A 72089-nucleotide genomic window follows, 5' to 3' on the forward strand; every position below is an offset into this window, starting at 1 on the left:
GGTGAACAGCTTCAGATTCTTTTCCATTATAGGTTATTACAAGATATCCAATTTAGTTCTCTGTGCTCTACAGTGAATCCTTGTTGTTTGCCTATTTTATATATAGTAGTTTGTACCTGTTAATCCCATGCTCCTACTTTATCCCTCCCCTGTGCCCCCGTTTCCCCTCTGGTAACCGTAAGTTTGTTTTCTATGTCTGTGATTCTGTTTCTGTTTAGCACGTTTTTAAGGTGCATGCACGTTGTAGCCTGTTTCAGAATTTTATTCTTTTTCTAAGGTTGATTAGTATTCAGTTGTGTGTGTGTGTGTGTGTGTGTGTGTATACCCACCACATTTTGTTTATCCATTCATTTGTTGATGGACATTTGCCTTATTTCCACCTGCTAGGAACATTGACTACCAGTGTCTTTGTGTCCCAGCTTTTGATTCTTTTGTGTATATACCTAGAAGTGAAATTGCTGGATCATACGATAATGCTATCTTAACTTTGTGAGGAATTGCCAGACTGTTTTCCACTACTGCACCATTTTACATTCCCAACAGCAATATACAGGGGTTTCCCATTTTTTTGGTAATAGCCATCCTAATGGGCACGGAGTGGTATTTCATTGTGGTTTTAATTGTCATTTCCCTAAGATGAGTGATTTTGAGCATCTTTTCATGTGTTTGGCCATTTCATGTCTTCTTTGAAGGAATGTCCACTCTAATCCTTTGCCCGTTGTTTTGGATCAGGTTACTTATATTGTTGTTGTTGAGTTATGGGAGTTTTTTAGGCATTTTTTTTTTTTTTTTTTTTTTTGCGGTATGCAGGCCTCTCACCGTTGTGGCCTCTCCCGTTGCGGAGCACAGGCTCCGGACACGCAGGTTCAGCGGCCATGGCTCACGGACCCAGCCGCTCCGTGGCATGTGGGTTCTTCCCGGACCTGGGAACTAATCCGTGTCCCCTGCATTGGCAGGCGGACTCTCAACCACTGCGCCACCAGGGAAGCCCATAGGCATTCTTGATAGTAATACCTTATCAGATGTAACTGTTTGCAAATATTTTCTCTCATTCTGTGGGTTGTTTTTTTCCCTCTTCATAGTGTCTTTTGATGTGCAAGAGTTTCTAATTTTGACGAATTCCAGTTTATTTTTTCGTTTGTTGTCTATGTGAGGCTTACTGTGTTTGAGCGTCAGGTAGGCTGGTGACTGTGTTGTAACTGTGAGGTCAGATGTGCAAGGATAGTGGTGACTCTGTCTCCACAGCTGCAATTGTCAGCCATGGATACTCTGGGCTCTGCCTCACCCTGGGAGCACCTCTTACGTGCCCCTGTAGAAGGCTGCTTAAAACCTGGCAGAGGACAAACAGGCCCTTCTCAGTTCAATAACCCAGTGGCACCACTCTGCAGACCAGGGGTCACATACCATAAAACTGACAAGTAGGAAATATGACGATGGATTTGGCTGAGTGTAAGCCTGGGCTGGAGAGGCAACTGCAGCATTGTGGCTAGCACCTGCGTCTAAATCCTGGCTCGGCTATTTACTAGCTGAGTGAGGTCAGGCAAATTACTCAATTCTCTGTGCCTCCTTTTCTTTTTTTATAAAGTTATAGCCAATTATGTCTGTTTTCTTTAAAATTAATTAATTTATTTATTCTTGGCTGGTTGGGTCTTCGTTTCTGTGCGAGGGCTTTCTCTAGTTGCGGTGAGCGGGGACCACTCTTCATCGCGGTGCACGGGCCTCTCACGATCGCAGCCTCTCGTTGAGGAGCACAAGCTCCAGACGCGCCGGCTCAGTAGTTGTGGCTCACGGGCCCAGTTGCTCCGCGGCATGTGGGATCTTCCCAGACCAGGGCTCGAACCCGTGTCCCCTGCATTGGCAGGCAGATTATCAACCACTGCGCCACAAGGGAAGCCCTCTGTGCCTCCTTTTTCATAGGTAATATGGGGATAGGATTGTTAAAATTGTTCATGAGTTAATGCACATAAAGTGATTGGAATAGTGCTTGGCATGTCGTAAGAACTCCTCAGCATTGTCTCTCTGTGTTTCTAGACTGCTTGCTTTCCCTTGGATTCATTCTTAGGTACATCTCCAAGTGGTGGTAAGATGAGCCCCACTGGCTGCCGGCTTACATGGTCCTTAAAGCCTGTGATCCCAGAGTCTCCCAGTCTCTGGTTTAATGCTGGGATACTGACTGGTCCTGTTGGTTATGTGCCCATCTCTTGGACCAATCCCTGTACTGGGTGAGATAACTTGCCAGGTCTGGGTCGCATGCCCATCCCTGTGACCCCACATAAAGAAGGGGTTTATGCCTACAAACGTATAGATGTCGCCCTCATGCACTTTCCATTAATGACTAGAAAGAGGCCTTTAAAAATTTGAGAGGGAGTGTTTTTCCCAAGTCTGCTTATTAATTTAAGGGTAGTTTAGACTAACTTAACTTCATCCACTAGTCTTCAGTTCTATTGGACTTGTTTATACAAAATTAACTGTGGTCATTTGGTCTTGTTTTAGGTGCTAGCACAGTGACATTCAGGTGAAGCTCCCTGTGAGCTCTATCAGCCCCGTCTCTGAGGTGAGGTCAGCCTGTGGTTGGCTTTCTCAGGCCACTGGGCTCACTCACTCATCGGGATCCCACTGCCCTCCACGTGTTGGGGAGTAATCTGACAGGAGAGTAGTAGGTCATTTCATGAGATCTCTCTTTTTATTCTTCATTGTGATACAAAATGTGTGATTCTTTGTCACAAAGCAAATACGACTATGATTGGTTTTGCATTTGATGTAGTTTTTTGTGTGTATTTTGTTTCACACTGAATCATGTTTGGGACACTTAGAAAAATGAACATGGCTTTAGAAGTTTTATTCTGACTATAAAAATGATAAATGCTCATTGTAAACAATTCAAGAAGCATGGAGAAGTGTAAAGAAGACAGAAAAATGGCCCCAAATTCTGTCACCCAGAGATAAATGCTGTTAACATTTTGATGAATATCTCTCTGTATACCCTTCTGGGTATTTCGCTATGCATATATATTATTACCTGTCTAAAAAAATTCAAGAATGAATGTTGCATTTCCTCAAGTGCCTTTTGGAGCCCTTTGAAATGGTCATACAGCCTATTGAGCATTTTCTATATTGACCTATTGAAACAATGAAAAACAGTACTTGTCTACATATTTATTGATCTGTATATGTTTTCCTATAGAAGCTGATGGACTTCTTACAGAAAGACTTACTTAGTCTGGTTTTCGAATTCCTTAATTTCTGCTTTTTTCCTATTGTAAGTATTTCTTGTTTTCCTTAGGCTTTTGCTGTCCTTTTTCTGACTTCATAGTCATATATTATGGCAACCTAAGTTGAGTCCTGTTTTCTGACCCTCCTTTTACCACCAGAAGAAACTCAAGAGTTCATACTAAATAAACGTCTCTCTGTTTTGATAACACTTAACTTGGAGTAAAGAGACAATGGGAGAGGCTGGTGACCTTTTCATATAGCTGGCTGTTAACAGATGGTATTGCCATTTACTTGTGTTTTGGAAGCTAGAGGCAAATAACCATAGCATCTGGGATGAGATCAGTTAAATTTAAGAATAGAAGAAAAGAATTTGGGCTTTTCTGCAAGATGAAGATGAAACAGTCCGCTCTAAATGTCACCACCGAAGGCAATGTTACCCTCTGCATAAACTTAGCAGTGCGGGCTCACCCAGCAGGCTTAACAATATTTAGTATGGATTGTGGGCTAAGGAGCCTGATGTTCTTAAGAGAATTTGGGGATTTCTATGACCTGTTAGAACAGGATGTTTCTGGAAATCATGTTTCCTCTGTTGTTGTAGTTAGTGTGGCCGGTCTTTTCAGCCTGAGGTCTTACAACCTCCAGCATAAAACCTGCCCTACGAGGGGGACCAAGAGTGCAAACTGGGGTCAGATAGAATCTGTGCTCAGTCCCTAATGAGCTATGACCTTTCGAGTCTCCGACCTATTTGAGCTTTAGTCTGCTCTTGCAGAATACAAGACTAGTGTAAGAATAAAGTTGGCTAATGAGTGGAATACAGCACTGATTTTCAAAATATTCAATGGGGGCATTGACCAATCAGAAGAGGCACAGGTCACAAGGCTGAAGAGGGGTCCTAGCAGACTCCTTTTATGTTTTTACTTCCTGGAGGGAGGGGACACAGGAGGTTCTAGTAGTGGGGAGAGCTCAGATGATCAGGGCAATGGGGGCTCCCTAAGGATGCTCAGCGTAATAGCTGCTTGGTAATGCACGTGACAACATTTCAGTATCGTAATAGCTGGCATTTCAGCCTGGAGAAAAGCACTTAGCACAGTGTCTGGCATACAGGAAGCATTCAGTACATGTAAGTTATGGTTCCTGTTGTTATTTTAAAATGATGAACGTGATGATGATAACTATGCTTATTCCTGCCCACAAGCTTGTGCTCTCATTGTTACCCTGCTTGAAAAATGGTGCTTAGTATAAATAAGCAGTGTGGTCCGACACAGCTCTTTTTTTTATTTTGCCAGTGGCATTTCCTATTTAGTCTTCTATTTCTATCATGACCCTCCTTACCCCCAAGTTAGCTCTCCCCCTACCCCTAAGGATCACATTTCTCGTTGACAGGCACCACTGAATATTAAGTACCTCTGACGTGCTCAGCACTATGTTAGCAGGCTGGATCTGGTCCTTGTCCTCGGGGCCCTGAAACACCTCTTTGATGGCCTTCTTCGGTTGTCTTAAAGGCTTCAGTGGCTCCCAGTGAACTCTGGATTCTCCATCAAAATTTCCAATGCTGTCTTCTGGCACTCTTCACACTACAGAACGTCTTCGCACTAGACAAAATGTCTTAGTCCCACGTTCTTGACTAATGGGGCTATTGGTCACTCTTCTCCAACCAATTAGGTAACTTCCTGCCTCGTTGACTATTCTAATTTTTCTACATGGCATATCCTCCCCTCTATCTTCACCAGCCTGGCTTCCTCTTCCTGTTTGCTGAAAATGCACTGAGAGTTTCTGATCTTTGCTGATGCTAGTTTCTCTATAGAATGTTTTTCTTACTGCCTCTCTGTCATGTCTCCCGTTCTTCTAACTTCCCCAACCTTGTAATTACATCCTCCATAGAATGGAGGTTATTTGGCACTGTTATTTGCACGATTAATTTGATACATTATATTACCGTGGTTTTACATCTTTTAAAACTTATGTCCTCTGTAATTTCCATAATTGTATCATAGGCTCCTAGAAGATGTTTTGCATCTGTACACGCAAGCATCCATAGTAAGAATTCAGTAAATATTTGTGGATACTAGTGATGGGGAATCCACTGTTGGTTCTGAATAGGGGAATCACATGCCCAGTGCAAGGGAGGTGGGAGAGATTTTGCAGTGATGTACAGAATGGACATGATTAAGAGACTGTGGAAAACAAGAGACCAGTTAAGAATCTGTTGAAGTTATATGTGCTAGGGCAAAGGTAATGGCATTGGGGACGGGGAGGATAGCACAAATCTGAGAGCTATCTGGAAGAGAAAACCTGCAAGGTTATAGTACAGATTCCACTTAAGGGATAGAGTAGAGTCAGAAATAAGTTCTGAGGTCTCTTGTATATAGAAAATTGAAAAAAAATGGGCAGGTAACTGAGGAAAATTTGGATGCAGAGATAGTTTTGCTTTGTACGTATTGAATTTGAGCGGGCTCATGGACAAGTAAGAGCTAAACAATACAGTTAGAAACCATAGGCCTGGTATTGGGTAAGGCCACTAAGAGAAAGAATTACTAGAAAGACTATATACAAAGAAGAGTAGAAGCCCATGGACTGAGCCAAAGATCAATCAAGGACTGGACACCAAGGAGAGAGAAGGGGCTGGGAGAAGACGTGGGAAGAGGCTGAAATTAGGAAGCACAATGTCATGGAAACCAACAGAGGACAGAGTGTGAAGAAGAGTTGGCGGTCAGATTCTATTCGTACTTGTGGAGCATGAAGAATAGCAGACCGAGAAAACAGCCAGGGCCTCGGGTGGGATAGGGATACATCTACTGGGGGGCTGGTGAGGGTGTTTTAGTAGGGCGGAAGCCAGCCTGTGAGAAAGGGGTGGGTAGGAAACCAATTTAAACCACAGTCTTAATAGCTATTGCTGATGAAAAGGAAATGTATCGAGAGCGTGGAGGGATATTGCATGGAACCTGGGGTTAGGTTGTACAGCCAGGCTCTATGAGATTCTGGGGCAGGAAAGGGACAGCCCGTGGTCGGCTTCATTCTTCGTTCTCCACAGAATTTCTTTTCTTTTTTTTTTTTTTACATCTTTATTAGAGTATAATTGCTTTACAATGCTGTGTTAGTTTCTGCTTTATAACAAAGTGAATCAGTTATACATATACATATGTTCCCATATCTCTTCCCTCTTGCGTCTCCCTCTCTACCACCCTCCCTATCCCACCCCTCCAGGCGGTAACAAAGCACCTAGCTGATCTCCCTGTGCTACGCGGCTGCTTGCCACTAGCTATCTACTTTACATTTGGTAGTGTATATATGTCCATGCCTCTCTCTCGCTTTGTCGCAGCTTACCCTTCCTGATCCCCATATCCTCAAGTCCATTCTCTAGTAGGTCTGTGTCTTTATTCCTGTCTTACCCCTAGGCTCTTCATGACATTTTTTCCCCTTAATTTCCATATATGTGTGTGTGTGTGTGTGTGTGTGTGTGTTAGCATACGGTATTTGTCTTTCTCTTTCTGACTTACACTCTGTATGACAGAATCTAGGTCTATCCACCTCATTACAAATAGCTCAATTTCGTTTCTTTTTATGGCTGAGTAACATTCCATTGTATATATGTGCCACGTCTTCTTTATCCATTCATCCAATGATAGACACGTAGGTTGTTTCCATCTCCAGGCTATTGTATATAGAGCTGCAAGGAACATTTTGGTCCATGACTCTTTTTGAATTATGGTGTTCTCAGGGTATATGCCCAGTAGTGGGATTGCTGGGTCATATGGTAGTTCTATTTGTAGTTTTTAAAGGAACCTCCATACTGTTCTCCATTAGTGGCTGTACCAATTCACATTCCCACCAGCAGTGCAAGAGTGTTCCCTTTTCTTCACACCCTCTCCAGCATTTATTTTTTCTAGAATTTTTGATGATGGCCATTCTGACTGGTGTGAGATAATATCTCATTGTGGTTTTGATCTGGATTTCTCTAATGATTATTGATGTTGAGTATTCTTTCATGTGTTTGTTGGCAGTCTGTATATCTGCTTTGGAGAAATGTCTATTTAGGTCTTCTGCCCATTTTTGGATTGGGTTGTTTGTTTTTTTTGTTATTGAGCTGCATGAGCTGCTTGTAAATTTTGGAGATTAATCCTTTGTCAGTTGCTTCATTTGCAAATATTTTCTCCCATTCTGAGGGTTGTCTTTTGGTCTTGTTTATGGTTTTCTTTGCTGTGCCAAAGCTTTGAAGTTTCATTAGGTCCCATTTGTTTATTTTTGTTTTTATTTCCATTTCTCTAGGAGGTGGGTCAGAAAGGATCTTGCTGTGATTTATGTCATAGAGTGTTCTGCTTATGTTTTCCTCTAAGAGTTTGATAGTTTCTGGCCTTAGGTTTACGACTTTAATCCATTTTGAGCTTATTTTTGTGTATGCTGTTAGGGAGTGATCTAGTCTCATACTTTGACATGTACCTGTCCAGTTTTCCCAGCACCACTTATTGAAGAGGCTGTCCTTTCTCCACTGTACATTCCTGCATCCTTTATGAAAGATAAGGTGACCATATGTGCGTGGGGTTATCTCTGGGCTTTCTATCTTGTTCCATTGATCTATCTTTCTGTTTTTGTGCCAGTACCATACTGTCTTGATTACTGTAGCTTTGTAGTATAGTCTGAAGTCAGGGAGCCTGATTCCTCCAGCTTCGTTTTTCATTCTCAAGATTGCTTCGGCTCTTCAGCATCTTTTGTGTTTCCATACAAATTGTGAAAATTTTTGTACTAGTTCTGTGAAAAATGCCAGTGGTAGTTTGATAGGGACTGCATTGAATCCGTAGATTGCTTTGGGTAGTAGAGTCATTTTCACAATGTTGATTCTTCCAATCCAAGAACATGGTATATCTCTCCATCTATTTGTTATCATCTTTAATTTCTTTCATCAGTGTCTTATTATTTTCTGCATACAGGTCTTTTGGCTCCTTAGGTAGGTTTATTCCTAGATATTTTATCCTTTTTGTTGCAATGGTAAGTGGGAGTGTTTTCTTGATTTCACTTTCAGATTATTCATCTTTAGTGTATAGGAATGCCAGAGATTTCTGTGCATTAATTTTGTATACTGCTACTTTACCAAATTCATTGATTAGCTGTCCTCTCACTGTTGTGGCCTCTCCTGTTGCAGAGCACAGGCTCCGGACGCGCAGGCTCAGCGGCCACGGCTCATGGGCCCAGCCGCTCCACGGCATGTGGGATCTTCCCAGACCGAGGCACGAACCCGTGTCCCCTGCATCGGCAGGCGGACTCTTAACCACTGCGCCATCAGGGAAGCCCTGTTTGTAGATTTTTTGATGATGACCAGTATGAGGTAATACCTCATTGTAGTTTTGATTTGATTTCTAATGATTACTGATGTTGAGCATATTTTCATGTGTTTGTTGACAATCTGTATATCTTCTTTGGAGAAATATCCGTTTAGGTCTTCTGCCCATTTTGGGAGTGGTTGGTTGTTTTTTTTTTGATATTCAGCTGCATGAGATACTTGTATGTTTTGGATATTAACACTTTGTCAGTTGCTTCGTTTGCAAATATTTTCTCCCATTCTGTGGGTTGTCTTGTCATCTTGTTTAGGGTTTCATTTGCTGTGGAAAAGCTTTTTAGTTTCATTACGTGCTATTTGTTTATTTTTGTTTTTATTTCCATTTCTCTAGGAGGTGGGTCAAAAAGGATTTTGCTGTGATTTATGTCATAGAATGTTCTGCCTTTGTTTTCCTCTAAGAGTTTTATAGTGTCTGGCCTTACATTTAGGTCTTTAATCCATTTTGAGTTTCTCTTTGTCTATGCTGTTAGGGAGATTTCTAATTTCATTCTTTTACACGTAGCTGTCCAGTTTTCCCAGCACCACTTATTGAAGAGACTGTTTTTCCTCCATTGTTTATTCTTGCCTCCTTTATCAAAAATAAGGTGACCATATGCGCATGGGTTTATTTTTGGGCTTTCTATCCTGTTCCATTGATTTATATGTCTGTTTTTGTGACAGTACCATACTCTCTTGATTACTGTAGCTTTGTAGTACAGTCTAGTGTCTGTGAGCCTGATTCGTCCTGCTCTGTTTTGTTTTCCTCAAGATTGTTTTGGCTATTTGGGGTCTTTTGTGTTTCCATACAAATTTTGCAATTATTTGTTCTAGTTCTGTGAAAAATGCCATTGGTAGTGTGATAGGGATTGCACTGAAGCTGTAGATTAATTTGGGTAGTAAACTACTACCCACAGTGTTGATTTTCACAATGTTGATTCTTCCAATCCAAGAACATGGTATATCTCGCCATCTGTTTGTATCGCCTGTGATTTCTTTCATCATTGTCTTATAGTTTTCTGCATACAGGTCTTTTGTCTCCTTATGTAAGTTTATTCCTAGGTACTTTATTCTTTTTGTTGCAATGGTAATTGGGAGTGTTTCCTTAATTTCTCTTTCAGATTTGTCATCATTACTTGATAGAAATGGAAGAGCTTTCTGGGCATTAATTTTGTATTTTGCTATGTTACCAAATACAATGATTAGCTCTACTAGTTTTCTGGTAGCATCTTTAGGATTCTTTATGTATAGTATCATGTCATCTACAAACACTGACAGTTTTACTTGTTCTTTTCCAATTTGGATTCCTTTTATTTCTTTTTCTTCTCTGATGGCTGTGGCCTTTCAAATTGTTCTGAAAAAAAGAGGATACTAGTTCCAGTGAAAGGTACACAGGTTTTCATTGTACATTTCTTTCAATTTTCTATTTGAATTTGTTTTATTATAGAATGTTGGACGAAATGAAAAGTAAGAAATGTCTAAATGTAACTTTCTTGATTTGGACATATTTTAACCAGGCCACAGAATGGCATAAACCTGGTGTCTTAAGTAAATTAGTTTTTTAAATGAAATATTTTGCAAGTATTATTTGTGTTTTGTGGAAGGAAGATGGTAGATATATGTTTTAAGAACTTATCACAGAAAGGTGCTCAGAAATTGTATGTAATCATACCAAGATAGAATGGTAAAATAAGCCAAGCATTTCTAGATATATCCAGGTAAATCCATATAATTTGAATAGTATATTTTCCCTTGCTCCTTCAAATGATTTGGGAAGTATAAATTTTCCTATATATCAGTGCCATATTTTATTTGATAGCTTATTTTTAATTTGCAGGAATCATGCATCTCGTGCTAAGCCATATTTGCATAGATATCAGTTGAAAATAATTTTCTGAATTATTTTTATAAATTGACTTTTATTGAATTCTCTTATATTAAATATAGTAACTAAATAAAACTTTTGGGGCAATATGATCTAAATAAATAATGTCCGCTAGAGATCACCAACTTAGAATACTGTTTTGTTATTCACAATATTGATCCGAATCAAACTGTCATCACTAGGTGATTGCTATCATCACTGGGGATTTAATGTTACATGACTAGAACAACACTTGTGAAATTGGCAGTGTGATACTGTGCTGTTTTAAAATTGAAGTATAGTTGATTTACAATGTTGTGTTACAGGTGTACAGCAAAGTGATATATTGTGTGTGTATATATATATATATATGTATGTATGTATGTATATGTATATATATTCTTTTTCAGATTCTTTTGCATTATAGGATATTCTGATATATAGTTCCTAGAGATTATCATACTAAGTGAAGTAAGCCAGATGTAGAAAGACAAATATCATATATCATTTATATATGTGGAATCTAAAAAAATGATACAAACTAAAGTATTTACAAAACAGAAATAGACTCACAGACATAGAAGACAAACTTATGGTTACCAACTGTGATATTGTGCTTTTGCTTTACACTGTCTGTTGGAGACAGCTCTCCATGGGTGGCTCACATTTCTGCATGTTTTGCAAACAAATACTGTCAACCCTTGAATAACACAAGGGTTGGGGCCCTAACCCCCTAGCAGTTGAAAATCTGCATATAAGTTATAGCCAGCCAACTTACAGTCTGCCCTCTGTATCTGTAATTCTACAACTGTGGATTCTCCCAAGTGTGGATCATGTAGTATTATGTTATTTATTATTGAAAAAACTCAGTGTATAAGTGGACCCTAGCAGTCCAAACGTGTGTTGTAATTAACTGTCCTTTGTTAACAAACTGTATTTTCAAGGATTTTGGTATACCTTGACAGAGAGAAATAGTGTCTCCTGCTGGAGCAAAACCAGGCATGCTTAGGTTATTCTGCAATAGGTTAAAGAGAACGTCTTCCTCCAGAACAAAGGGCAGCATTCTTTCTGCCCATTCAAATATAGTCAGGTTCGGTCAGCTCAGAGTTCCTCTCCTGCACTAAAGCTACTGCATGGGCAGGCATTCATCTGACCTCATTCACACCACCCCTGTGGAACTTGGGGGCAAGGGGAAATTACACAAACATGCCATAAAATTAGAAATGCTTAACTTACTTTTAACATTACATAAAAGAAATTTAATAGTGTTTCATCTGGGCTGATATAAATGTGCTAGCAATATAGATCCATCTTAATATTGAAATAGATATACATTATGTATTATTTTTTTAAAGATTAGGCTAGAAAACTTATTCTAAAATGATTCCAGACTAGATAATGAAGATCAACCTGCATTTTGTTATCCATATACTTATCGTGCACAGTCAAAGTTGTATTATAAGTAGATGGAACCATGATTGACAGGTGTTTTCACAGGTATCTAATACAAATTAAATAAATTCCTTTCTTTACATTTATAGTAAAACTCTCCACATTCATATATATCTATAACCACACCTCATCTCATTTATATAGCCTCTTATTCACATCAGATGAGTTTCTGAAATCCAGCTCCATTCCTTGTCACTGCTTTGATTTAGGCCTTCCTCTTCCTTTGGCTGGCTTTCCACCATCAACCTCTGCAATTTGAACAATCTTCTATACCATTTTCATAATTATCATCTAAAAATTGTAGTATTAATAGCACTTTTCTTTTTTACATATGAGTCGTTTCTAATATTTAAGTTTGACTGAGGTCCAGTCTTTCTTTCCAGTTTCTCTATGACTACCAGACACTTTCTTAATATCTTATCTTACATGAGATACATTCTGTGAAAAATTTCCCACTCCTGTGCACAGAAGCAGTTGCCCCATCAGCAATGTTCCCCTTGTACTTTAGTCTTAGTCCATTCCATCCTTAATGCTGTAAAATTCCATGGGCATTTCCGAGTTGGTCTCCAGACTAAGGGTGGTGCCTGGATACCAGCATTTTGGTAATGGTGGTTTCATCTGGAAATGGAATGAGGTCATCTGTGGGTCAAAGGACACTCTGTTTCTTTTTTTAAAAAGTGAATGTAGTAGCATATTTTGCCAGTACCAGTGAAAATAATAATTTTTAATATCCAAAGCATCTCATGTAAATCTTCTAAAGTAGGGGGTTTAACTCAATCCACAGGTTTCCTGGTAACCAAGAAGGAGAAAAACATTGAACCCAGAGGACACCAATAAGAGATGTACCAAGAGCAGACCTGATGAGACTATCTTAAGACCACATCCTTGAATGTGCCTGCTGCTCATCTATCCCCTAAAACATTCTGAAATTATTTTTTAGGAAATATCTAACCTAGACAAAACTACAACTTAGAAAAGAATCAACACTTATGCAGTTTGTACTATGTTCCAAATACTATTGTAAGTCTTGTCTTATATTGACTCATTTAATTTTCACAATATACCTATGAAACAGTTACTACTAACAGATGAAGAAGTCACAGAGTAACCTGTCCAAGGTCACAAAAGAAGGGGCAGAGAAGAGATTTGAACTCAGATAATCTGGTTCCAAAGTAAACAACTTAGTCTCGAAACTAACCTGTTACAAGTTAGAATAAACATTGCTGAAAACAATGTTAGGGTAAGGGGGAAGAATCTTTAGAAAATGGAGCAAAATGAAATAGAAGATAAAGCAAAGGTAACAGCATCATTTCCTTGGCAAATTTAGACATTAGCATTTAGATGTATCTTATTCTTCACAAAATATTCCATCGCATGTGTGACTCATGACTAATATAATCAGTCATCTATTGATGGACACATAGTTTGGGTACTTTCATACATACTCTTTCAACTAAATTGCTGGGTGAATGGGTATAAACATTTAAAACCATAGACACATTAAAAATCTTACCTTTAAAAATGACAGAATTTATACATTATAAACAGTAAGCAAAGTCTCTTTTCCCACACTTTATCAAGAATGGGCATCATTGACCTTCATTCTTTGTCAACAGGATGTGTGAATAATTATTTCTAATGTCTTATATTTTAAGAATTAAATCGATGCAGAGAAAGCTTTCGACAAAATTCAACACCCATTTATGACAAAAGCCCTGCAGGAAGTAGGCATAGAGGGAACATTCCTCAACATAATGAAGGCCATTTATGACAAACCCACAGCCAACAGTGTGCTCAATGGTGAAAAACTGAAACCATTTCCACTAAGATCAGGAACAAGACAAAGGTGCCCACTTTCACCACTCTTATTCAACATAGTTTTGGAAGTTTTAGCCACAGCAATCAGAGAAGAAAAAGAAATAAAAGGAATCCAAATCGGAAAAGAAGAAGTAAAGCTGTCACTGTTTGCAGATGACTATACATAGAGAATGCTAAGGATGCTACCAGAAAACTACTAGAGCTATGGTACAGTAGCAGTATACAAAATTAATGCACAGAAATCTCTGGCATTCCTATACACTAATGATGAAAAATCTGAAAGTGAAATCAAGAAAACACTCCCATTTACCATTGCAACAAAAAGAATAAAATATCTAGGTATAAACCTACCTAAGGAGACAAAAGACCTGTATGCAGAAAATTATAAGACACTGATGAAAGAAATTAAAGATGATACAAAGAGGTCTCCATCTGATATACCATGTTCTTGGATTGGAAGAATCAACATTGTGAAAATGACTCTACTACCCAAAGCAATCTACAGATTCAATGCAAACCCTATCAAACTACCACTGGCATTTTTCACAGAACTAGAACGAAACATTTCACAATTTGTATGGAAACACAAAAGACCCCGAATAGCCAAAGCAATCTTGAGAATGAAAAACGAAGCTGGAGGAATCAGGCTACCTGACTTCAGACTATACTACAAAGCTACAGTAATCAAGACAGTATGGTACTGGCACAAAAACAGAAAGATAGATCAATGGAACATGATAGAAAGCCCAGAGATAAACCCACACACACATGGTCACCTTATCTTTGATAAAGGAGGCAGGAATGTAAAGTGGGGAAAGGACAGCCCTTCAATAAATTGTGCTGGGAAAACTGGACAGGTACATGTCAAAGTATGAGATTAAATCACTCCCTAACACCATACACAGAAATCAGCTCAAAATAGATTAAAGACCTAAATGTAAGGCCAGACACTATCAAACTCTTAGAGGAAAACATAAGCACAACACTCTATGACATAAATCACAGCAAGATCCCTTTTGAGCCACCTCCTAGAGAAATGGAAATAAAAACAAAAATAAACAAATGGGACCTAATGAAACTTCAAAGCTTTTGCACAGCAAAGGAAACCATAAACAAGACCAAAAGACAACCCTCAGAATGGGAGAAAATATTTGCAAATGAAGCAACTGACAAAGGATTAATTTCCAAAATTTACAAGCAGCTCATGCAGCTCAATAACAAAAAAACAAACAACCCAATCCAAAAATGGGCAGAAAACCTAAATAGACATTTCTTCAAAGAAGATATACAGACCGCCAACAAACACATGAAAGAATGCTCAACATCATTAATCATTAGAGAAATGCAAGTCAAAACTACAATGAGATATCATCTCACACTGGTCAGAATCTACAAACAATGCTGGAGTCGGTGTGGAGAAAAGGGAACCCACTTGCACTGTTGGTGGAATGTAAATTGATACAGCCACTATGGAGAACAGTATGGAGGTTCCTTAAAAAACTACAAATAGAACTACCATATGACACAGCAATCCCACTACTGGGCCTATACCTTGAGAAAACCATAATTCAAAGAGTCATGTACCAAAATGTTCATTGCAGCTCTATTTACAATAGCCAGGACATGGAAGCAACCTAAGTGTCCATCAACAGATGAATGCATAAAGAAGATGTGGCACATATATACAATGGAATATTACTCAGCCATAAAAAGAAACGAAACTGAGTTATTTGTAGTGAGATGGATGGACCTAGAGTCTGTCATACAGAGTGAAGTAAGTCAGAAAGAGAAAAACAAATACCATACGCTAGCACATATATATGGAGTCTAAGAAAAAAAATAAAAGGTCATGAAGAACCTAGGGGCCAGACGGGAATAAAGACACAGACCTACTAGAGAATGGACTTGAGGATATGGGGAGGGGAAGGGTAAGCTGTGACAAAGTGAGAGAGTGGCATGGACATATATACACTACCAAACGTAAAATAGATAGCTAGTGGGAAGCAGCCGCATAGCACAGGGAGATCAGCTCGGTGCTCTGTGACCACCTAGAGGCGGGGTATAGGGAGGGTGGGAGGGAGGGCGATGCCAGAAGGAAGAGATATGGGAACATATGTATGTGTATAACTGATTCACTTTGTTAAAAAACAGAAACTAACACACCATTGTAAAGCAATTATACTCCAATAAAGACGTTAAAAAAAAAGAATTAAGAGGTTTATTAATTATGTATTCCTGTGTAACAAATAGTCCAAAAACTTTAGCAGCTTAGAACAACAGACATTTATTATCTCACAGTTTCTATGGAAACAGATATAGGAAAACAGGTGCAAGTTAGCTGGGAGTGTCAAAGCCTCCGGCTCCGGCTCTCAGGCAGGGTGCCATCAAAATATTGGCAGGGCCTACAGTCATCTCAAAGCTCAACTGGGGGAGAGTCCCCTTCCAAGATTGCTCATGTTGTTGCTGTCAGGTCTTGTTTCTTTGTCACATAGGGCTCTCCACTGGCTCCCTGAATGTCCTCATGACATGGCAGCAGTCTAAGGTGTTGAAGCCAGAGAAAGGAAGATACAGTCCTTTATTATTTAATCATGAACGTAACATCCATCATTTTTGCTTTTTCTATTTGTTGGAAACTGTCACCAGATCCAGACCACATTTAAGAGAAGGATAATACACGAGGATAAGGATCATTAGGAGCCACCTCAGGAACTGTGTATCTATGAGGGATATAGAACAACTTTTTCTATGTATTTGACTTGGAGTGTGTGTCCCCTAAAAACTCTTGAAAATGTTTATATTTTCAAATTTATCTTTTATGTTGTCTGAAGTTATTACTGTACTCAGGTCTTCCCCATTCTTAGAGTACTTTCAAAAAATTAAACCCTAGGAAGATTTCTTATGCTATTTTTATGGATTAGTTTTGTATTTAAGTATTTTAGCCATTTGAGCAATTTGGAAGTTACAAAGAATGAGGTATGGATTTTACTTTATTTTATCCAAATAGTGAGCTATTTGTCTCAAAAATATGTATTTTTACATATAATAATTCAGCTTCCCTTTCCTGGATTTGAAATGCACAATGGCAGAATTTTACCCCATTCTACTCAAAATAAATAGATTGCTCCTCAAATCCTTGTGATTTCTTATAAAATTTTCTTTTATAATCTTGTGATTATAAAATAGGTATAGCCTGTGAGAACAAAGCTTGTTCTGAAAAAAATCATCTAACTCTTCATATCACAGAATCACTGTTCTAAATCTTAATATATATATGTGTGTGTGTGTGTGTGTGTGTATATATAGTTTATGCCATCATGTATCATATGACTTAAACTCTTAAGGACTTAGTTGTATTATCCATGTAGGTGTAAACTTTGTATCTACTAAATGAAGCAGTATTTTGAAACCATCAGCAATCACTTGATTTTGGGACTGTGAGTATATACTCCATAGTCAATATTAGAAATTAATATTTTCTTATGACAATTAAAATTACGTGTGTAGATTCTTACTGCTACTCACTCAAGACCTAGGACTGCGGAGGAGCTGATCTATCAGGTTTTCTTGCTAGCTATCTGTTGCCAGTTACATACTTAATAATTGAGAACATAATTCACTTCTTTCAGTTTCTCAAAATCCTCCTCTATACAACCTCTCTTTGAGCTGAAAACTTTCCATTCAGTAAAGTGGGTTACTTTTGTCTATAGGAACATGGTGGGTTAATGATGACATAACAGCTCTCATAGTTTCTTGGAAAGTCTTGCATCTACTGCCACCCTCTGAAGTGGCAGGGTACGCAATACCTATTGTATTGTTCTCAGCTTCTTATGAAAATCTAAAACTTAAAGAGTTCTGTTTCTTATTCAGTTAAACTAGTTGTCTGTATGATTCTTATTGTTGTTATACTTACCTTGTTATATTTACCTTGCTTTCTGGCTATCAATACTTACGTCATTTCATCTGACTATTACCTCCTTGAGATCATACTATATTTCATAAGTTTTGTATGCTCTGCAGGGCTTAGCACAGTGCCTTGCACAAGATAGATAATGAAAATATGTTTTGAATGAAGTAAATCATAATGCACTGGTTGGTGTATTTTGTCTGTGACTGAAAAAAAATTGTTTTATAGTAAGCATACATGATGTTTGGCTGATGCCATACATTTTCACTTAATTCATTGTCTATTTTAACTGAAAATATTTTGTTAGAATATAAGGGAGTTTAAACTTTTATTTGGAAAGAGACATAATTTCTTTGTAGCTGAAAACTTCAAAGGTTTGCTAGTGGTAGATTATCCTTGCCCGATATAATTATCCTATGTAGTTAGAGACTATACTATAAGACATTACCATACAAAAGTTCCTTGACTGTAAGGCTGTTTTCTTTCTTCACACATTTTCTCTCCCATGAAGTAAGGTTGTGATACACATAAAGTTAATATTTGAGAAATGACTACATTGTAGAGCTTCATTGGTGGTGACATTGGTCAATCACATAAAATTTAGATGAACTCAATGTCATCAAATTCCAGTTCAATCTAACACTGACTTCCAAAACTGTGCCCTTCTCTCAAATTTCATGACCACATCCATAGTGCTGCATTATAATATTTCAGCATGTGGACAAGTGCAGAAATCATGCATACAGTGCTCACTTGTTATAAAAATTGAGAAAATAAATCTAAATACCAATAAAAGGAGAAAATAAAATCAACTATAACTTGATCATTTAGAGATAACATTTTAGTGTTTCCATCTAGATGTGTTTATTTGCATATAATATGAACCTGTCATATAGATATTCAATTTTTCACTTAATGTGTCATGAACATTATTTTATGTCAACCATGTACCGTGAACATTGTGTACTAAATATGCTTTTTAGAAATCAAATTCAGTGGCTTCATTAGAGTGGAGAGTAGCATATTTATTTTACCAATCCCTGATTTTTGACAATTTAAGCTCTTTCCAAATATTTATTATTATAAAAATTCTCACAATAAAAATTCATGAGCCTAGGTACTTACACACATACACTATTATGATATTCCTGATGTACAATATTGCTGTATTTCTTTCAATTACTATATTTGTTTATATTAAACCCCACTTTTCCTGACTCTACCATTTCAGTCTCCACATATCATCAGAGTAATCATTTCACAGTGACATTTATACGCCAGGCCTCAGTTTAATCATTTTCAGTGGGTCCCCATTGCCAGCCTGCATATCTAAAAGGTCAAAGCATCCTCCTAGCCTTTGAATTCTGCCTCTTCCCAATTAGGATCTCTTGATTTTTACCTGTAGGCTTAGTTCTTCTCCAAATTCCCGGAGCAAATCCTGGTGATTTTATACTTAAAGGCATACAGTCCTCAAAAAATTCTATTAAAATTCAGAACCTTCTCCCAATGACAAAACAAAAAATGTAGATAACTCCACGATGAAGCAGAATTTGGGTCTCACTTAGTCATAAATTCAAACTGTCATTTCAAATAGACACGATTTGGCTGATGTGAGCATTTCACAAAATAAGTGGTAAGAAACAGTTTTGTAAGACAGTAGTACACAGAGGAAGCGTTTAATGTTATCTTTTAGATGTGAAAGCAGAAACTAAGGTTCAGAAGAATAAACTTACTTTTCATCCTGCTTAGCTACGCAGTCTCTTTCTATGGAAAGCAGTAAATATTTATTATAGGTTAAAGGCAATGAAAATAATGGACCTGTAGCTGGCAGCCATGCCAGGTAGTTCTTGGCACTGACAACATTTACCATATAAGCAATGACTGTCAAATTTAAAGAGCAAACACATTTTCCAGGAAAAATCATTTAATATTCATTTGCCAAGCACAGGGTATATTCAATTTGAGGGTTAACACTTAAAAAATACAGACACGAGGCAGAAAATATTGATTTTAAAAGAAGAAAAGGGGGAGGACATTTAAAAATCCATTTAAAATTAAAACTTTTCACAGAATCTCTAAAGTGGATCTAATAAATCCTGTGTCTCATATAAGAAACAGGCTTATTTCTGCTGTCTCAGATCATTTTGCAGACCCTTCGTTTAAGTCATGGCAGCTTAGCCAGTCTGGCAAAGACTGAAGGAGAAAGAAAACGTTATTTATAGGCTTCTTATAGGATATGAATTGCTCTTATTTCTTCATAAAAATTCTATTTAAAAAAATTTTTATTACTGTATTTATGTAGCCCACCATACAAGGGGCTCAAAAATACCACCACTCCACACACACATACACACCCACCAAAGTGAATTGGTATGAAACGGGGCCCATAATTTGTGAAAGAAAGGATCTGGCCTCAGCTTGGATCCAATTAGGATTAAATCCCACTCACTACCACCTGGAAATAAGAAAGCAATGAGAGGAGATGAAATGAAAGTAATGAAAGTAATTAGAGAGAGACAGAGACAGAGAGAGAGGGACAGAGAGAGAGAGGGAAAGAAGAAGGTGAGGGGAGAAAGAGAGAGAGAGAGACTCTCAAGCTACAAAAATAGAAGCCATTGCCAGTCTAGTAATACCTGGATAAAGACAGTTAATAGACATTATCATAGGAATTCATCAAACTAGACACATAATGAAGAATCTTTAAAAATGTACTAGAAACAAATACAGACTAGGTGGAAGTCAATTTTATAAAATTACACAAAATTCTATCCCTATAATGGATAGAACACTATGGTATAAACAGAATTTAAATCAAAACTAATATTTCTGAATACTAGCTTGAAGAAAACATTGCATATATTATACTTTTTAATTCTCAGAGATTAAATTTTATTTTCACTCACTCCTCACATTCAATTAAGCACAAAATCCTGTTGATTTTACCCGCATAACATCACTAGAGTATTCCCTTTCACTCCATTCCTTCTACCATATTTCCACTTCAGGGTTCTATCATCTCTCATTCAGAATATTAAAATATCTTCTTAGTGGAACTCCTTATCTCCTGTCTTGAGCACTCCTAACACATTCTCTACATTGAAGCTAGAAAAATCTTCCTAAAACGTTGTATGTTTTCATGTAATATTCCTCCTTAAAATTTGTCGGTAGCATCTTTTTACCTTCAGGATGAAAGACATCATCTATCCTATGGCATCCATGTCCTTTCACAACCCAGGCTTTGATTACCCTGTCAGCCTCATTCCTCACGCCCATCTCAGATTCACTGCCCATGTGGCATCTCTGCCAAGTCACCTGCAGTTCCCTCAAAACCGTCAGCTCTTTCTCCTCTGAACACTTGCTTATTCCATGCTTTCTGACAGCATTTATTTACCTCAATATTTTGCCTGGGTAGCTCCTGATTATCACTTTGGCTAACCTTAGGTTTCTTCTCCACTAGGAAGCCTTGCATAATGATTTCTAGTTCAGATTTGTTACTTCCTTTAGAGAGTCCCATCATATTATCATGTCCAATCTCTCATAATACTTAGTAAAAGTGTTACAGTGATTTCACTTGAGGTCATGGACATACTGAATGATCAGGAATGAAGAAAGTACCAAACACTGAAAGATGTTTGAAAAGTACTCACAAAGGGAACATGCCAGATAAAGGCAGTATCTGCCTATATATTATAACCTGCCCTAAGCATTGCCGTGGTGACTAACATAACGGTGTAGGTGGGAGATTTTGAGGCTTTAGGACAAGTTAGTGGAATAAGAGTCAAGACAGGAAGAAATAGTAAACAATGTAAAACAAGGAGAATAAAGAAGTCATACAACTGTGAATTAAAGAATGAAGTAGGAACTAGAAGAAAACTCCAACAGATCCGCTTTGGTGAAAAACAGGCTTGTTTTTTTCTTTGCAAGATTATGTAATCTACACAGTGGCCTTTCATGCACCACTCTTGGGAAAATAAGCTACTTTTTCACATTTTAATGAATGGAGTCATTTGTTTTTCATACCTCTCCTATTCTGATCTTCCAAAGGTCATAGAGTCTTCATCAAATATTTTAAACTATAAATATCTAACAAATTAAAATAGAAATGTTATAGGAAATAAAAAATCTTTAATAGGAATCTTGCTTATACTAGCTAATGAAAGCAGCATACAGACTGAAGTATTACCAAACAATGAATCCCATCAAACTGCTAATGGAAAGCCTTATAGCAAAATAATAAAAATGGTTTTTGAATGTGGTGTATGGCTACCAGTGGCATCATGCTAATCAAAACTCATATATGCCCACAGCTCTCCACAATTTCGTACAAACTCTTACCCTAATTTTGTTTCTCAGTCTTCCCTTACATATTTGTTTTCACTTACATCTATTTACTCTCTCATGAGCAGAATCTGAGTTGTCCAGTATTGATGCCTTTGTTTACACAGTTGTTTCCACATAGAGTGCTATCTTTATCTCTCTACACATCTCCAAATGGTACTTGTATTCAAGGTCTAATTTAAATCTTACTTCTTTCATAGATAATTTCTTGGCCAATGTCTATTGAAATGCTATCTCTTAGCTCTGAATTATATTAGGATTTATCTTTTCATTTAGTGTCCTGCATTAACGATAACCAAACAAAAATGAGATTAAGTCTTTTACATTACTTGTAAACTGAGTCTAAAGGCACACTAAATGGCTAATTTAAGAATATTTTAGCAATCATAGTATTATTATATTGCTTACCTAGATAATTCTGAAAAGAAAATCATTCATGGATGCACATATTCTGTTATATAGTTTTATAATAAACAAATTATTTTTAAAATATTCCCTTAAAGCAGTGAGCTGATTGCTCTGTGTGGAGCAGATGCCCTGTCATTCCTTAGTCAATCTCTATTGAAATGAGTTTTTCCTACTCTAAACTATGGTGGACTTATCATCTCTTATTTCCTCGTCTATATTAGCTATAACTGTGCAAACATGAGATTGTAAATTGAGTCTAAAGACATCTCCAAACAAATGGTTCAAAAATATTTTTTAGTAACAGTAGTATTATCAGAATAAGTATTACTTCTTGAAAAGATTCTATGAAAGGAATACCTTCAAGCTTTATGCATTCTGTGAACATTCATGTCATTACTTGACTATTTTAAAGGAATTTTCCCAAAGCACTGTTATGTATACTTTACGAAATTAAGTCTTATGGACCCCTGCTTTCTCCCTAGCCCTGCTGAGGCCCTCTGCCTCAGTGGGGAAGGTTCTTTCTCCATTTGAGTTCATGCAGCCAAAATAAAACCGAAGCTGAGATTGAAGCAGCTTTATTCAATGGTCAGAGAATGGAGAAGTAGAAACTTAGTTCACGAATCAACTTCTCACCTTAATGGTGAGAGGGATTTGCTTTTAAGGAATAAGGACGATGAGGGTAGGAGTGAGACTAATGACGGTGAGGCACGTGCATTGGTTTTCTGGGAAAGAAGCAGGGCTTCCCTGGAAATGGGGTACCACCCCTTTTCTGTCCTTTTTTGCTTTGTGACGTCCGGTCATAGTCACCTGTAGGTGTGTCATATAGTATACTATATAGTAAAATCAGCATAAAATGAGACTCAGGGTCTGCTGCAGGTCAGATTCATAGCCATTTTGGTTTCAGCTGATTCTAACCAGTTTTTTTTTTTTCTCTTCCTATAACTTCCTTTGTGTCCAGACCCTGTGACTTATAGATATACGTTAGTTCCTGTTCAAAGGAGGGATTGGTGAGTTTTGAGCAAGGGTCTGGTGGCAACTCTGGTAATACATAGAGCAGAGGCTCTTTCTCTAAATATTAGCCAATTGATTGGTAAATTCAATAAGGGTAAGCACTAAATTGAAAGGTAAAAGAGCACTTATGCCTCATCACGATAGAAGGGATTTGGGTGTAAAAAGTATTAAAACAAAGTTGTCCTTAGTACCCCTAGCAATTCACTGAATCCCAGACCTGAAAATGGTGGTTATTCTCCATTATGTGTGAAGTGTTCCAGTTGGTTTTACTGGAAGAAAGCTGAAAATTTAGAGTTTGCTCTAAACAATAAGCAAACAATAAGCAAAATAAACCAAAAAGATCTTAGTCATCTATGTTTTGAATAGGTAATATACTTATATGTTTCAAAATTCAAGAATTACAAGAATGCATAAAGAGTTTCTCTTCTTCTCCCTGCTCTTCAGCCACTTAATATCCCAACTGTGAGGCAACCAATTATACCAGTTTGTGAGACCTGCTTTAATTAAATTTATATTTCCTAAGCTGAAACAGGTCTGTATTTGCCTCATGAAATGTAGGTCAACAAGACAGTTATTGAGTAGCACCTTTGCCGGGAAGGTTCCTGGATACTCTGAGAAAGAATTATAGAGAGGGCATGCTAGGGGATATCTTAGTGATACTTAATATACTAATTCCCCCTCCCATTAAGAGTATGATGCATTCTTCCTTCTCTTGTGATCCTATTATGTGTTGGCCACTTTACTACAGTTGGTTTCATTATCCCTACTTTATATATGAGAACACTAAGGCTCACATAAATTAATAGTTTCTATTGGTCATGCCAACAATAAGTGGCAGATTTGGAGTCAGATTTGAATTGCAATTGTGGGACTCTAAAGCCTTTGTTTTTTCCACTCACTGCTTAATCAGAGAAGGAAAATTCTTGAAGTCAGATTTCAGGAAGAATGAATGGGAAAACAGAGAAAGCCAAAACAGTTTAAAAATAGGTTTTTATATTAAAAAAATTAAAATGTAAAACAGCTTTTATAGACATATTACCAAAATTACCCATAGCAAATTTCAGTTACAAAACAGTTACACTGTTTACACAAGGTATTTGAACAACCTATCAGACTCACCTACTCATAGGCGTTGGGAGATTGTTGAGGAAGGTCCTCTCATGGGCAGAAGTCAGGTTACAGAGAATAATTCACCAATCACTAAAATAAGAACATGTTACAGCACATAAACTTATTTTTCTTTTGTGATCTCAAAGAACAATGCAAACATTATCCACACCAGAGCCCAAGAAGTACATGTATCTGTTATTCCCACTTCATAAGCGAGGACATAAGACACCCTGTGAGTCAACTGCATAGCCCAGTCCTATGCTCAGACTACATAAATACCGCTAATGTTCACATTCTAGGAAACAAGTGGAAGAAAAAATGTGATGCAGTAATGCCAGAGTGTTGCACTGTTCCTTATGGCTTCTTTGACGGCAGAATTAATTTCCTACCCGATGTAGTGAAGAATTTTAGATTATGAAATTGTTAATGAGCACGAAAGGGAGCTCCCTTCATTTCTTGGTCCCAAATGGCACAAAACTTAGATAAATTAAAATCTTGAGAAGCAGCATCCAAAATGCGAGGATCAATCTCCTTTAAAATACCTAAGGAATCCATCCGTGCTAGATTACCATATATTTTAATAGTTGATTCTAAAATACATCTACCCTCTCTAATCAACCACCACCCTTCAAAGTTGACTACATACACCTAATTTCCCAGTAATTGCTCCACAGAATTCAAGACCCAGGGTAAATATACCCTGTATATCACTAAATCAGGATTATGGTACACAAAAAGCGGGAACAATTTCTAGAGGTGTCTCAAACTTACTGTGAGATCTAGCCCATCCAAGCCTGATCGCAAGAGAGCAAGTAAAAGCCACAGGCAGATGAAAGTCAATACCATTAGCAGGGCTGAAGCTGAGGAATTTATCTGCTGTTGGATACTGACGGCCTCTGGCTAATCAGGCATCTAGCATGATGTATTTTCGCTTTAGATATAGGGGGAGGAGAGGAGAATGTTGCAATCATGGATGTTAACTCACTAAGAATTGAATGCAGGGCCTAGTTAAATTCCTATTGGAAGGAAAATACACAAGGCTAGTGACTAGACTCACTGATTAATATATATGGTTGAAAGGTTTTTCTGGAAACAGGAACTAATCTAGCCTTCCCTTGAAATCTGGACATTGCACTAAACTTGTTCCAGGATGGGAGAGACATTCAAAAGTTTTGGTCATTTAACAGCTTTCTGATTTCCGTTTATTGTTAGCAAAAATAATACAAGTTTCCTCTAGAGACAGGCTTCCTTCCCTGTGACGGTAAGAGGAGAAACTAAATTGAGTTTGATATCTAAACTTTCATGCCTACATGTGTAAACCAAAAACAACAAAAAGCCCAAACCAAAACGTCCCAGACTCTACAGCAGTGCTGTTCAATAAAAATATAATGTGAACCACATATACAATTTGAAATTTTCTAATAGCCACTTAAAAAAAAAAGTAATAGCCACCTGTGGCTAAGAGCCTACCTATTGGGCAGTGCAGCCCTAGAATTCGACTTCAGAAAAAAAAAAAGGGAAAAACAAAGCAAACAGAACCCAATTTCAATAAAGAGGACGTTTAGAGTTGGGCTGTGATCACTGATTTTTGGTGTCTGGAGAAAGGAAGCCCAGGAGTAAGAAAAAAAGGAGAGGGCAGTGAAAAGGAGCGTGATTGCTGCATCTCCAGAGAAGCCTGCTCTCCCCACCATGTTAGCCCAAGCGTTGAACGGCTGCCTAGAGGTGACGAGGTGTGCGGCCGATCCTAAAGGGTCACCGTCGCTTGGGCTTCAAAGCCCGCTTGCCCGGGATTAGAGCCAGTGGGATGGGGAACGCAGATTTCGGGGCTCCGCGGTGGAGCCGCCAGGGCGCCCTACCTGTCGAGCAGCGGGGTGTGAATGTGCAGGTGTTTCACGGCCACCTGAACGCGCCAGTCTGCGTGGCGGGCAGAAGACACGGTGCCGGACCCGCCGCGGCTCAGGTAGCGCAAGTCGGCGAACTTGTGGTACGGGATGGTGGGCAGGACGCTGCAGATGGCCTCCTCGTTCATGGTAGCGGGTGGCGCGGGCACTCAGGCAGCCGGTCGATTACGGAAGTGCCCGCCGCTCCCTCGGCTCCACCCCCTGCGCGAACCGGGTCGGCAGGCCCTACAGCCTGCCGGACATGAGGTCACGAGGCCGTCCATTCTCCGCGCAGCCCACGCCAAGCCGCTGCTTATCCGGAGCCGGAGCGGACTCTTCTCTTCTAGAGACTGGTCAACTCTGCGGCGGCGGGGCGCACAGGGGAGGAGCTTCCTCTCTCCGACCTGGCCCTCCCAGGCGCTGCCTGCCACCGGAGCCCGCCTGTCGGAGCTCCACCATCCCCAGACTTCTCAGGCGACGTCAGCGGCGGATGCCGAGGCGGGGATGAGGGCCACTGGCCCGCGATCCTCCCAGCAAGGCTCCGGCCTCGGCCTGAGGCCCGAGATCTCTGCCTTGTGGCGCCCAGATGACGTGTACCACACCTGCGGGGCTCGGGCGGGGGCTTGGGAATGGGGAAGTGAGCCAGGGGCGCTCAATTTGTCTTCTCTCCACCCAACCCACTAGGTTGGAAAGGTTTTCTTTTGGGGAAATTTCCTCTTCGCAGCTTCACACCCAGTCAGCGGACCCTCCCACCCAGGAGGAATCGCCTCTGGTCCAATCGGAGCGTCTTCCGGGAGTCACCAAACACCAGACAGAGGTAGTGGGGTGGGTGTGGCAGCTGCCGTTTCCTGACTCCGCGCCTGCGCGGAAAGCCCTTTGAGGACGTGCAGTGGTGACTTACTAGGGCTCCGCAATTCTCAGCCCGGTGAGTCAGGTAGGGTTGTAGATTCACTTGCTTATCTGGGCTGCAATCTAACCTCACTTCCAACTACTTTAGTCCTGTGGGGGTGGCTGATAAGCCCTGTCAGAGTTTAATCCTGTCTAAACGTTCAGATGTTTAGTTCCTGTTGGGTGCTTCTCTACTAGGGACCTATTTTTCTGACTTTTTTTTTCTCTCCTGACGTCCATAATTACGGACAGAGATTGAAAAGTAACCTTGAGAGAGTCCTTCCCTTGATTCCAGGTAAGCCTGCAAACATTACTTTCTTATAGATCTGGGAAGAATGCGGTGTTTAATGCCAATCAAAAAAGACTGCAAAGATCTTTTTACCTTAAACAAACACTTTTCTACACCAGAAATGATTATTTTGCAAAGTGTGGTGCAAATATTATACACAATACCAAGTCCATGCTAGGCATTTAATGAATTCTAAAGAAAAAGTAATAGGGAATGCCTGACCTCAATCAGGGATTTCTGCCTACAGAAAATCAGTGCTTCCTGTATTTTTGTATTGCCTGAAATGAGAGTAGCAGTGTTACATTTCACAATAAATGGAAGCTGTAATGAAAGAGTGTGTTTTAAAATTTGATAATTTAAAATAAAATACTTAGCTCTAAAGATATGGTCTGATAATCTGTGGTTCATTCCTTAATAAGCTTTTTGCTACAAAAAGTGCTCAGAAAACTTTTCCCATTCATTCATTCATCCAGTCAGTTTACAAACTAAGAATTCTAGAGAAAGAGAACAAAAATTAAGAAGGGAGGAAATGATCAAAATAATGATTCAAGAATTTCTTCCAGGACCAAAAGACAAAGATCTTCATATTTAGAGGACCCACCAGCTACCCACAGTGAATGAAGAAGGACCTATGTTAAAGCACACCATTAAAAAGATCAGAACACGAAGAATAAAGAGAGGATTCTAAAAGTTTTTAGAGGGAAGAAGCAGGAATAAACGGATGGGAATTAGAATGGCATTGGGTTTCTCAACAATAACACTTTTATGCTAAAACACTACAGTGAAATTTCAAGTTTTGTAAGACAATAACTTCCAACCTAGAATCCTGTAGTCAAACTATCCATCAAGTGTAAGAGTAGAATAAAAACATTTTCACATATACAAGGATGAAAACATTTATTTTCCATCCATCCATCCACCTTTTTTTTTTTCTTTTTTTTAGGGCAAGTTACTAGAGGTTGTGCTCCAACAAAACATGAGAGCAAGACAAGAAAGAGAAAGACATGGGATCCAGAAAAAAGGACCAAGAGAATGTGAAGGGAAATGCCAGGGTGAAAGATATGTGGCAGAATTAGAGAGCAATCGTTTTCACCGGAGAAGGAAGATGGCAGACTCCAAGAAGAAAGACTGGTTAGTGTAATTGAATTTATTTAGATTACTAGTTTTGAGTATTTGGGTAGTTATATTGATAGATGTTTGATAGATCTAATGAAATACGTGATAAAATTCGAGAGAGAACTTAAAAAATATAAGCAAGTAAAAAACGGAAGCAATTATTAATTCCATGAAAACTAAAAATTAGACAAGAATGGAAACAGCGTTTCTCCAACTGTTGTGTGGTGAAAATTCTAAGACTTTTTAGAGCTTCTGAAATACTCGTGTATTATAAACCTCGAAGGAGAGAACATGCAGCATAGAGCACTCTGAAATTTATGTATATTTTTAATCACATTACTTTAAAATTTTTAAAAATTAGTATTCACATGGTTCAAAATTTAAAAGTGTAACAGACAGATAATTCAATAGAAAATTAGGCAAAACACCTAGATACTTCACACAGGGTATATCTAAATAGCAAATAGTACATGAATGTGAAAAGGTGCTCGACCTCATCAGTCATTAGAGAACTACAAGTTAAAACCACAGTGCAATATCACTACACAAATACAAGAATAACTAAAATTAAAAGGACAGAATATAGCAAGTGTGGGTGAGGTTTTGTAACAATTGGAGCTCTTGTACATTGCTGGTGGGAGTGTCAATTGGTACAATCAATTTTGCAAACTGTATGGCAGTACTATTAAAATTGCAGTTATGAGGATCCTCAGCAATTCCTTGCCTAGGTATATGGACATGCATATGCATATATTAGAAAGTTCATAGTAGTGCTGTTTATAATAGCTTCAAACTGGAAATTACCCACATATCCATACATAGTAGAATGAGTAAATGATTTGTGGCCCATTTACACAGTGGAATACTAAACAGCAATGATATTGAGCAGTGTACAATATGATGAATTGCACAAATACAATACTGGATGAAAAAGCCAGACACAGAAGAGTATACATTTTATGAGTCAATTCCTATTAAGTACAAAAGTAAGCAAAACTAGCCTATGCTTTTAGAAATCAGGATAATGTCTGCTCTTGTAGAGTGGTCATAGTGACTAGAAGGGACAGGATGAGGCCTCTGGGGTGATAGAAATGTTCTGTTTCTTGATCTAGGACCTAGACTCTTGGTGCCAGTTACATGGGTATGTTCAGTTATGAAAATTCTTTGAGGTTACACAATGTGCACTTTTCTGTGTATATATATGTTATACTTCAATAAAAGGTTAATAGGTTTAAATACAAAATAAATAATATATGTGGGTGTATATTATGTCTCTTACTTTTATTTAATTAGTATTACAGTATATACCTGTTCACCTTGCTTGTCTTTCACTTAGTAATCTATTTCGGATATCTTTCCATACAAATGCATATAAAGCTTTCTCATCTTTTTTTTTTTAATGATGGATATGCCATAATTTACCCCTCATTGGTGGACACTTAGCTGGTTTCCACATATTTACTATTACAAATTATGCTGCAATAAGTAATCATATATGTCATTTCATACATGTGCAAGTGTATCCATATATATGTCCTAGAAGCTGAACTGCTGGACAGAAGCGTTATGTTCGTTTGTAATTTTGGTTTGTATTGACCTTCACTGAGGTTGTTCCACTTTTCTTTTTCTGCAGACAAATGAGAGTGCTGTTTCTCCACACACCTTCTTTCATTTCTTTTCGAGATAGATAGTATAATGTTGATCTGCTGATTCCTGTATTTCAGTGCTTTTAAAGTCATTTAAATGCTAAGATTCTTTTTATTGCAGACCTTCTGAATATCTGGCTTCAATTTGCTTATCACAACATCAAACCTTTAGCTTTCATGATAGTTTCACCATTATAGAGCTAAAAATATGTATTCTTAGTGATATGTACATTGTTTAATTAATGCCCATAATGAATGGCTAATGACAGAAAACCTAAATAATACTAATGCTAAACTACATCAACTAAATGAGAAACAAAACACATGAGAATAATTATGCAAATTAGGCTAAAAAACAAGCCTCACACCTATATGTTGAATTCATCTATTCAAAATTCTGTAGAATCATATTAAGTCATATTTCCCATTTACTGAGAATAAAGGTTATTTATATCTGCATGTGCTATTTTAGGGACATGGTAGCTTCAAATGGCATGCTTAAAATCTCTCATAGTCTGTTTTTTTGTTTTGTTTGTTTTTGTAACTTCAATGCCTTTTATTCCTGTAAGTTCTTTTTATTTTTTTATTTTTCTAATTTTATTTTTTAAATTAATTTTTATTGGAGTATAGTTGCTTTACAATGTTGTGTTAATTTCTGCTGTACAGCAAAGTGAATCAGCTATATGTATACATATAATGCCCATCAACAGAGGAATGGATAAAGAAGATGTGGTATATATACGCAATGGAATATTATTCAGCCATAAAAAGGAATGAAATTGGGTCATTTGTAGAGACGTGGATGGAGCCAGAGACTATCATAAAGAGTGAAGTAAGTCAGAAAGAGAAAAACAAATATCATATACTAACGTTTATATGTGGAATCTAGAAAAATGGTATAGATGATTTTATTTGCAAAGCAGAAATAGAGACACAGACGTAGAGAACAAACGTATGGACACCAAGGGAGGAAGTGGGGGGGGTGGGATGAATTGGGAGATTGGGATTGACATATATACACTATTGCTACTATGTATAAAATAGGTAACTAATGAGAACCAACTGTATATAGCTCAAGGAACTACTCAATGCTCTGTGGTGACCTAAATGGGAGGGAAATCCAAAAAAAGAGGGGATATATCTCATAGTCTTTAAAATTAGAAACAAGACAGAAAAGTTGAAAAATAAACCCCTTAAAAAAGTACAAATGCAAGAACTAAAAACATCTCATATTCTAATTTTTTCTATTTTTTGGTCTAAAAGCATCTGGTAACCATTGGGGGAAAATGGGTGAAGGATATGTGGGACCACTCTGTATTATTTTTACAACTTCCTGTGAGTCTATTATTATCTCCAAATAAAAAGTTTTAAAAAGTTGTACCTGGGTGTATTAGTTTCCAGGGACTGCCATAACAAAGAACCACAAGAATTATGAAAAGGTATGTAAAGGAGAAGTAAGGCTTCCTGATTCTTCAGATCTCCAGTTCACCTCCCGTAAGACAACAAATAAATTTAACAAATATTATGTGCCATAATGCTAGGTGCTGGAAATACAGGGATAACAAAAGACACATGGTCTCTGTCCTTAAAATGCTTTTAGTGTTCTAAGGGAGATAGAACCTAAGCATACAATTACAGTAGAGTGTGATAAATGTTCTGGTAGGGAAGTCCAGGGCACACTCAGAAATTAGGGGAAAGAAGCCTGCATGGTAATTTAATGAAGAGAGGTAAGGCAAACTGCCCAAAGTCATAGAGTTTTTAAACTACAGAGACATGATTCCTGCACAAATCTATTTGAATTAAAGCTCATATTCTTTCTGGGAACTGCTTGCTGTATCACTAGGGTATTACATTTTCAGTTTCACTTTATATGCTGTCTCAGGAGAGGAATTTAGTAGCAAGAGGGAATTTCCCAGCTACAAAAAGACAGTGATGGACAAAAATTTATTATTAATGGACATTTCATGGGAGATTCCATTTTCTTTTGACATTTTAATTGGCAGGTTTCCAAGAGTGTGGAAAGGTGTTACCAGTAGCTCACTCTGCATTTAAAAATTTTAGCTCCTGAATTAAGCAGGATATTTTGCTTTTTCAAATGTCTTCAGAACTCAAAATCATTTTCTCCAGCTGTCACTCCTAGCTTGTAAGCAAAATATACTAAGATATATTTTTTAGGCAATACACACACACACACACACACACACACAGACAAAGCCACACTTTTTTTTTTTTTTTTTCTGCTTTAGGCAGTGGCTATATGAAAGAGATTATAAGTTCAGTACCCTTTTTAGTATCCTTTTTTGGGCAAGTATAGACCAAGTTGTAGAGGAAGGCAGAGCTTTTCTTATTGTAGTAGCCAATATAGTGTAGGTCAGGAGTCCCCAACCTCCGGGCCGCAGACTGGTACCGGTGTGCAGCCTGTTAGGAACTAGGCCGCACAGCAGGGGGTGAGCGGCTGGCAAGCGAACGGAGCTTCATCTGCTGCTCCCCATCGCTCCCCATCGCTCGCCATCCCCCCCACCCAGTCCGGGGAAAAATTGTCTTTCACAAAACCGGTCCCTGGTGCCAAAAAGGTTGGGGACCACTGGTCTAGGTCATAACAGCGCCGGCTCGTGCAATTTGGAATCGGAAACATGACTGAAGCAGGGGTCCAATGTCAGCAGCTGAACAGGTTGCCAGAGAGAACTCTAAGGTTTATTGGGAACTAAGGAACACTCAAGAAGCTTCTTTGACTTAATTTTTATAATTGTAAAAAGGAATAGAAATGTCTGCCCTGCCAGGGGAACCTTGTTGCACACCTCCTGCCAAGGACACTGTTCACACAGGGGAGGTGCCATTCACGTGGAATACATTATGAATGGGCCCCCTAGAGTTGTGCGATGTGGAGGCCCTATAGCCTACCTGTCTCCCAGTATTGTTCTGAGAGACTCAAGTTATACAATGAATATAAAAGAACTTTATAAGTTATAAACCTGTCAATCTATGTAAATAATAATAATAATAGTTATTTTCCTGGCCAGCTCTGCCCTTCAAGCAAAACATTCTTATCTAGTTTAAGAAAGAGAAAAGCAGCCCTTATTAGCTGGGAGCTGGCCTGGCACTCCCAATGAATCTGTGGCATTCTCCTGTTCAATATAAACACTTTCATAGAACATCAACGTCAGACACGACTATGTTGTCACTGTAGTGGAGCAAGAAATAATAAGACCACTTCATTATCATGTTTGAATAGACAGAGGTAAAAACATTGTTCAAACCACAAAAATGAGCAAACATTGCCCTTTCCTGGCTAATAATAAGTGCCTGCTTCTTCTTTACCAATTATAGCTTTATCTCAATTTCATTATTCTCACTGTCTAGATATAAATTAAGATACCTGATCAGAGAATCACTCCTGCTTCCAGACAGCATCCAATGCAGGGAAGATACCCGTTTCCTTGAATGCTCCACAGAATCACTTACAAGAAGTCCAAATCCTATGATAAATTATTTCTAACATCCTCTTACTGAGATGTCCTGATTCTTCATGGTACACATAACTCCTGCTTGCAATGAGTCAGTAAACCCAGATTTATAGAACTGCAGATGTGTTCCTGGTGGTCTTTGGATAGAGGACATTGGCAGATTCATAGAGCAGTTATTATGAATGCTCTATGGAGCCCTCACTGTCTGCATTTCAGTTAAAGAACTGGCTCCTCTAACTTCTCTAGGGACTTAGCTATGGTGTAGGTTCTTTTTCATAGCCCAGAACTCCTGAGGAAGAGATTCTGGTTGGCCATAATATCACCCTTCAAGTCCTTTGTGGATTATGGGAATATGGACATGAGGTACTGAATTTCTAAAACAGCAACAACAACAACAATATCGACAACAGCAATAATAACTAAGACTTATAGGTTAAGAATCCGCCTGCAAATGCAGGGGGCACGGGTTCAAGCCCTGGTGCGGGAAGATCCCATATGCTGTGGAGCAACTAAGCTCGTGCACTACAACTACTGAGCCAGCTCTCTAGAGCCTGCAAGCCACAACTACTGAGCCCACGTGCCACAACTACTGCAGCCCACGTGCCTAGTACCTGTGCTCCACAGCAAAGAGAAGCCACCACAATGAGAAGCCCACACACCGCAACAAAGTGTAGCTGCCTCTCGCCGCAACTAGAGAAAGACTGCGCACAGCAACGAAGACACAATGCAGCCAATAAATAAATTAATTAATTTTTTAAAAAAACAACCTAACACTTATATAATGCTTGCTACGTGTCAGGGACTCTTCTAAGCAATTTCCATAGAGTCACTCACTTAGGACACCAACACTGTGCAATAGATGCTCTTATCACTCTAACTTCGCAGATGTAGAAACTGAGGCACAGAGATGTTAATTACTTGTGTAAGGTCCCACAGCTATTCAGAGGCATAGCCAGCAATTGAGCAAAGGAAATTATGTTGCTGTATTCTGAATCAGTTCAGCTGTTCTCATGAAGTAATAGAGTACTGAGAGATGGAGTGTGAATGATTTGGCACCACTCAACACACTTTTATATGAAGAGTTATTTTATACGTGAGCAAGGATATCTTTTAAAGGAGTTCAGTCTAGCAATCTTAAAGTGTTGATGTGTCTCTTTAATAATAGTGTCTGTTAGGAATAGTTTAAACTTTATGGAACTCCATTGGCTATAATTTGCTTTTTCTTTTACATATGAACATTTTAATTCGGCATTTATTGACTGTCCATGATGAGAATGGCTCTTTGGTATGTAGCATGGGACAAAAGCTCTACATTGCTATCTACAGAATAAATAAGCTCTACACTGCTGTCTACAAAAGTGATGACTAAAGTCTTTATATACATCATGATGATTTAAGTCTTTATATACATCATTTTTATCGTTTAGAAATCTTCCTTATTATAATAACAACTTGGAATTGGAATATAATTGGCATTAACTGATCTGATTCTAGCAGAAAAATATGGGGCTTCGGCACCCAATAGAGTTAAAAGTCTCCTTCTTCATTAATCTATGTGCATGACCTCTTTGGTATTTTGTAATCTCAGTGAGTCTCATTTCCTTCAACTATTAAATAGTGAAAATAATACTTTTCCTAAGGGTGTTAGGAGAATTAAATAGGATAATGTGCATAAGATTATACCCAATAAGTATTAGTTTTCTTTCTCAAAGTAAAATATTTGGGCCTTGCCAATTTTAGTCTAAGTGAGAATTATCAACTTTATGATTGTCAAGGCTGGGTTATGAATAGTGAAAAATGACTTAAAAACTGTGTAGCCATGCTGTTGTTTCAAATGTGATCTCTATGCAGACATGGACCGTATCTGTTTTGTTCAACAGTGCCTAGGACAATGAAAGTGATAATAATACACCTGGTATCACCTTAGACTGTGGAAGGATGTTATGGTCAGTAGAAGACTACAATTCTTGGGTGAAAAGCATGCAGAATTCTCTAGTGTGCTCATTTCAAGTTTTTGTGTTTTCAAAGTTACACGTTCATGTTTAAAAATCATTATAGTTCACAAAGGTAAATAGTAATAATAATATTATGACATCTATTATGACAAAAGTACAGGATTTTAAAAAATCTTTGCAGCCAATATTCTGATAACTCTGAATCTAAACTGTATCTCTAAACTCTTAGACTGTAGTCTAAGTAGAAGTAATATATTCTTTCACCTATTTAGAAAATTAAAGTATTATTAAAGAAACCACGTACAACTGAATATGTTGGATGGAAGATATTTGATTTCAAGCATAATTAGGTATTAACTTAAGTTTATTCCTTTTAGTAGATTTAGTGAAAACTTAGTCATCTGATTGAATGAATATATCAATCTTCTTTAAAAACTTATTATGAAATAAATAGATGAAAGAAGTATTAAAATTGAAATACTAACTTCTCACACATAAAAATGTTTTACATTCTACCAAATACAATATCATTAAGACAAGCTTGTGTTGTAATTATTATCTCTATTGAGATATGATGGGGCTAATAAATGATATTATAAAGACAGGAAGATTCCAAAAAGAAAGGGAAGAACAAAGATAAGCTACTATGTTACCAAACCTACAAGTCAGGTAAGATACTTCTCTTCCCCTAGGAAGGAGTACTGGCCTGATGAAGGAAGGGGAGTGGATGGTACAGCGAGAGCCTGGGTACGTTATTCCAGTGAAAGAACTCCTCCTGGAAGAAAATACGTGGAATGAGGGGATGGTGGTAAGTGTTCTCCCCAACAATTCCCATTTTAAAGATGGGAAAACTAAGTCTAAGAGTAGATTGACTAGCTTCAAGTATTACAAGTAAAAGGTGATAGAACTGGGAGTAAACCAGATGGTTTATTTCAGGTTTATCAGAGGGCCCTTATTAATGAAGTACACGATATAGTATCCTAGAATCACAGTAAAACCAGGACCTATACATGTAAAAGTTAGAGCCGAATATCATAAATTTGCAGCTTTCTTTATATTTGCTTTGTGATGAGGTAATGAACTTATTAGAATAAAAGCATTGTATATATTTTTATTTAGTGAGTACTCAAATGGTGCATACATCTGAATTAAATGCCTGAAATATCTCAGTTATTAAGAAGCTATCATTGGAGACGTAGCAGAGTGTACATATGTTTATGCACGCAGAAACACAGTAAAAAGGTTCAATTATATTCATGCTGAAGTATGGAAGTTACCAGAGAGTTAGTGAACGAGGAATTTAATCACTATTATTTTGTAGAGTGTAAATGATTGAGAAAAACTTACAGAAAGAGGTGATCTGAAGGTCAGTTCAAAGGAGAGAATCATTTTTAGTTGTTTCCAGAGAGATTTTGTTACATTTTAGAGAGGGCTACAAAATCCAAGAATGAGAACCATGTCCCACCAGGACAACTGGTGGGTGTGTATGTTGCAAAGAAGCAATAGCATGGTGAATGAAGTCTGTACCTCACTACACTCTGGGCAATAAAATGTTTTAAGAGTCAGGTTCCATAATATGAGTTTGTAACATCTTACCTATAATTTGTGGGTAGATGGGCAAAGGCTTGGCCTTAATCACACATATAAAAACACGTTAACAAGATCATGTTTGGTTTTAACCCCAGTCTCTATTTTCGTACCTGCATTGCTTATCCTTACTGAAACTTGCTTTCCTCATCCGTAAGGGAAGTACTTTATGAACTGTGACATACTAATTAATTTTAGTTTTGAATCATGGCTCTTCTTTAAGGTTTTCTTTGTTCTAGTTTAGTGTCATTTGAGGTTGAGCACTGCACAAGGCACATATAGAAAAACACAGGGTATTTCCTGCCTTCCAGGAGTTTCAAGAAAAGAGAGAACAGTTTTTAGAGGCTTAGCACTTATTCCACTCTTGGATGTTTCCCTACTAACATGGTTTCTAAAATTACTCATCTGTGTGGAGCTCAATAAATATTTCTCCACTAACTAACATAAGACAGGCAGATCAAATAATTAGATGTAACACTTTGATTCATACAATATAGCGTGTTATCTTACAGATGAAAATTGGCAACATGTTCAAAGAGTAACCAAGCTGGCTTTTAGGATCTAGCTGTGTCAGTCAGTTTTGGTTTATTATCTCTCTCCTCTGCCTGCTGTATCTTGTATTTATTTATGTCATCTTCATGTATAACTTCTAAACTATAAGAGCTAGCCACTATGGCTTTGAATGTAGTGAAGTCACAGTATGATGAAGGAATTGTTTTCTAATGCAACTCTCCCTAAACCTCAAAACATTAGAATAATTCTGTAGTCGTCCATTTGTCTCAGTTACTGCTCAGAGCGCTAATGCAGCAGGTTGTGTGCCTGGGCATTATGGGGTACTTGCTTTCACTGCTGAGCTTTCTAACACTACAAATAAAACATAGATTATTCAGAAAGTACAAAGGTTCAACATCTTCCCACAAAATCGTTGATGAAGTTATTTCATTAATTAGCTCTTAAAAACAAAACAACTGATAACAACAGGATACCTATTGATTTATGAGGTAAACAATTTCCTTTGAAAAGATAAATATTGATGACAATACACTGGTGATGAAGTGGAGCCTAGGGGATGAGGGGCTCCTCATGTGGGGATGAGGCCAGCTAGCAGGCGTTGTCTGAGTCAGGACCTTGAGCTGGGTCAGGAGGTATAGACCTTATAACTCTCTTATTGATCATTGATCCTGGGGGTGAATGGCAACATCCTGTGAGATTTCTGAGTCAGTTCTGAAGTAGGTTCTCGTTCAAGTTGGGCAAACATGTAAGAGCAGTATATAATTGCTTGGGCACCAGCCCAACCTGGAGTTGATGCTTAGGATGAGGTAGGTAGACAGAGACTAAAGGATCAATTTTTTAAACCAATGAGAAAATTGCTGAAGTTGCTCTACTCAGGGCAGGCCTTGCGGGGTGCAGAGTACAACTGAGGAGTGGTTTATCCTTAATTCTTAAGTGTGCTAAAAGTAGATGTGTAGTTTTATTATATGGTATTTTGGGTCAGTAATGATAGTCGTACATACATGTCTGCTTCTATATGTTACTTATACATTATATATATTACATATGCGTATCTATATATGACATTAGTTCATACATGTACATTGTATAAAATTTAGAAGAATCAAAAGGGGTATAGTGAAAAGTTAGTCTCTACCCCTTTCTATGCCTCCCAGCCACTAATTTCCCTCCTGGAAGGTGAATTACAATTGCCAGTCTCTCACTTCCTCCTTTCATGCTCTTTGTTCTAGCCGATTAATCTCCCCAAGCCCAAGGGCTCCTGCTCAGAAATTTTCCAGCTTCTGCATTTTCCTGTCTGGTTAAATTTAACCTTATTTACCTATCTTTCAAAGCCTCAATGTTTTATTTATTCTTCTTTAATTTCTTTTGTCCAGTCCTCCTAACAAGCTCTCTATGTCTCATTCCTACATGTACTTGTTCTCACTTCTCATTCATGATCTTCTCTCTTCTCTAGTCTATCTGAAATTTGTGCTTCTTTGAGACTGAAGTCAGACCCTATTTCTTCTGACTGCTCCACCCATCCCCATTGATTTCCTTCTTCTCTGAACTCCTAGGCATCTACAAAGTGGGTTATGCTTCAGTATCCCAAAATGATGCCAAAATATGTTAAATAAAATATTAAGTTGCATTATTTGGCTGGAACTATATAAATCCAAAGAGGCAAACAGGTTAGCTCAAAGCTATCAGCTGTTACAATTACCTTTGATTAATAAAAAAAATTAACATACAGAATTTTTCAAAATATGGTTCTTGCGGGGAAAGAGAAAAAGGAGTACTTGCTGGGGAGAAGTTGCAAACCACTAACTGTACACACATCTAGTACCTAACTATGTAGTCAAGTGGTTGAGAGCATGACCTTTGAAGTCAGGCACACCTAGTTTTGACACTCTCTGATCTTTTGGAGCCTTGGTTTCTCAACAAGGAAATGAGTTAGCAGGTAAAGCACTCAGCACAATGCCTACTGTATGGTAAATGTCCAATAAATGTTATGTGTTATTGTTGTTAAATCTTATTTGCTATTTTGTAAGGTTTGTCTCCTGTGTTGGGCAGAATAGTTGACCCTCTTCCCCCTCCAAATGTCCACATCCTAATCACCAGAGCCTCTGAATGTTACCTTACATGGCAAAAGGGACTCTGCCGATGTGACTAAATCAATGATATTAAAATAGGGAACTTATTCTGGATTATCAGGTAGACCCAATATAATCACAAGGATCCTTTATAGATGGAAGACGAAGGCAGAAGATTCAGGGAAGAAGAATCCGTGTCAGAGTTAGAGTGATTTGATGTGAGAAGGAGTCAACCTGCTGTTGCAGGCTTTGAAGATGGAAGAAGAGCCAAGGAATACTGGCATCTAAAAAGAAGCTGGAAAACATAAAGGGATTGTCTCCCAGAGCCAGCAGAAAGGCTTTTAGCCCAGTAAGATCTGGTTCAGATTTGTGAGCCCTAGAATTGTAAGATAATAAGTGTGTGTTGTTTTAAGCCACTAAGGTAATGGTAATTACTAAAGCATCAATAGGAAATGAGTGCACCTCCCCAGCTGAAGACCAATTTCGTAAAGCTCATAGTGTCCAGAGTAGTGCGGGATGGGAACATAAATGCAAAAATTGGGTCTACTGAGGGTTCCAGCAGAGAGGCATAGCAACTTGTAAATTGCCCTTTATAGTGAAGAAGAGGAAATCAGAGTTAGCTACAAGCCAGGTCTCTTTCTAAATGTGGATTTCCATTACAATATAAATTGAAAATACTGGGGAAATTCCCTATCTCACTGCCCGGGAAAGATGCCAACAGGCCATAAATTCACCTATACTCCAGTCAGGTTTTCCCCCTAAGTGTCCTTGCCTCCCTTACTTACTGCTAATTTACAAGATCAGTAATAATCACTATCACGCACTGGGTGCACAGTCTGTGTCAGGCATTGTGCTAAAGGTTTGTACACATGATCATATTTAATCCTCACAAAATTCCCATGGTGGTAAAAAGAAATGTAGTACCTTGTTTTTCAAAGTTCAGGTCATGAGTCTCAGTGGAAGTTGAAATCAGTTTGGTGAGGATTGACAAGGAATTTTAAACAATAAAATACAGTAGAAAAATACCAGTGTACTGCATAAAATGAATAAGTATATTTTCATAAAATTTGGTTTCAATTATACATATAACAAAGACTCTCAAGTTACAGGTGAGTCTTAATTGATAAAATATATATGTATTGGGTTGTGTTGTAGAACATATTTCTTTTTTTTGTTTTTTTGTTTTTCTTGCGGTACACGGGCCTCTCACAGTTGTGGCCTCTCCCGTTGCGGAGCACAGGCTCCGGACGCGCAGGCTCAGCGGCCATGGCTCACAGGCCTAGCCGGCTCCGCGGCATGTCGGATCTCCCCGGACCAGGGCAGGAACCCATGTGCCCTGCATCGGCAGGCAGACTCTCAACCACTGCGCCACCAGGGAAGCCCTGTAGAACATATTTCTTATAGTGGGTTACATTAAAAAAATTTTAAACCCACCAGTAAAGTGGTTAAGAGTACAGGCTCTGGCAAAAAGGTTACCTTGGTTTAATCCTAGTTCTTTGTCTTACCAGCTCTGTGATCTTGAGTGGGTTACTTGTTCTCACAGTTACTTTGTCTCCTTGGGTCTCCCCTCAAAGGGTCTTTTTGAGGATTAAATGGATGAATCTAAGTAAAGCAGTTTGAACGGTGCTTTAGTAGCAAACACTCAGTTACTGTTACTTTCCCAATGTTACCTGGTTAGCAAGTGGCAGAACTGGGCAGATTCCTGTTCTGTCTGATAAAGTTTAGTCTTGAGTTTGAAATCAAAGGTAATTTCAAGCTGACTTAGGTGTCCCGTCAAAACAAACAAAGAACAAAATAAGTCTGCCTTTACAATAATTTACCAGCAAGTTAAAAAGATGGGAACCCTCATCTTCTCAGGAAGTTGGCCTATGTTGGCAGAGTCTTGTCTCTGAGAGAGTACAGGTTTCCTGTCTTGTTCTCCTCTGAGTTACAGGAGAAGAATATGTGGAAGGCACTAGGTTGTTTGACATATAGAACAAACTGGTGACTCACATAAAACTTTACCGTAGGATCACCATATAAATGTTTACATCTAAAAGGAATCAGGTAAAGGAGGAAATCATGCAAGAATCCGGAGGGAGGCCTTCAGCTAAAAGTTTGTGAGATGACTGCTTTTGTTGTTGGTTGTATTTGTCCTTTGTTTTTTTCTGCTCTGTTTCCTCCCTCTGCTCCAGCAGGCAGCTGAGGCATTTTATCAATTTCTTAAAAAATTTTCTGATGCTACCTGGTGTTACGTGCTTTGAGTGTTGGTTGAAATATATAGCCAGGCTATACTGCTTTCACAGGCTCTGAAAATTTAAGAATTTAAGAAGCTAATGAGTTTCTTAAGTTATGCGTAAGCGTTAGTTGCTGAAAATTATTCTGGGCCTTTAAACTGCTGATTTTTATATTCAGCCAAAAGCCAATTTAAAAATGAATTCCATACTACCTCCAATTTGCTTGATTGTAGAGTAATTTTATATCTAGTTAAGGTTTTGTTGGAATATGTATTTCTAGATTTTACGGTTTGGAAAGTGTGTGAATCCAGCCTCTCTACCAGGATGTGGCAGGGAGTTAGCAGTGTTTTGAACCATCAGGGAAAGGAAGTAGATATATTCAGCACCCTGCCCCATCTCAACAGATCCATTTTCTCATCTTAGTAGTGGTAATCTTTCATTTGTTATTTTGGTTTCAATGTTGTTTGTAGCATATAGCCCTAATGCCTTAGAGCTCTAAGTAGAAGGGAAAGCAGTGCTAATAATTCTCTGACGGAGACGTACCCCTTCTCCCTCCACTTCGTTGTTCTTGAAGGATATGATTTCTCTTTTATTATTTATTTATACTTTTTAAAAGAGCAGTTTGAGGTTCACAGCAAAGTTGTGGGGAAGGTACAGGAATTTCCCTTATACTCACTGCCCCTGCACATGCATAGCCTCCCCTATTCTCAGCATCCCCCGACCAGAGTGGTTCATTTATTACACCTGTTTAACATACACTAACACATCATAATCATTCAGAGTCCATAGTTTACATCTGTTTACATTACATAGTCTACATTGCAGTTCATTCTTGGTATTACACATCTCACACCAGTCAGAATGGCCATCATCAAAAAATCTAGAAACAATAAATGCTGGAGAGGGTGTGGAGAAGAGGGAACACTCTTGCACTGCTGGTGGGAATGTGAATTGGTACAGCCACTGTGGAGAACACTATGGAGGTTCCTTAAAAAACTACAAATAGAACTACCATATGACCCAGCAATCCCACTCCTGGCCATACACCCTGAGAAAACCATAATTCAAAAAGAGTCATGTACCAAAATGTTCATTGCACCTCTATTTACAATAGCCAGGAGATGGAAACAACCTAAGTGTCCATCATCGGATGAATGGATAAAGAAGATATGGCACATATATACAATGGAATATTACTCAGCCATAAAAAGAAATGAAATTGAGCTATTTGTAATGAGGTGGATAGACCTAGAGTCTGTCATACAGAGTGAAGTAAGTCAGAAAGAGAAAGACAAATACCGTATGCTAACACATATATATGGAATTTAAGGAAAAAGAAATGCCATGAAGAACCTGGGGGTAAGACAGGAATAAAGACAGAGACCTACTAGAGAACGAACTTGAGGATATGGGGAGGGGGAAGGTTAAGCTGTGACAAAGCGAGAGAGAGGCATAGACATATATACACTAACAAACGTAAGGTAGGTAACTAGTGGAAGCAGCCGCATAGCACAGAGATATCAGCTCGGTGCTTTGTGACCGCCTGGAGCGGTGGGATAGGGAGGGTGGGAGGGAGGGAGACGCAAGCGGGAAGAGATATGGGAACATATGTATGTGTGTAACTGATTCACTTTGTTATAAAGCGGAAACTAACACACCTTTGTAAAGCAATTATACCCCAATAAAGATGTTAAAAAAAAAAAAAGAAAATATATAGGTGAAGTGTAAAAGGGTTGGAATAGATATACCATAACAGTAAAAACAAAACAAAACAACAACAACAAAACCGGAGTGGCTAAGAAAATATCAGAAAAAAATTACATTTTAAGACGAAAATTTTTACCAGAGACAAAGACATTTTAAAATGATAAAATGATTATTCCATCTAGAATGCATAATAATTATAAACCTATATGCACGTAACAACAGGACTTCAAAATACAATGAAGCAAAATCGACACAACAGAAAAGAGAAACAGACAGTTCTACAATAATAGTCGTATACTTTAAAACCCTTCTTTCAATAGCAGAACAGACAGAAAATCAACAAAAAAATAAAAACCTTGAACAGCATTATCAATCAAGTAGACCTAACAGCCATCTATAAAACATTCCACCCAACAGCATCAGAATATAGATTCTTTTCAAATGCACATGGATATACTATATGCTAGAGCATAAAACAAATTTCAGTACATTTTAAAGGATATAAACCATACGAAGAGTGCTCTCAGATGACAACAGAATGCAGTAAGAAATCGTTAACAGAAAGAAATTTGTTGAAAATCACAAATGGAAATTAAAGAATATATTCCTAAATAATTCATGGGTCAAGTAAGAACTCGTAAGGGGAATTAGAAATAATTTGAGATGAATTAAAATGAAAGTATAACATATTATTACTTGATTGGTCCCACATACTCTTCTGAAAAGCAGAGGGGTTAGACAAAGAGATCTAAATTAATTAAAATATCATTCATTATTCTGGGAATAAAAAGAACTGGGCTTAGTCTCAGTTTTGCCTTTATCTTTGTGTCTGTTGATTATCTTGGAATAGTCATTACATAATCAACATACAGTTGCCAGCTCAGGAATCAAATACTGTCATCTCTAGGGCTACCATAACAAGATACCACAAACTTGTTAGCTTAAAAGAACAGAAATTTATTTTATCACAGCTCTAGAGGCCAGAAGTTCAAACTCAAAGTGTTGAGAGGACCATGTTCTTTCTGACGCCTCAAGGGGAGGATCCTTCTTTGTCTTAACCAGATTCTGGTGGTGGCCATCAATCACTGGTGTTGGCAGTTTTTTGATTTGCAGCTGCATCACTCTGGTCTCTTTCACTCTTGTCACATGGAATTGTCTCTGTGTGTTTCTGTCTCTGGAAACAATTTGAATAGAAATTTCTATTTTTAAAAAACAAACTGTTGATTATTATGCTCTATTTAGATACTTCCTCTAACCCACACCCACCTCCATTTCCCCATATGTATTTGAGGAGGAAAGAGGAACTCCTGTGAGCTATCATATTGGAAAGAATCAATAATACAATGTTTTACTAGAGATGCCTCTTATCTAAAATATTTGAATTAAATATAAAATCTGGGGAAATGATCGCCCAGTTTCCCTCTTCTAGAGGCATGTTCTAAATGATAGACAGCAGAATATTTTATACCCATGAGGTTTGCTGACATTATTGATTTGGGCCAGGATCTGTATTTTCTCTCTAAAGAAAACAGTATTCTCTCTTTACTTTCTTTAATATATAATGTTGGTGTCTTAAGTTTATTGTCAGAGAGGATGCTTATAGTTCAAATGATTTGGTTGTATTTCACCAGGATTATTACAAGATAGTCAAACAATGGCCGGGCTCCAGGATAGACCTCGGTCCCTTTGTTCCACTGGGATACTGATCTGAAAGCCACTGTTTTCTTATATTCCAAAGACCAAATAAATAAAACAAATAAATAAACAAACAAAAAAACAAGTAAATGAAACTATTTTAAAACCAACTCTCTTTTCTTCCTCATCCATGTTAATTCTCTTCTACCTAAAATTACTTCCTGGAAGTGATTTTTATGTTTCTTAGAGCTTCTTTATGTATATATCCACACTAATGCATATAAAACTGTGCCTTGTAGATCTTATACTTTTGCCATTTGAATAACTATTTTCTCATGTCATATAGAGTTTATCCATTGTCCTAGATATGCGTTTTCCCTGTGTATTTGAGCATCATAGGAAGATAAATTCTACTCTTGAAAATGTTAACTGGTCACTGAGACACAGAAAGCTATTATTCTTACCAGTTTTCAATAGTGAGTAGATTCTGTAGGGGTGGAATTTTAAGATGTAAGTATACTGTTTTTCTACACTCAAATTCCCTTCCCCTTATCATAGAAATTGACCAGCGAAGTGTGCTGCTGACTTTTCAGAATCCATGTACATATAATCCATTACGTTATTAGATATAACATTGGTCAGAAAAGCATACTGTGAAATGTTGCTTTTATTTAAACTCCCACTATTTTCACTACATGGTTTCAAGATTTTACTTCATTATTGTCCTCTGGTGGTGGGCTCTGTGAACTGCATATTTACGGGTCTGGAGCACATATCTTCCCGGAGGTATACAACTCCTCAGGTACCAGCTAAAGAGTAGATGATAAGAAGCATTCAGATTTATTAAAACTCATTAAGAATATCAGTAGCCTGACTGTTGTTTCTAGAAATATAAAATATTTATCCTTCTGTTGTCAAACAACCATATTTCATGAAAAGAAGTATAAATCCTTTTTTGCTTGCAATAGAAGAACAATAATTGAAGATATTCTTCATTTGGACCAAATACCTTCTCTGAAAATATAAGTTAAAATAGGAGTTGAAATTTGCAAACTTTTCTTTAGGAAATAAAACTTCACATATAATTTCAAATTATAATTTAGTTTTACCTTAAATTTAAATATCTATATTGAATTTAATTTAAGGAAGGAAGGAAGGAAGAAAGAAGAAAAGAAGGAAAGAAGGAAAGAAAGAAAGAAAGAAAGGACGGAGGGAGGGAGGGACGGTGGGAGGAAGGAAGGAAGGAAGGGAGGAGGGAAGGAAGGAAAAAAGAAAGAAAGAAAGAAGATAAAGTAAAATAAAATAAAGTAAAATATAATAAAGTTATTAAATTAAAAATTACTTATTAAGAAAAAAAAACGAACGGATAGAACCTTTGGATAAATGGTGGAAGCAAAGCTATACAGACAAAATCTCATACAGAAGCATACACTTACAAACTCACAAAAAGAGGAATAGGGGGAAAAAATCATAAATCTTGCTCTCAAAGTCCACCTCCTCAATTTGGGATGATTCTTTGTCTCAATGAGGGAAGGAAAGAAGGAAGGAAGGAAGGAAGGAAAGAAAGAAAGAAAGAAAGAAAGAAAGAAAGAAAGAAAGAAAGAAAGAAAGAAAGAAAGAAAGAGAGAAAGAGAGAAAGAAAGAATTTAAAGTAATATAAAATAAAGTTATTAAAATAAAAATAATTATTAAGAAAAAAATTTTTTAAAAAAACAGATAGAACCCTAGAACAAATGGTGGAAGCAAAGCTATACAGGCAAAATCTCACAGAGAAGCATACACATACACACTCACAAAAAGAGGTAAAGGGGAAAAAAATGATAAATCTTGCTCTCAAAGTCCACCTCCTCAATTTGGGATGATTCGTTGTCTATTCATGTATTCCACAGATGCAGGGTACATCAAGTTGATTGTGGAGCTTTAATCCGCTGCTTCTGAGGCTGCTGGGAGAGATTTCCCTTTCTGTTCTTTGTTTGCACCGCTCCCAGGGGCTCAGCTTTGGATTTGGCCCCGCCTCTGCGTGTAGGTCACTGGAGGGCGTCTGTTTTTCACTCAGACAAGACGGGGTTAAAGGAGCCGCTGATTCGGGGGCTCTGGCTCACTCAGGCCGGGGGGAGGGAGGGGCACGGAGTGCGGGGCGAGCCTGCGGCGCCACGGGCCGGCGTGACTTTGCACCAGCCTGAGGCTCACCGTGCGTTCTCCCGGGGAAGTTGTCCCTGGATCCCGGGAACCTGGCAGTGGCGGGCTGCACAGGCTCCGCGGAAGCGGGGTGTGGATAGTGACCTGTGCTCGCACACAGCCTTCTTGGTGGCGGCAGCAGCAGCCTTAGCGTCTCATGCCCGTCTCTGGGGCCCGCGCTTTTAGCCACGACTCGCGCCCGTCTCTGGAGCTCCTTTAAGCAGCGCTCTTAATCCCCTCTCCTCGCGCAGTAGGAAACAAAGAGGGAAGAAAATGTCTCTTGCCTCTTCGGCAGCTCCAGATCTTTTCCCGGACTCCCTCCCGGCTAGCCGTGGTGCACTAACCCCTTCAGGCTATGTTCACGCCACCAACCCCAGTCCTCTCCCTGCGCTCCGACTAAAGCCCGATCCTCAGCTTGCAGCCCCGCCCACCCCCGCGGCTGAGCAGACAAACCTCTCGGGCTGGTGAGTGCCAGTTGGCACCTATCCTCTGTGCGGGAATCTCTCCGCTTTCCCTCCGCACCCCTGTGGCTGTGCTCTCCTCCGCGGCTCCTAAGCTTCCCCCCTCCGCCACGCGCACTCTCCTCCCGCGAAGGGGCTTCCTAGTGTGTGGAATCCTTTCCTCCTTCACAGCTCCCTCCCACTGGTGCAGGTCCCGTCCCTATTCTTTTGTCTCTGTTTTTTCTTTTTTTCTTTGGCCCTACCCAGGTATGTGGGGAGTTTCTTGCCTTTTGGGAGGTCTGAGGTCTTCTGCCAGCGTTCAGTAGGTGTTCTGTAGGAGTTGTTCCACGTGTAGATGTATTTCTGGTGTATCTGTGGGGAGGAAGGTGATCTCCGCGTCTTACTCTTCCGCCATCTTCCCCTCCCAGGTATCCGTTTTTCCTAGACTTTTCTTTCTTCAGCTCACAAAGGGGCCCCTGAGGATTAAGCAGAGGAACGTCAGGGTTTCTTCCAGGCCAGCTTCAGCCCTGGGATGTTCAGGGCAGACTCTCATTACAAACCTCAGTTTCTGAGGCTCCTGGCTTATGGCCATTTAGTATAGAAGGAGGCTCCTGGCTGGGGAAGGCTCAGACAAAACGATGCAGGTTCTAATCTGTGGCAGTGGGCAGTGGGGGGCGGGGGGTGTCAGTGCAGGAAGAGGCATTCGCTGCCTTAGGCATTTAAACCATTGCCTTCTCTTCAGGATGACTCACCTGCAAGATTCTGTGGGGTCCGCCTCCTGCCACCATGCTACAATTGCCGGATTTTGGGTCTGGAGCAACCCAGGTCTTCGTCCGGCATTTCCAGAGAGTGCTTTCTCTTCGGAGCACGTCTGGGGACTGGCTTCTCTGCTTCCACCTTGGCTGGCGAGGCCAAAGGAGCATCTTCCATGGGGAAGAGAGGGAAGACATTCCAGTTTGGAAGAACAAAAGCAAAGACACACTCTTCTCTACCTTGTCCTGCCCCAAATATAAATTCATAGCACCTTCACATTTTTATAACTATGGACTTAAAAAGACCAAGAGATTAAGGGGCCTACCCAGTGTTACACAGGTAGTGGAGAGGTGTTCTGCTCAATGGTTAGGTTCATGGTGGGGCTCCGGATTTACAGCTGATAGGAATGCGAGGACAAGCTCATGCCATTTCAAACATTTCCAAGTGGTACTGAGAGAGATGTTGAAGGTGCAAAATGAGGGTGCTGAATGACCTCACAAAGTGGGGATGGTGGGCCCATTTTAACATGAAATTGAAAATAAGTTCATGACAAAAGGACATAATAGAAAATGACAACATAATCATAACACTCCCCTCTCCCCTGGAAGTAAAATTCATTAGAATCCTCTCTCTCTCCACCATGAAAGGATGAGATAAAGTCTCAGCAGCAGCCCCCGTGAAAAACATGGTCAACAGGGTGAAGAGGTGTCACTAAGACCATATGGTGCGACTCAGAGAAGCAAAGAGACAGCTCTGCCCTTAGCCTGATGAGGCCCACAGGAAGGAACATGTGTGGCAACCTTGGATAGTGTGGCAATGAGAGAGAACCTTCTTTAGGAGGGGACTCCCTGCTGCCACCTTGAAAAAGCAAATATGGGACATTCGTTTACTGTGGCTCTTGCAGAGGCGATGTGCCCAGAGGTTGGGCCACCCTGCTTGACAATCAAAGCACCTTGTATTCCTGTGCTGCTTGAAAGCTCCAATCGCCGGATTTTGGGTCTGGGGCAACCCAGGTCTTCGTCCGACCATTCCAGAGAGTGCTTTCTCTTCGGAGCACGTCTGGGGACTGGCTTCTCTGCTTCTACCTTAGCTGGCGTGGCCAAAGGAACATCCCCGTAGAGCCGGTAGCCACCAACCAGGCAGTATGTCTCCCCATGCCAGCCCAACTGCGTTTCTCCACACCCGCGGTACAGGACATGGTAGTGACCAGGTGTAGGATGAGAAGCGGGAGCCACTGCTGCTGCAAAGAAAGTCAGAACTGATCAGTCACTTCTGCTGTGCACAGTCTCCTGCCAGAATTTCCCTCTCTCATGTCTCTCCCAGTTTCTGGCTGAAGACCTTTTAATCTACTTGACGTCCAAAACACAGCCTTGGCGCATCATCTCTATGAGTCCCTAGAGAAGGGACACTGGCTGCAAAAGCAATCCCTAGAGCCTAGGGCTGCAGCACATGAGGAAGTCTCTTCACCATTCCCAGGGAAAACAGTAGAACCCGAAAGTAATTGCAATCATGATCCTCTCCATCTCTCCCTTCCACAACAGAGAAAACATTTCTTGCAGTCTGTCACTTCTGAGGCTTTCATGGAAATGTCTTTCAAGTTTTGGAAAAAAATAGTCTAATATAAATTGGTTAAGAACCCCGCCCACCTTGGCAACCCCTCTTGGGCCCCATTTATACTGCCTATTTCAACCACACTGAACTCTAGCTGTCTAATACTTTTATGTCGATTAGAACAAGGCCAAATACTGAGGCAGAGTGATCAGGAGACTCAGAACCGGGTTCTGGGTACCAAGTCTAGGCTCACATCAACCCAGCCTCCTGGGACACCATCTCCTCAGCCCTCCAGTCTCATTAGCACTTCATCACCGCCCCCCCTTCGTTCTTACGGTCTTCCCATCAATATGGCAACACCCTCTCCCCTAGTACTCAGCAACTCAGTAAGGGATGTGTCTGAGGGGACCGATATAGATGTCTACATGATAGCACAGTGGTGCCTGGGTTTGAAGGTGCGGTTCAAGAGTGGCCCTGTTCCTCAAACCGCTCCATTTGCAATTTGCCAACAAAAATGCGCTTGTCTTTTGTTAAGAGGCCAATCAGGAAAGGGTCTGAATGGAAGCATCCTGTAGCCCAAAGGGTAAGGCTACATTTATAAGGCTCAGAACCGTCCTGCACACTTGTCCAGGGATGAGCTTTCACTTGTCCTCAGCAGTGAGAACTGTGCGTCCCTGAAGGCGTCCCAGGTCACTGGTATTACTTACATCTGGGAAAGTGCTCAGCTGTACGTAGTTGGCAACCCCCACAGGAACATGTGCCAGCCGGGTGAGGTTGTGTGTATATCACACCTCCTGTAGAGTTGCCCTGTCTGGGTGTACCTGCTGCACTGCCCACCCAGGGAACAGAGCACAGGTTAGAGTACACAGACACTACCCGGTCACACATTCTCACACAGACAGCCAAAAAGATTGGTATCTGGTGGAGAACGGGTAGAGAAGTTTCTCTGAGTGCAGCCCGTTTGCACAGTTATGCTGCCATGGAAACCCTGAGAACGCCTGTGAGGGCATCACTACCCAGTGACGTCATATATGGAACCTTTGACTTGAGGGGCAGGCTTGAGGAGGAGGGGCAGTTTTGTGGAGGAGAACAGGGTAGAGGCAAAGGTACTCTGCCTCGCCCCTCACCCCTGGGCCTCCCCACCCACGCCCCAGTCTAGTAGACACCCCACGTGGGGCGTGCCGGTGGGCTGGCACAGCCGCAGGGGCCACAGGAGGGCAAGAGACACCCATATTCTGAGTTTGGCTTGAGAGACAAGATTAACGTAAGAGACAGCTAGGTTGTATGGCACTGACCCTAAGAGGCAGAGATTTGTGTGGCCTGGGGAATCAGGGAAGGCTCCTTGGCAGTCGGCCTGAAGGACAAGTGAGATTTGGACCCATGCGGAAGAGAGGGAAGACATTCCAGTTTGGAAGAATAAAGGAAAAGACACACTCTTCTCGACCTTGTCGTGCCCCAAATATAAATCCATAGCACCGTCACATTTTTACAACTGAGGACTTAAAGAAACCAAGAGGCTACGGGGCCTACCCAGTGTTACACAGGTAGTGGAGAGGCGTTCTGCTCAATGGTTAGGTTCATGTCGGGGCTCCAGATTTACAGCTAATAGGAATGTGAGGACAAGCTCATGCCATTTCAAATATTTCCAAGTGATACTGAGAGAGATGTTAAAGGAGCAAAAGGAGGGTGCTGAATGACCTCACAAAGTGGAAATGGTGGGCCCATTTTAACATGAAATTGAAAACAAATTCATGACACAAGGACATAATAGAAAATGACAACATAATCATTACACTCCCCTCTCCCCTAGAAGTAAAACTCATTAGAATCCTCTTTCTCTCCACCATGAAAGGATGAGAGAAAGACTCAGCAGCAGCTCCCATGAAAAACATGGTCAACAGTGTGAAGAGGTGTTTCTAAGACGATTTGGTCCGACTCAGAGAAGGAAAGAGACAACTCTGCCCTTAGCCTGATCAAGCCTACGGGAAGGAACATTTGCGGCAGGCTTTGATAGTGTGGCAATGAGAGACAACCTTCTTTAGGAGGGGACTCCCTGTTGCCGACCTCGAAAAAGCAAAGGTGGGACATTCGTTCACTGGGGCTGTTGCAGAGGCGATGTGCCCGGGAGGTAGAGACTGCTTCGACTACCATTTTAGAGGTTGGGCCACCCTGGTTGAAAACCACAGCACCTTCTATTCCTAAACTGCTTGAATCAGCGGGTGCACGTTAGGACACACGAAGTCAGGCCCCATTGGAGCAGATTGCCTTTGGGAATGGTAGAATGTAAAATGTGAAGGGGAATGCTCTGGAGGAGCTTTGTCATGGCAGGTGGGCCAGCATGAGACCATTCAGATTCTCCAAGGCTCCAGGGATTACTTGGCTGGGAGCATCCCTCTGATGTGGTGGGGGAACTTCTACCTTAATAGGACCTGGCTGGGCATCCGGGGGAGGCAGAATAAATGGTTTATTAACTACGAGAGCGAGAGACTCACCTGGGGGGTTCCACAAAAGCACTTAAAAAGACTTGTACCTGGATTCTTGAGCCAACCCTAAGAAAACTTATCTAGATGTGGAGTAGGGCTCAGGAAGCTGCACTTTTAATAAGCTTCCTGGGCAGTCCCACCACAGTGGTCCATGGATAGAATGACCAAATTATTGTGTATTCTCGGTTGCTTTTGGGAGTCAAAGCGGGCAATATGAGAAACCGCAGCAGCCCTACGTATAAACAGGGAATATTCAAGGCAAACAGAGGTGTTTAGTTATTCTATGCATGAATCAGATTTGAGAAAAGCTAGCCTGCTGGTTAAAGAACACAACCCTTACGACAGACAGACCAGATTCTGTCCTACTTACTTGTGTGATTTTGACCAAGTTCTTTTATCCTTCTGACTGTTTCTTCATATGGAAAAGAGCTATGGCTGTACATTTAGCACAATATTCTCTTTTGGCAAAAGTTGCTCTGGGTCCATGTGTGCTCTCTGCAACGTAATCCTTTACAGTGCGCAAGCATTTTTAAGTTGTTTGGTGAAGTACTACACTTGACTTTTAACTGTTCATTACTTCGGGCAAAGCTTATGTAGTGCTGCAGAGACTAGAACCTATGCAGAGATAGTGAGAGGATGTTATAAGCTTACTCTGCCGGTTTATGAAAAACTTTTAACCTTTTCTCCTCTTCCTCAACCTGCCACCAAGAGATGAGAAAGAAGGCAGAGCCTGGAAATGCACACCAAGCAATACTTCTGGGGAGTTAGTTGGAGCGGGAGGGCTGACGCCTGAGCCCAGCTCCGCTTAGCCGTGCGGGTCCGCGGCGTGTCCAGCGGCTGTGGCGGAACCCGAGGGTGGTGGGCGTGGGCCCGTGTCGCGGCTGCACTGGAGCGGTGAGTGAGGGCCATGGGCCGTTGTTGCGCGGCCGCCACATTCCCAGACCGCCCGCCAGCCCTCCTGGTTCCTTCGCCGCTCCCCGCCGCCGGGAGCCGGGAGCCCAGAGAAGCCCGCAAACGGGCACCTGCGCCCGCCGCCCGGAGATACACCAGAAATACATCTACACGAGGAACAACTCCTACATAACACCTACTGAACTCTGGCAGAAGACCTCAGACCTCCCAAAAGGGAAGAAAGTCCCCACGTACCTGGACGTGTGGATGAAAGGCTCTTGGTGCTGCAGCCAGGAGGCAGTGCTGTGCCTCTGAGGTGGGAGAGTCAACTGCAGGACGCTGGTCCACAAGAGACCTCCCAGCTCCACATAATATCAAATGGCGAAAATCTCCCAGAGATCTCCATCTCAACCACAGCACGCAGAATCACTCAACGACCAGCAAGCTACAGTGCTGGACACCCTATGGCAAACAACTAGCAAGACAGGAACACAACCCCACCCATTAGCAGAGAGGCTGCCGAAAATCATAATAAGTCCACAGACACCCCAAAACACACCAACAGACGTGGACCTGCCTACCAGAAAGACAAGATCCAGCCTCATCCACCAGAACACAGGCACTACTGCGCTCCACCTGGAAGCCTACACAACCCACTGAAACAACTTTAGCCACTGGGGACAGACACCAAAAACAAAGGGAACTACGAACGTGCAGCCTGCAAAAAGGAGACCCAAAACACAGTAAGAGAAGCAAAATGAGAAGACAGAGAAACACACATCAGATGATGGAGCAAGATAAAAACACACCAGACCTAACAAATGGAGAGGAAATAGGCAGTCTACCTGAAAGAGAATTCAGAATAATGATAGTAAAGGGGATCCAATATCTTGGAAATAGAATAGACAAAATGCAAGACACATTTAACAAGGACCTAAAAGAACTAAAGATGAAACAAACAACGATGAACAATACAAGAAATGAAATTAAAAATACTCTAGATGGGATTAATAGCAGAATAACAGGCAGAAGAACGGATAAGTGACCTGGAAGATAAAATAGTGGAAATAACTACTGCAGAGCAGAATAAAGAAAAAAGAATGCAAAGAACTGAGGACAGTCTCAGAGGCATCTGGGACAACATTAGACGCACCAACGTTCAAATTATAGGAGTTCCAGAAGAAGAAGAGAAAAACAAAGGGACTGAGAAAATATTTGAAGAGATTATAGTTGAAAACTTCCCTAATATGGGAAAGGAAATAGTTAATCAACTCCAGGAAGCACAGAGTCTCATACAGGATAAATCCAAGGAGAAATACGCCAAGACACATATTAATGAAACTGTCAAAAATTAAATTCAAAGAAAACATATTAAAAGCAGCAAGGGAAAAACAACAAATAACACACAAGGGAATCCCCATAAGGTTAAAAGCTGATCTTTCAGCAGAAACTCTGCAAGCCAGAAGGGACGGGACTGGCAGGACATATTTAAAGTGATGAAGGAGAAGAACCTACAACCAAGATTACTCTCCCCAGCAAGGATCTCATTCAGATTTGATGGAGCAATTAAAAGCTTTAGAGACAAGCAAAAGCTGAGAGAGTTCAGCACCACCAAACCAGCTTTACAACAAAGGCTAAAGGAACTTCTCTAGGCAAGAAACCCAACAGAAGGAAAAGACCTACAATAACGAACACAAAACAATTAAGAAAATGGGAATAGGAACATACATATAGAAAATTACCTTAAATGTAAATAGACTAAATGCTCCCACCAAAAGACACAGATTGGCTGAATGGATACAAAAACAAGACCCATATAGATGCTGTCTACAAGAGACCCGCTTCAGACCTAGAGACACATACAGACCAAAAGTAAGGGGATGGAAAAAGATATTCCATGCAAATGGAAACCAAAAGAAAGCTGGAGTAGCAATTCTCATATCAGTCAAAATAGACTTTAAAATAAAGACTATTAGAAGAGACAAAGGACACTACATAATGATCAAGGGATCGATCCAAGAAGAAGATATAACAATTGTAAATATGTATGCACCCAACATAGGAGCACCTCAATACATAAGGCAAATACTAATAGCCCTAAAAGGAGAAATCGACAGTAACACATTCATAGTAGGGGACTTTAACACCCCACTTTCACCAATGGACAGATCATCCAAAATGAAAATAAATAAGGAAACACAAGCTTTAAATGATACGTTAAACAAGATGGACTTAATTGATATTTATAGGACATTCAATCCAAAAACAACAGAATACACATTTTTCTCAAGTGCTCGTGGGACATTCTCCAGGATAGATCATATCTTGGGTCACAAATGAAGCCTTGGTAAATTTAAGGAAATTGAAATTGTATCAAGTACCTTTTCCGACCAAAACGCTATGAGACTAGACATCAATTACAGGAAAAGATCTGTAAAAAATACAATCACGTGGAGGCTAAACAATACACTACTGAATAACGAAGTGATCACTGAAGAAGTCAAAGAGGAAATCAAAAAATACCTAGAAGCAAATGACAATGGAGACACGACGACCCAAAACTTATGGGATGCAGCAAAAGCGCTTCTAAGAGGGAAGTTTATAGCAATGCAATCCTACCTTAAGAAACAGGAAACATCTCGAATAAAAAACCTAAACTTGCATCTAAAGCAATCAGAGAAAGAAGAAGAAAAAAAGCCCAAAGTTAGCAGAAGGACAGAAATCATAAAGATCAGATCAGAAATAAATGAAAAAGAAATGAAGGAAACGATAGCAAAGATCAATAAAACTAAAAGCTGGTTCTTTGAGAAGAGAAACAAAATTGATAAACCATTAGCCAGATTCATCAAGAAAAAAAGGGAGAAGAGTCAAATCAATAGAATCGGAAATGAAAAAGGAGAAGTAACAACTGACACTGCAGAAATACAAAAGATCATGAGAGATTACTACAAGCAACTCTATGCCAATAAAATGGACAACATGGAGGAAGTGGACAAATTCTTAGAAATGCACAAGGTGCCAAGACTGAATCAGGAAAAAACAGAAAACATGAAAAGACCAATCACAAGCACTGAAATTGAAACTGTGATTAAAAATCTTCCAACAATCAAAAACCCAGGACCAGATGGCTTCACAGGCGAATTCTATCAAACGTTTAGAGAAGAGTTAACACCTATCCTTCTCAAACCCTTCCAAAATATAGCAGAGGGAGGAACACTCCCAAACTCATTCTACGAGACCACCATCACCCTGATACCAAAACCAGACAAGGATGTCACAAAGAAAGGAAACTACAGGCCAATATAACTGATGAACATAGATGCAAAAATCCTGAACAAAATACTAGCAAACAGAATCCAACAGCACATTCAAAGGATCATACACCATGATCAAGTGGGGTTTATTCCAGGAATGCAAGGATTCTTCAATATACGCAAATCAATCAATGTGATACACCATATTAACAGACTGAAGGAGAAAAACCATATGGTCATCTCAATAGATGCAGAGAAAGCTTTCGACAAAATTCAACACCCATTTATGATAAAAACCCTGCAGAAAATAGGCATAGAGGGAACTTTCCTCAACATAATAAAGGCCATATATGACAAACCCACAGCCAACACCATCCTCAATGGTGAAAAACTGAAAGAATTTCCACTAAGATCAGGAAAAAGACAAGGTGGCCCACTCCCACCACTCTTATTCAACATCATTTTGGAAGTTTTAGCCACAGCAATCAGAGAAGAAAAGGAAATAAAGGGAATCCAAATCGGAAAAGAAGAAGTAAAGCTGTCACTGTTTGCAGATGACATGATACTATACATAGAGAATCCTAAAGATGCTACCAGAAAACTACTAGAACTAATCAATGAATTCGGTAAAGTTGCAGGAAACAAAATTAATGCACAGAAATCTCTTGCATTCCTATACACTAATGATGAAAAATCTGAAAGTGAAATGAAGAAAACACTCCCATTTACCATTGCAACAAAAAGAATAAAATATCTACGAATAAACCTACCTAAGGAGACAAAAGACCTATACGAAGAAAATTATAAGACACTGATGTAAGAAATTACAGATGATACAAATAGATGGAGAGATATACCATGTTCTTGGATTGGAAGAACCAACATTGTGAAAATGACTCTACTACCCAAATCAATCTACAGGTTCAATGCAATCCCTATCAAACTATCACTGGCATTTTTCACAGAACTAGAAGTAAAAATTTCACAATTTGTATGGAAACACAAAAGACCCCAAATAGCCAAAGCTATCTTGAGAATGAAACACGGAGCTGGAGGAATCAGGCTACCTGAGTTCAGACTCTACTACAAAGCTACAGTAATCAAGACAGTATGGTACTGGCACAAAAACCGAAAGATAGATCAATGGAACAGGATAGAAAGCCCAGAGATAAACCCACACACATATGGTCACCTTATCTTTGATAAAGGAGGCAGGAATGTACAGTGGAGAAAGGACAGCCTCTTCAATAAATTGTGCTGGGAAAACTGGACAGGTACATGTCAAAGTATGAGATTAGATCACTCCCTAACAGCATACACAAAAATAAGCTCAAAATGGATTAAAGACCTAAATGTAAAGCCAGACACTATCAAACTCTTAGAGGAAATCATAGGCAGGGCACTCTATGACATAAATCACAGCAAGATCCTTTTTGACCCACCTCCTAGAGAAATGGAAATAAAAACAAAAATAAAGAAATGGGACCTAATGAAACTTCAAAGCTTTTGCACAGCAAAGGAAACCATAAACAAGACCAAAAGACAACCCTCAGAATGGGAGAAAATATTTGCAAATGAAGCAAGTGACAAGGGATTAATGTCCAAAATTTATAAGAAGCTCATGCAGCTCAATGAGAAAAAAAAAAACAACGAAATCCAAAAATGGGCAGAAGACCTAAATAGACAATTCCCCAAAGAAGATATACAGACTGCCAACAAACACATGAAACAATGCTCAACATCATTAATCATTAGGGAAATGCAAATCAAAACTACAATGAGATATCATCTCACACCAGTCAGAATGGCCATCATCAAAAAATCTAGAAACAATAAATGCTGGAGAGGGTGTGGAGAAAAGGGAACACTCTTGCACTGCTGGTGGGAATGTGAATTGGTACAGCCACTATGGAGAACAGCATGGAGGTTCCTTAAAAAACTACAAATGACCCAGCAATCCCTCTACTGGGCATATACCCTGAGAAAACCAAAATTCAAAAAGAGTCATGTACCAAAATGTTCATTGCAGCTCTATTTACAATAGCCCGGAGATGGAAACAACCTAAGTGCCCGTCATCCGATGAATGGATAAAGAAGATGTGGCTCATATATACAATGGAATATTACTCAGCCATAAAAAGAAACGAAATTGAGCTATTTGTAATGAGGTGGATAGACCTAGAGTCTGTCATACAGAGTGAAGTAAGTCAGAAAGAGAAAGACAAATACCGTATGCTAACACATATATATGGAATTTAAGAAACAAAATGTCATGAAGAACCTGGGGGTAAGACAGGAATAAAGACAGAGACCTACTAGAGAATGAACTTGAGGATATGGGGAGGGGGAAGGGTAAGCTGTGACAAAGCGAGAGAGAGGCATAGACATATATACACTAACAAACGTAAGGTAGGTAACTAGTGGAAGCAGCCGCATAGCACAGAGATATCAGCTCGGTGCTTTGTGACCGCCTGGAGGGGTGGGATAGGGAGGGTGGGAGGGAGGGAGACGCAAGCCGGAAGAGATATGGGAACATATGTGTGTGTGTAACTGATTCACTTTGTTATAAAGCGGAAACTAAAACACCTTTGTAAAGCAATTATACCCCAATAAAGATGTTAAAAAAAAAAAAGAAAATATATAGGTGAAGTGTAAAAGGGTTGGAATAGATATACCATAACAGTAAAAACAAAACAAAACAACAACAACAAAACCGGAGTGGCTAAGAAAATATCAGAAAAAAATTACATTTTAAGACGAAAATTTTTACCAGACACAAAGACATTTTAAAATGATAAAATGATTATTCCATCTAGAATGCATAATAATTATAAACCTATATGCACGTAACAACAGGACTTCAAAATACAATGAAGCAAAATCGACACAACAGAAAAGAGAAACAGACAGTTCTACAATAATAGTCGTATACTTTAATACCCTTCTTTCAATAGCAGCACAGACAGAAAATCAACAAGAAAATAAAAACCTTGAACAGCATTATCAATCAAGTAGACCTAACAGCCATCTATAAAACATTCCACCCAACAGCATCAGAATATACATTCTTTTCAAATGCACATGGATATACTATATGCTAGAGCATAAAACAAATTTCAGTACATTTTAAAGGATATAAACCATACGAAGAGTGCTCTCAGGTGACAACAGAATGCAATAAGAAATCGTTAACAGAAAGAAATTTGTTGAAAATCACAAATGGAAATTAAAGAATATATTCCTAAATAATTCATGGGTCAAGTAAGAACTCATAAGGGGAATTAGAAATAATTTGAGATGAATTAAAATGAAAGTATAACATATTAATGCTTGATTGGTCCCACATACTCTTCTGAAAAGCAGAGGGGTTAGACAAAGAGATCTAAATTAATTAAAAAATCATTTATTATTCTGGGAATAAAAAGAACTGGGCTTAGTCTCAGTTTTGCCTTTATCTTTGTGTCTGTTGATTATCTTGGAATAGTCATTACATAATCAACATACAGTTGCCAGCTCAGGAATCAAATACTGTCATCTCTAGGGCTACCATAACAAGATACCACAAACTTGTTAGCTTAAAAGAACAGAAATTTATTTTATCACAGCTCTAGAGGCCAGAAGTTCAAACTCAAAGTGTTGAGAGGACCATGTTCTTTCTGACGCCTCAAGGGGAGGATCCTTCTTTGTCTTAACCAGATTCTGGTGGTGGCCATCAATCACTGGTGTTGGCAGTTTTTTGATTTGCAGCTGCATCACTCTGGTCTCTTTCACTCTTGTCACATGGAATTGTCTCTGTGTGTTTCTGTCTCTGGAAACAATTTGAATAGAAATTTCTATTTTTAAAAAACAAACTGTTGATTATTATGCTCTATTTAGATACTTCCTCTAACCCACACCCACCTCCATTTCCCCATATGTATTTGAGGAGGAAAGAGGAACTCCTGTGAGCTATCATATTGGAAAGAATCAATAATACAATGTTTTACTAGAGATGCCTCTTATCTAAAATATTTGAATTAAATATAAAATCTGGGGAAATGATCGCCCAGTTTCCCTCTTCTAGAGGCATGTTCTAAATGATAGGCAGCAGAATATTTTATACCCATGAGGTTTGCTGACATTATTGATTTGGGCCAGGATCTGTATTTTCTCTCTAAAGAAAACAGTATTCTCTCTTTACTTTCTTTAATATATAATGTTGGTGTCTTAAGTTTATTGTCAGAGAGGATGCTTATAGTTCAAATGATTTGGTTGTATTTCACCAGGATTATTACAAGATAGTCAAACAATGGCCGGGCTCCGGGATAGACCTCGGTCCCTTTGTTCCACTGGGATACTGATCTGAAAGCCACTGTTTTCTTATATTCCAAAGACCAAATAAATAAAACAAATAAATAAACAAACAAAAAAACAAGTACATGAAACTATTTTAAAACCAACTCTCTTTTCTTCCTCATCCATGTTAATTCTCTTCTACCTAAAATTACTTCCTGGAAGTGATTTTTATGTTTCTTAGAGCTTCTTTATGTATATATCCACACTAATGCATATAAAACTGTGCCTTGTAGATCTTATACTTTTGCCATTTGAATAACTATTTTCTCATGTCATATAGAGTTTATCCATTGTCCTAGATATGCATTTTCCCTGTGTATTTGAGCATCATAGGAAGATAAATTCTACTCTTGAAAATGTTAACTGGTCACTGAGACACAGAAAGCTATTATTCTTACCAGTTTTCAATAGTGAGTAGATTCTGTAGGGGTGGAATTTTAAGATGTAAGTATACTGTTTTTCTACACTCAAATTCCCTTCCCCTTATCATAGAAATTGACCAGCGAAGTGTGCTGCTGACTTTTCAGAATCCATGTACATATAATCCATTAGGTTATTAGATATAACATTGGTCAGAAAAGCATACTGTGAAATGTTGCTTTTATTTAAACTCCCACTATTTTCACTACATGGTTTCAAGATTTTACTTCATTATTGTCCTCTGGTGGTGGGCTCTGTGAACTGCATATTTACGGGTCTGGAGCACATATCTTCCCGGAGGTATACAACTCCTCAGGTACCAGCTAAAGAGTAGATGATAAGAAGCATTCAGATTTATTAAAACTCATTAAGAATATCAGTAGCCTGACTGTTGTTTCTAGAAATATAAAATATTTATCCTTCTGTTGTCAAACAACCATATTTCATGAAAAGAAGTATAAATCCTTTTTTGCTTGCAATAGAAGAACAATAATTGAAGATATTCTTCATTTGGACCAAATACCTTCTCTGAAAATATAAGTTAAAATAGGAGTTGAAATTTCCAAAATATTCTTTAGGAAATAAAACTCCACATATAATTTCAAATTATAATTTAGTTTTACCTTAAATTTAAATATCTATATTGAATTTAATTTAAGGAAGGAAGGAAGGAAGAAAGAAGAAAAGAAGGAAAGAAAGAAAGAAAGAAAGGACGGAGGGAGGGAGGGACGGTGGGAGGAAGGAAGGAAGGAAGGGAGGAGGGAAGGAAGGAAAAAAGAAAGAAAGAAAGAAGATAAAGTAAAATAAAATAAAGTAAAATATAATAAAGTTATTAAATTAAAAATTACTTATTAAGAAAAAAAAACGAACGGATAGAACCTTTGGATAAATGGTGGAAGCAAAGCTATACAGACAAAATCTCATACAGAAGCATACACTTACAAACTCACAAAAAGAGGAATAGGGGGAAAAAATCATAAATCTTGCTCTCAAAGTCCACCTCCTTAATTTGGGATGATTCTTTGTCTCAATGAGGGAAGGAAAGAAGGAAGGAAGGAAGGAAGAGAAAGAAAGAAAGAAAGAAAGAAAGAAAGAAAGAAAGAAAGAAAGAAAGAAAGAAAGAAAGAAAGAAAGAGAGAAAGAGAGAAAGAAAGAAGTTAAAGTAATATAAAATAAAGTTATTAAAATAAAAATAATTATTAAGAAAAAAATTTTTTAAAAAAACAGATAGAACCCTAGAACAAATGGTGGAAGCAAAGCTATACAGGCGAAATCTCACAGAGAAGCATACACATACACACTCACAAAAAGAGGTAAAGGGGAAAAAAATGATAAATCTTGCTCTCAAAGTCCACCTCCTCAATTTGGGATGATTCGTTGTCTATTCATGTATTCCACAGATGCAGGGTACATCAAGTTGATTGTGGAGCTTTAATCCGCTGCTTCTGAGGCTGCTGGGAGAGATTTCCCTTTCTGTTCTTTGTTTGCACCGCTCCCAGGGGCTCAGCTTTGGATTTGGCCCCGCCTCTGCGTGTAGGTCACTGGAGGGCGTCTGTTTTTCACTCAGACAAGACGGGGTTAAAGGAGCCGCTGATTCGGGGGCTCTGGCTCACTCAGGCCGGGGGGAGGGAGGGGCACGGAGTGCGGGGCGAGCCTGCGGCGCCACGGGCCGGCGTGACTTTGCACCAGCCTGAGGCTCACCGTGCGTTCTCCCGGGGAAGTTGTCCCTGGATCCCGGGAACCTGGCAGTGGCGGGCTGCACAGGCTCCGCGGAAGCGGGGTGTGGATAGTGACCTGTGCTCGCACACAGCCTTCTTGGTGGCGGCAGCAGCAGCCTTAGCGTCTCATGCCCGTCTCTGGGGTCCGCGCTTTTAGCCACGACTCGCGCCCGTCTCTGGAGCTCCTTTAAGCAGCGCTCTTAATCCCCTCTCCTCGCGCAGTAGGAAACAAAGAGGGAAGAAAATGTCTCTTGCCTCTTCGGCAGCTCCAGATCTTTTCCCGGACTCCCTCCCGGCTAGCCGTGGTGCACTAACCCCTTCAGGCTATGTTCACGCCACCAACCCCAGTCCTCTCCCTGCGCTCCGACTAAAGCCCGATCCTCAGCTTGCAGCCCCGCCCACCCCCGCGGCTGAGCAGACAAACCTCTCGGGCTGGTGAGTGCCAGTTGGCACCTATCCTCTGTGCGGGAATCTCTCCGCTTTCCCTCCGCACCCCTGTGGCTGTGCTCTCCTCCGCGGCTCCTAAGCTTCCCCCCTCCGCCACGCGCACTCTCCTCCCGCGAAGGGGCTTCCTAGTGTGTGGAATCCTTTCCTCCTTCACAGCTCCCTCCCACTGGTGCAGGTCCCGTCCCTATTCTTTTGTCTCTGTTTTTTCTTTTTTTCTTTGGCCCTACCCAGGTATGTGGGGAGTTTCTTGCCTTTTGGGAGGTCTGAGGTCTTCTGCCAGCGTTCAGTAGGTGTTCTGTAGGAGTTGTTCCACGTGTAGATGTATTTCTGGTGTATCTGTGGGGAGGAAGGTGATCTCCGCGTCTTACTCTTCCGCCATCTTCCCCTCCCAGGTATCCGTTTTTCCTAGACTTTTCTTTCTTCAGCTCACAAAGGGGCCCCTGAGGATTAAGCAGAGGAATGTCAGGGTTTCTTCCAGGCCAGCTTCAGCCCTGGGATGTTCAGGGCAGACTCTCATTACAAACCTCAGTTTCTGAGGCTCCTGGCTTATGGCCATTTAGTATAGAAGGAGGCTCCTGGCTGGGGAAGGCTCAGACAAAACGATGCAGGTTCTAATCTGTGGCAGTGGGCAGTGGGCGGCGGGGGGTGTCAGTGCAGGAAGAGGCATTCGCTGCCTTAGGCATTTAAACCATTGCCTTCTCTTCAGGATGACTCACCTGCAAGATTCTGTGGGGTCCGCCTCCTGCCACCATGCTACAATTGCCGGATTTTGGGTCTGGAGCAACCCAGGTCTTCGTCCGGCATTTCCAGAGAGTGCTTTCTCTTCGGAGCACGTCTGGGGACTGGCTTCTCTGCTTCCACCTTGGCTGGCGAGGCCAAAGGAGCATCTTCCATGGGGAAGAGAGGGAAGACATTCCAGTTTGGAAGAACAAAAGCAAAGACACACTCTTCTCTACCTTGTCCTGCCCCAAATATAAATTCATAGCACCTTCACATTTTTATAACTATGGACTTAAAAAGACCAAGAGATTAAGGGGCCTACCCAGTGTTACACAGGTAGTGGAGAGGTGTTCTGCTCAATGGTTAGGTTCATGGTGGGGCTCCGGATTTACAGCTGATAGGAATGTGAGGACAAGCTCATGCCATTTCAAACATTTCCAAGTGGTACTGAGAGAGATGTTGAAGGTGCAAAATGAGGGTGCTGAATGACCTCACAAAGTGGGGATGGTGGGCCCATTTTAACATGAAATTGAAAATAAGTTCATGACAAAAGGACATAATAGAAAATGACAACATAATCATAACACTCCCCTCTCCCCTGGAAGTAAAATTCATTAGAATCCTCTCTCTCTCCACCATGAAAGGATGAGATAAAGTCTCAGCAGCAGCCCCCGTGAAAAACATGGTCAACAGGGTGAAGAGGTGTTACTAAGACCATATGGTGCGACTCAGAGAAGCAAAGAGACAGCTCTGCCCTTAGCCTGATGAGGCCCACAGGAAGGAACATGTGTGGCAACCTTGGATAGTGTGGCAATGAGAGAGAACCTTCTTTAGGAGGGGACTCCCTGCTGCCACCTTGAAAAAGCAAATATGGGACATTCGTTTACTGTGGCTCTTGCAGAGGTGATGTGCCCAGAGGTTGGGCCACCCTGCTTGACAATCAAAGCACCTTGTGTTCCTGTGCTGCTTGAAAGCTCCAATCGCCGGATTTTGGGTCTGGGGCAACCCAGGTCTTCGTCCGACCATTCCAGAGAGTGCTTTCTCTTCGGAGCACGTCTGGGGACTGGCTTCTCTGCTTCTACCTTAGCTGGCGTGGCCAAAGGAACATCCCCGTAGAGCCGGTAGCCACCAACCAGGCAGTATGTCTCCCCATGCCAGCCCAACTGCGTTTCTCCACACCCGCGGTACAGGACATGGTAGTGACCAGGTGTAGGATGAGAAGCGGGAGCCACTGCTGCTGCAAAGAAAATCAGAACTGATCAGTCACTTCTGCTGTGCACAGTCTCCTGCCAGAATTTCCCTCTCTCATGTCTCTCCCAGTTTCTGGCTGAAGACCTTTTAATCTACTTGACGTCCAAAACACAGCCTTGGCGCATCATCTCTATGAGTCCCTAGAGAAGGGACACTGGCTGCAAAAGCAATCCCTAGAGCCTAGGGCTGCAGCACATGAGGAAGTCTCTTCACCATTCCCAGGGAAAACAGTAGAACCCGAAAGTAATTGCAATCATGATCCTCTCCATCTCTCCCTTCCACAACAGAGAAAACATTTCTTGCAGTCTGTCACTTCTGAGGCTTTCATGGAAATGTCTTTCAAGTTTTGGAAAAAAATAATCTAATATAAATTGGTTAAGAACCCCGCCCACCTTGGCAACCCCTCTTGGGCCCCATTTATACTGCCTATTTCAACCACACTGAACTCTAGCTGTCTAATACTTTTATGTCGATTAGAACAAGGCCAAATACTGAGGCAGAGTGATCAGGAGACTCAGAACCGGGTTCTGGGTACCAAGTCTAGGCTCACATCAACCCAGCCTCCTGGGACACCATCTCCTCAGCCCTCCAGTCTCATTAGCACTTCATCACCGCCCCCCCTTCGTTCTTACGGTCTTCCCATCAATATGGCAACACCCTCTCCCCTAGTACTCAGCAACTCAGTAAGGGATGTGTCTGAGGGGACCGATATAGATGTCTACATGATAGCACAGTGGTGCCTGGGTTTGAAGGTGCGGTTCAAGAGTGGCCCTGTTCCTCAAACCGCTCCATTTGCAATTTGCCAACAAAAATGCGCTTGTCTTTTGTTAAGAGGCCAATCAGGAAAGGGTCTGAATGGAAGCATCCTGTAGCCCAAAGGGTAAGGCTACATTTATAAGGCTCAGAACCGTCCTGCACACTTGTCCAGGGATGAGCTTTCACTTGTCCTCAGCAGTGAGAACTGTGCGTCCCTGAAGGCGTCCCAGCTCACTGGTATTACTTACATCTGGGAAAGTGCTCAGCTGTTCGTAGTTGGCAACCCCCACAGGAACATGTGCCAGCCGGGTGAGGTTGTGTGTATATCACACCTCCTGTAGAGTTGCCCTGTCTGGGTGTACCTGCTGCACTGCCCACCCAGGGAACAGAGCACAGGTTAGAGTACACATACACTACCCGGTCACACATTCTCACACAGACAGCCAAAAAGATTGGTATCTGGTGGAGAACGGGTAGAGAAGTTTCTCTGAGTGCAGCCCGTTTGCACAGTTATGCTGCCATGGAAACCCTGAGAACGCCTGTGAGGGCATCACTACCCAGTGACGTCATATATGGAACCTTTGACTTGAGGGGCAGGCTTGAGGAGGAGGGGCAGTTTTGTGGAGGAGAACAGGGTAGAGGCAAAGGTACTCTGCCTCGCCCCTCACCCCTGGGCCTCCCCACCCACGCCCCAATCTAGTAGACACCCCACGTGGGGCGTGCCGGTGGGCTGGCACAGCCGCAGGGGCCACAGGAGGGCAAGAGACACCCATATTCTGAGTTTGGCTTGAGAGACAAGATTAACGTAAGAGACAGCTAGGTTGTATGGCACTGACCCTAAGAGGCAGAGATTTGTGTGGCCTGGGGAATCAGGGAAGGCTCCTTGGCAGTCGGCCTGAAGGACAAGTGAGATTTGGACCCATGCGGAAGAGAGGGAAGACATTCCAGTTTGGAAGAATAAAGGAAAAGACACACTCTTCTCGACCTTGTCGTGCCCCAAATATAAATCCATAGCACCGTCACATTTTTACAACAGAGGACTTAAAGAAACCAAGAGGCTACGGGGCCTACCCAGTGTTACACAGGTAGTGGAGAGGCGTTCTGCTCAATGGTTAGGTTCATGTCGGGGCTCCAGATTTACAGCTAATAGGAATGTGAGGACAAGCTCATGCCATTTCAAATATTTCCAAGTGATACTGAGAGAGATGTTAAAGGAGCAAAAGGAGGGTGCTGAATGACCTCACAAAGTGGAAATGGTGGGCCCATTTTAACATGAAATTGAAAACAAATTCATGACACAAGGACATAATAGAAAATGACAACATAATCATTACACTCCCCTCTCCCCTAGAAGTAAAACTCATTAGAATCCTCTTTCTCTCCACCATGAAAGGATGAGACAAAGACTCAGCAGCAGCTCCCATGAAAAACATGGTCAACAGTGTGAAGAGGTGTTTCTAAGACGATTTGGTCCGACTCAGAGAAGGAAAGAGACAACTCTGCCCTTAGCCTGATCAAGCCTACGGGAAGGAACATTTGTGGCAGGCTTTGATAGTGTGGCAATGAGAGACAACCTTCTTTAGGAGGGGACTCCCTGTTGCCGACCTCGAAAAAGCAAAGGTGGGACATTCGTTCACTGGGGCTGTTGCAGAGGCGATGTGCCCGGGAGGTAGAGACTGCTTCGACTACCATTTTAGAGGTTGGGCCACCCTGGTTGAAAACCACAGCACCTTCTATTCCTAAACTGCTTGAATCAGCGGGTGCACGTTAGGACACACGAAGTCAGGCCCCATTGGAGCAGATTGCCTTTGGGAATGGTAGAATGTAAAATGTGAAGGGGAATGCTCTGGAGGAGCTTTGTCATGGCAGGTGGGCCAGCATGAGACCATTCAGATTCTCCAAGGCTCCAGAGATTACTTGGCTGGGAGCATCCCTCTGATGTGGTGGGGGAACTTCTACCTTAATAGGACCTGGCTGGGCATCCGGGGGAGGCAGAATAAATGGTTTATTAACTACGAGAGCGAGAGACTCACCTGGGGGGTTCCACAAAAGCACTTAAAAAGACTTGTACCTGGATTCTTGAGCCAACCCTAAGAAAACTTATCTAGATGTGGAGTAGGGCTCAGGAAGCTGCACTTTTAATAAGCTTCCTGGGCAGTCCCACCACAGTGGTCCATGGATAGAATGACCAAATTATTGTGTATTCTCGGTTGCTTTTGGGAGTCAAAGCGGGCAATATGAGAAACCGCAGCAGCCCTACGTATAAACAGGGAATATTCAAGGCAAACAGAGGTGTTTAGTTATTCTATGCATGAATCAGATTTGAGAAAAGCTAGCCTGCTGGTTAAAGAACACAACCCTTACGACAGACAGACCAGATTCTGTCCTACTTACTTGTGTGATTTTGACCAAGTTCTTTTATCCTTCTGACTGTTTCTTCATATGGAAAAGAGCTATGGCTGTACATTTAGCACAATATTCTCTTTTGGCAAAAGTTGCTCTGGGTCCATGTGTGCTCTCTGCAACGTAATCCTTTACAGTGCGCAAGCATTTTTAAGTTGTTTGGTGAAGTACTACACTTGACTTTTAACTGTTCATTACTTCGGGCAAAGCTTATGTAGTGCTGCAGAGACTAGAACCTATGCAGAGATAGTGAGAGGATGTTATAAGCTTACTCTGCCGGTTTATGAAAAACTTTTAACCTTTTCTCCTCTTCCTCAACCTGCCACCAAGAGATGAGAAAGAAGGCAGAGCCTGGAAATGCACACCAAGCAATACTTCTGGGGAGTTAGTTGGAGCGGGAGGGCTGACGCCTGAGCCCAGCTCCGCTTAGCCGTGCGGGTCCGCGGCGTGTCCAGCGGCTGTGGCGGAACCCGAGGGTGGTGGGCGTGGGCCCGTGTCGCGGCTGCACTGGAGCGGTGAGTGAGGGCCATGGGCCGTTGTTGCGCGGCCGCCACATTCCCAGACCGCCCGCCAGCCCTCCTGGTTCCTTCGCCGCTCCCCGCCGCCGGGAGCCGGGAGCCCAGAGAAGCCCGCAAACGGGCACCTGCGCCCGCCGCCCGGAGATACACCAGAAATACATCTACACGAGGAACAACTCCTACATAACACCTACTGAACTCTGGCAGAAGACCTCAGACCTCCCAAAAGGGAAGAAAGTCCCCACGTACCTGGACGTGTGGATGAAAGGCTCTTGGTGCTGCAGCCAGGAGGCAGTGCTGTGCCTCTGAGGTGGGAGAGTCAACTGCAGGACGCTGGTCCACAAGAGACCTCCCAGCTCCACATAATATCAAATGGCGAAAATCTCCCAGAGATCTCCATCTCAACCACAGCACGCAGAATCACTCAACGACCAGCAAGCTACAGTGCTGGACACCCTATGGCAAACAACTAGCAAGATAGGAACACAACCCCACCCTTTAGCAGAGAGGCTGCCGAAAATCATAATAAGTCCACAGACACCCCAAAACACACCAACAGACGTGGACCTGCCTACCAGAAAGACAAGATCCAGCCTCATCCACCAGAACACAGGCACTACTGCGCTCCACCTGGAAGCCTACACAACCCACTGAAACAACTTTAGCCACTGGGGACAGACACCAAAAACAAAGGGAACTACGAACGTGCAGCCTGCAAAAAGGAGACCCAAAACACAGTAAGAGAAGCAAAATGAGAAGACAGAGAAACACACATCAGATGATGGAGCAAGATAAAAACACACCAGACCTAACAAATGGAGAGGAAATAGGCAGTCTACCTGAAAGAGAATTCAGAATAATGATAGTAAAGGGGATCCAATATCTTGGAAATAGAATAGACAAAATGCAAGACACATTTAACAAGGACCTAAAAGAACTAAAGATGAAACAAACAACGATGAACAATACAAGAAATGAAATTAAAAATACTCTAGATGGGATTAATAGCAGAATAACAGGCAGAAGAACGGATAAGTGACCTGGAAGATAAAATAGTGGAAATAACTACTGCAGAGCAGAATAAAGAAAAAAGAATGCAAAGAACTGAGGACAGTCTCAGAGGCATCTGGGACAACATTAGACGCACCAACGTTCAAATTATAGGAGTTCCAGAAGAAGAAGAGAAAAACAAAGGGACTGAGAAAATATTTGAAGAGATTATAGTTGAAAACTTCCCTAATATGGGAAAGGAAATAGTTAATCAACTCCAGGAAGCACAGAGTCTCATACAGGATAAATCCAAGGAGAAATACGCCAAGACACATATTAATGAAACTGTCAAAAATTAAATTCAAAGAAAACATATTAAAAGCAGCAAGGGAAAAACAACAAATAACACACAAGGGAATCCCCATAAGGTTAAAAGCTGATCTTTCAGCAGAAACTCTGCAAGCCAGAAGGGACGGGACTGGCAGGACATATTTAAAGTGATGAAGGAGAAGAACCTACAACCAAGATTACTCTCCCCAGCAAGGATCTCATTCAGATTTGATGGAGCAATTAAAAGCTTTAGAGACAAGCAAAAGCTGAGAGAGTTCAGCACCACCAAACCAGCTTTACAACAAAGGCTAAAGGAACTTCTCTAGGCAAGAAACCCAACAGAAGGAAAAGACCTACAATAACGAACACAAAACAATTAAGAAAATGGGAATAGGAACATACATATAGAAAATTACCTTAAATGTAAATAGACTAAATGCTCCCACCAAAAGACACAGATTGGCTGAATGGATACAAAAACAAGACCCATATAGATGCTGTCTACAAGAGACCCGCTTCAGACCTAGAGACACATACAGACCAAAAGTAAGGGGATGGAAAAAGATATTCCATGCAAATGGAAACCAAAAGAAAGCTGGAGTAGCAATTCTCATATCAGTCAAAATAGACTTTAAAATAAAGACTATTAGAAGAGACAAAGGACACTACATAACGATCAAGGGATCGATCCAAGAAGAAGATATAACAATTGTAAATATGTATGCACCCAACATAGGAGCACCTCAATACATAAGGCAAATACTAATAGCCCTAAAAGGAGAAATCGACAGTAACACATTCATAGTAGGGGACTTTAACACCCCACTTTCACCAATGGACAGATCATCCAAAATGAAAATAAATAAGGAAACACAAGCTTTAAATGATACGTTAAACAAGATGGACTTAATTGATATTTATAGGACATTCAATCCAAAAACAACAGAATACACATTTTTCTCAAGTGCTCGTGGGACATTCTCCAGGATAGATCATATCTTGGGTCACAAATGAAGCCTTGGTAAATTTAAGGAAATTGAAATTGTATCAAGTACCTTTTCCGACCAAAACGCTATGAGACTAGACATCAATTACAGGAAAAGATCTGTAAAAAATACAATCACGTGGAGGCTAAACAATACACTACTGAATAACGAAGTGATCACTGAAGAAGTCAAAGAGGAAATCAAAAAATACCTAGAAGCAAATGACAATGGAGACACGACGACCCAAAACTTATGGGATGCAGCAAAAGCGCTT

General features: G+C 40.3%; 2 long non-coding RNA genes across 5 annotated transcripts; one reads left to right on the top strand and one right to left on the bottom strand.

Moving 5' to 3' along the window:
* Positions 1-15846: 15846 nt before the first annotated feature.
* LOC149747007 (uncharacterized) lies at positions 15847-24429 on the bottom strand. The gene is made up of 2 exons (XR_016388461.1): positions 18959-24429; positions 15847-17765 (listed from the first exon to the last, which is right to left on the bottom strand). It is a non-coding gene; the product is annotated as an uncharacterized LOC149747007 (long non-coding RNA).
* A 1449-nt stretch (positions 24430-25878) lies between these two features.
* LOC149747008 (uncharacterized) lies at positions 25879-49838 on the top strand. Of its 4 annotated transcripts, XR_016388465.1 has the most exons (4): positions 26214-27489; positions 28427-31077; positions 36357-36472; positions 48752-49829. It is a non-coding gene; the product is annotated as an uncharacterized LOC149747008 (long non-coding RNA). The 4 variants fall into 4 exon arrangements; XR_016388464.1 differs by having other exon boundaries at positions 25953-35776; positions 48752-49838; XR_016388462.1 differs by having other exon boundaries at positions 26215-31077; positions 48752-49836.
* The last annotated feature ends 22251 nt before the right edge of the window (positions 49839-72089 follow it).

The sequence above is a fragment of the Delphinapterus leucas genome, chromosome 17 (assembly GCF_059928025.1).
Source record: "Delphinapterus leucas isolate spDelLeu-1000000601 "Yukka" chromosome 17, BTC_Dleu_Yukka2, whole genome shotgun sequence".
In the NCBI taxonomy this organism is placed as follows: domain Eukaryota; kingdom Metazoa; phylum Chordata; class Mammalia; order Artiodactyla; family Monodontidae; genus Delphinapterus; species Delphinapterus leucas.